Source organism: Cricetulus griseus, chromosome 5 (assembly GCF_003668045.3).
Source record: "Cricetulus griseus strain 17A/GY chromosome 5, alternate assembly CriGri-PICRH-1.0, whole genome shotgun sequence".
NCBI classification, from domain to species: domain Eukaryota; kingdom Metazoa; phylum Chordata; class Mammalia; order Rodentia; family Cricetidae; genus Cricetulus; species Cricetulus griseus.
In genome coordinates, this window is record NC_048598.1 from 182,553,069 (window position 1) to 182,619,902 (window position 66,834).

The window sequence follows — 66,834 nt, forward strand, 5'->3', positions numbered from 1 at the left end:
GCTGGCTGCTGTCCTGGGTAAGATGTGGCCCCAGGACTTCAACCCCTCTCCCGGTTAGCTTTTTTCCATCTGCCTGCTGTCCATTTCTTAGGGAATCCGAGTGTTGGTTTAAAAATCAGCAAGTCCGGCATTGGTGGTGCACGCCTTTAATCCCAGCATTTAGGAGGCAGAGGCAGGCGGATCTCTGTGAGCTTGAGGCCAGCCTGGTCTCCAGAGCGAGTTCCAGGACAGCCAGGTCTGTTACACAGAGAAACCCTGTCTCAGAAAACCAAACCAAACCAAACCAAACCAAGTACCAAAAACCACCCCAGACTCCACCCCCCCTCCCGCAACCAGTAACAACAAAAAATGTTTGCATATTTATTTAGGGGTGTGTGTGTGTGTGTGTGTGTGTGTGTGTGTGTGTGTGTGTGTGTGTCTGTGCCTGTGCCTGTGCCTGTGTCTGTGTCTGTGCGTGCTCGAGCATTCACACATTTGTGGAGATCAGAGGGCAGTATGCCAGACTTGATTTTCTCTTCCTACCATGTGGGTCCCTAGGATCAAACAGATTGTCAGTTTTGGCAGTGAAGTTATTTTACACACTGACTCTTTTTTTTTTTTTAAGTCAGTATAGAAATCCAAAGGGCAGCACAGCCTTTACCAAAGAACTCTGGAGCAACCCTTGGGTCACCCCTGATGGTCCCTTAGATCTTGAGCTCTTCCCAAACCACCTCTGTGTGGGATAGCTAGAGTGAAGCTCACAGCCTTTACGTCAGCTCAGGACTACAGGCGACTGTCCAGTGGCCCCTTCCTCTCCACCCCTCTAGTTTAGTGGGGAGGCAGAACCCTTGGTCCCTAAAACCTGGACCTGTGAAGGCCCTGAGGGCTCCCACACACCTTGGGGCTCTGGAGCACAGCCTGGCAGGGAGTAGAGCAGGAGTCAAGAACACCAGAGGGCAGGGAGGACACGCAAGCCAGTTCTGAGGCCTTTCGCTCTGAGTCCTGCACTCTGACTAAGGCTGAGATTTGCTGCCTTCAGGCCAAGGAGCCTGTCTGTCTACCATCCGACGGCTGGAGTCCTTCCTTCAAGCTGCTCTGCCCTGACCCCAGGCAAGCTGCTGGTTCCCCTCGAGTGTGGCGGTGGAACTTTCCTGGTGGATGAAGACATGGAAAAGGAGAGTTAGATCCGGAGACTCTGAGGCACAGGTGCCAGGGCTGCCAGCCCGGGGCCCCTTAGGTGTGCTCTGCCTGCTGGAGTACTTGTCCCCCTGGCTTTCTGGGGCGTGGATTGATAGTGAATGAGCCGTTGTGTTTTGTGTTCCCATTGTTGGTTCTTCCCTTCCACTGGATGTTTTGGGAGTTTCCAGTTTTCCCTACAAAGAGAATCTTTATGTGCGTGATGACACAGAAGTCCTTTTATTTCTGCTAACATATATTTCCTGTAAGAAAAGCCTCTTCAAGGTGAGTCCAGCTGACCTTTCACCTAGAGGAAGGCCTTCTTGTCTGAGAATCTCCCGTCTTCACTTAGCCCCCTAGAATCCCAGAAGCCCCCACCCGCAGCCCCACTCCTCAGGAAAGGCAGCCTGGCAGACCTCTCAGGCCTTTCTTGGTTATTTTGGGAGCCATAGTAATGGCTTCTGCAGTCAATTTAATTAGCAGCTGAAGTGCCAAGAAATTAGCAAATTCTGAACAGCTATGGATTTTCACGTGACTTGAGTTGTCACAGGGAGACGAAATGTATGCTCTTGAAAATGTTCATGATGGAGCTACTCACCCAGTCAGATGCTTCCACCGAGGTTTAGAATTCAGAATGACATCACTCAGACCGGCTCAGGGAAAAGAAGGCACGTTAATGTCCTGGATTATTTCTCTCCTTCCCCTCTTCTTCTTTGAACAGGGTCTCTCTGTATAGCCCTGGCTGGCCAGGAACTCACTGTGTAGACCAGGCTGGCCTTGAACTCACGGAGATCCACCTGATTCATGCATTATAATTCTTAGGGCCAGACTCTAGAAAATCATTGACTTTTGAAGCAAAAGGAAGCACTCATGGAGCTTGATTTTGCTGAGACGAAAAAGAGAAATTGTGTTTTAGCTACAGCTCAGTAAGGAGTGCTCATAAGTTTATAATTTTTATTCTACAAAGAAGCAAAACACTTTTAAATATTACCATTTTCACACACACACATACACACACACACACACACACACACACACACACACACACACACACACCACTACCTGTGGTGAAAGAGTAAATTGGCATAGACATTTTGGAGCAAAAATTTAAATTGTACATATTCGTTTATTTGTGTGTGTGTGTGTGTGTGGGGTGCCTGTGCTGTGGTGTCCATGTGGAGATGAGATTAAAATCTCCAGGAGTGGGTTCTATCCTTCCACCTTTGTTTCCAGGCATCTATCTCACGTCTTCACACTTGTATGGGGATAGCTTTTACCAGTAAGCCATCTTGCTGGCTAAAGAGTACACTAAAAATAATTTTAAAATTATTTATTTGTGTATTTTATGTACAGGGTGTTGGGCCTGCATATGCCCCTGTAACCCAGAAGAAAACATCAGATCCCATGGTATTACAGCTATAGATGGTCGTGAGCCAACATGTCGTTGCTGGGAATTGAACTCAGAATCTCTGGAAGAGCAGCCAGTGCTCTTAACTGCTGAGTCATCTCTCCAGCCCCTAAAAAAAAAGGCTTTTGAAGGTTTATTTTAGTTGCAACTATGTATGTGTCTGTGCAGGTGCTAGAGGATTGAAGAACACATTGGATCCTCCAGAGCTGTAGTCGTAGCAGTTGGGAGCTGTCTGACATGGGTGCTGGGAACCAAACACGGGTCCTCTGTAAGATCAATACAAGCCCTTCCCCCCACTTTTTTTTTTTTGTTGTTGTTGAATCAGAATCTTATTATGTAATCCAGGTTGGCCTCAAACTCAGAGATGTGCTTGCATCTGCCTCCATAGCACTGGGGTTAAAGGTGTGTGCTGTCATGCCCAACCAGCCTACACTCTTAACAGCTAAGCCCTCTCTCCAACCCCTGAATGAATTTAATTATAAAAATTAGTCCCAAAAATGCCTATGACAATCACCGTTCCATCATAGACACTTGGTTTCCTTACAACTTTGCCAAAACAGAGGCAATTGTGTTTCTTTTTCTTTCTTTCTTTTTTTTTTTCTGAGTTTGCTCACACCCTTTCTTGATCTGTTCCTTTCATTTGTCCCTGCTCCTTCCTCATCCCCAGGCACCTCCTAATCCACTTTCCTAAAAGGTTCTTTATATTTTACAGTGGTGAAACTGTCGTGTATAGGCTCCATCTCTCAGTGCTTAGAGGATATCATTTTTTTACAGCTCCTGAGGCAGAGGTTTAGCCAACAGATCTTATACCTGGAGCCACAAGCTACACCCTTCTAGACTTCATCTGACCCATACTCTAGCAATTATGCAAAATGATCAGTCACGCCTATTGCTGCAGCAAAATTCAGGAAACTCCCAAAGTACCCTCTGTGGGCAGCAGGGGACTAATTAGAATGTACCCAACAGTGGAGGCTTGTGAAGACGAGAAGGATGGTTCTTCTCCCTAGATAGGAACACTGGAAGAACTTCCACCTTAGCCTTCATCTTTCATGGTCCCACAGCCAGCCCAGGTGGAGAAGCTTCCCTGGTTGGCCATCAGTGAAGCTACTGAGCCTTCTCTGCTCTTTTAGTAGAGCGCTCCAATGGTTCCCTTCTTCTGTCTCCAAGGGACTCACCAGTGCCAATACAGTGGCAAGCATGACCTGTCTGTCCTGTGGAGTGCCCAAAGCCTGCCAGTGAAGGCCAGGTTCTTCACAGTGTCTTCTTGGGTCACAGTGATCGTGTATCCCCCCTCATCTGCCAGTAATTCACAGGCTGTGTCCAGGGAGGTCATCTCTTGCCCCGCCCAACAAATAGTGTGATTACACATGGAGAGTTTCTACATGTTTTATACGCATTTAGTACTAGGGGTGTGTGTGTGTGTGTGTGTGTGTGTGTGTGTGTGTGTGTGTGTGCACAGCAGAGTGAATGTAGATTTGCTAAGGGAAAGTGAGAAAAAAGTCTTGGCAGAAGTCTTTCATGGAGGACACACAGTGTTGTACATACACACATGTATGTACGTGACACGCATATGAATCTCTCACTCATCTCCATGTTATAAGAGTGTTCACACAGAAAATCAGAGGGCAAACGAAATCCTCTTTAGAATAAACAATACAGTCTGATAATATCACTAGGTGAGGGAGACTTACTACATTTGAGCCCACAGATGAACACCCGCTGACGTGGTGACGAGTGACTGGAGCTTGGAGGCGTCACGGGGATTTGGGGGACACACAGGACTTTGGCATACATCAAAGGGCAGCGTGGTGTGATTCACAGGAGAGGTGTCTTTCTGCCAACACCACATGCAGGAATTTGATGTCAGTGAAGTACAAGTTGGTGTAGACATCTGACCCAGAATGAGTCCCTTTGCCAAGGGATGGGTGCATTGGACATTGGAGGCCACAGCAGACGGAGCCTTCGTCCACCTGGTGAGATCTAGTCAGCCTTCACCTCTGCTCTTCTACCGAGGTTCTTTCCCAGAAGCCGTGATCACCCTGACAGGTGTTAGTGTTGGTCTTGGCCTTGGCAGTCCCTCCCCTAGCCAGCATCTTCCACGATAACCAGTGTCTTCTGCTTCCAGAACAGGGACTTAGAGGTTACTTTTACTAAAACCGTAGGCTCTTAGTCTTGAGGATGCCAACGGGCATAGTAAAGCTTGGTGTGTGTGCGTTCGTTTTGCATCTGTCTTTTTTGCTGCCTTGAACTGTGGTCTGACTCCTGTTCAGCTAGGCTCTGCCTTATGACTGTGGTCCGACTCCTGTTCAGCTCTGCTTGTCTTTTAATGGGCTCATTTTAAGCTGGCCATGTTTCCCTTCAGGCATGAAGATACAAAGAGAAGAATAACTCAGCTATTTGCAGGACTTGTAGGGATGTCATAACCCACAGATGGTCAGCTGCCAGGTTTTGCAATGCCAGACCTCCATAGTAGGCCTGGAGGTCTCCAGTCACTGCCCGTGCCTGCTAGTGGTAGGAGGCTCCCAGTCTAGTCGCCTCATGATGAACCTGCAGTCAGCCAGCACAGCCCTGGGGAGTGAGTGGCTGGCTAAGATTGAGGTGCCTGTGTGAGTCCGGATGGTCTTGTGCGTGCTTCTGAGCTTTGTGCCCTAGTGTCTCACGTGCCTCTTTTTCAGTCCTGACTCTGACTGGATCATTAGAAATTGATTTCCCCACAACAAAGGATACTGGAGCGAGAAGGGGGGCAGAGTATGTAGCTAAGTGTGGGAACACTCCTTTAGCAGGTGCACGGCTCTGGGCCCCCCCAAGCAGGAGCAGGAATGGGGATGCTAATCATTTCCAGGCAGTAGACTCACCAGCTCCGTCTGCACGAGCTGGGCACCTCAGAGAAGAGGGAACATCAGTGTGATCATGAAGACCCCCCTGCAGCTGCTGTCTTAGGCTAGTCATTTCCTGAAGCAAATTAGCCTTGCCCTTGGCCCTCAGTGTGCAGCTATGGCCTCTAAACTATTAACTGTTTCTCTGTATTTGTTTCAAGGTTCTGTTTGCTTTTACTGGCAGGGGCAACCGTGCACTGTCCCGTGTTACCTCTTGACAATGTGGAACCCCCTGATCTCTGCTTTAGTAAGTTTATTGTTGGTAGCTTAGGTTTCTCTTTTTTTTTCAAAGGTGATAAAAATAATCAGTCTTCATGAGCCATCTGGGGATTAAGCGAAGGTCCTGGCCTTGAGTTGTAAGGTCAATATCCATGTATCTGAAACTATCAGTGATGCAGTGTGCTTTTAGAATGTCAAGACTCTGATACATTGTTTTCCTAAAGTGGCTGAATAAGAAGACAATTTGTGTCAGGCAGTGGGGACACACACCTTTGATCCCAGCACTCCAGAGGCAGAATCAGGGAGGTCTCTGTGAGTTCGAGTTCAGCCTGGTCTATAGAGCGAGTTCCAGGACAGCCAGGGCTACACAGAGAAACCCTGTCTTGAAAAAGACAAACAAACAAACAAACAAATCACAATTTGTTTTTGTTGTTTTGAGACAGAGTTGCCCTTTGTTAGTCTTTTCCAAAATTACTTTTTATTTACTTATTAAATTTATTTTTGTGTGTACGAGTGGTTTTGTTTTTTATTTTTATTTTTTGTTGTTTTTTTTCGAGACAGGGTTTCTCTATTGCTTTGGAGGTTGTTCTGGAATTCACTCTATAGATCAGGCTGGCCTCGAACTCACAGAGATCCTCCTGCCTCTGCCTCCCCAGTGCTAGGATTAAAGGTGTGTGCCACCAATGCCTGGCTATGTACAAGTGTTTGTATATACATCTGTGTACCATGTGTGTGCCTGGTACCCACAGAGTCCAGCAGAGGGGGCTGTGTTCATCGGGCAGTTGTGAGCAGCCTGATGCCGGTGCAGAAAAGCAAACCCTGATCTCCTAGAACAGGAGGGGCCTGTGCTCTTAGCTACTGAGCCACCTCTCCAGCTCCCAGTCAGCTCTTAACTTGTAGAAATCTCCTTGCTTCCCACATGCTATGGTTGCAAGTGTGACCAACCATGCTTGGGACAGGACATTTATTTTAATCTATAATTTTGGTATCAACCCAACATAGCAGTAGGGAGAGCGGCTGACTCAGGAATGTCCAGATGATGGCACTCTGGGGGTGTTACTATGACTGATCACCAGAGTGTCTGGGGAGGTCAAGGCAAGGGACAGTTAGAGAAGAACATCAACTTTATTTTGAGACAATAGCTCGTTGGTCACAGTGATTTGTCACAGACAGTGATTTGTGCTTGCTGCTGTTAGATCATCTTTGGTAACCAGCTCTGACTGCAAGGCAGTGAGCTCAAAGGCCCCTTGCAAGCTTGCGGTTGGGGCTGGCTAGCACTGGAGACCTGTCCTTGTGGAAGGGACCTTAGCTAGGAGATTGTGATTTCAGCAGAGTCTTTTCAGACTTTCTTGGCAGCAGGCATGAAGGTTACATTTGGAGTTATCCTGAAGATCCTCTGTTCACAGCCTCCACTCCACTTTATCAGGGTCTGATATAAGTGTCTCCATTTTTTTGTTTGTTTGTTTGGTTTGGTTTTGGTTTTTGAGACAGGGTTTCTCTGTAGTTTTGGAGCCTGTCCTAGAACTCACTCTGTAGACCATGCTGGCCCCGAACTCACAGAGATCCACCTGCGTCTGCGTCCCGAGTGCTGGGATCAAAGGCGTGTGCTACCACTGCCTGGCAAGTGTGTCCATTTTGATTTAGGCAATTTAAAAATATTTTTCTTTCTAGGCCAGGCACACCTTTAATCCCAGCACTCTAGAGGAAGGGACAGGCAGATCTCCATGAGTTCAAGACCAGCCAGCCTGGTCTACAAGAGCTAGTTCCAGGACAGAGAAACCCTGTCTCAAAAAACCAAAAAAAAAAAAAAAAAAAAAAAAAAAAAAAAAAAACTTTCTAAAAAGCACAATATTTTTAGTATTTTTTTTAGAATTTCACATATACAAAAATGCATTTTTAATATATCCATTCTCTTTCCCCCCGCCCCATCTCTGAATCTACCCCTTTCAGCCTCCTCTTCTTTTGTCTTTTGGTTTGAGTCTAATCTTTAACAGCTGAACCATCTCTCTGGCCCAACCCCTTCTTTTTTTTATTTGAGACAAGGTCTCCCTCTATAACCAAATCTGACCCTGAAGTCCCAACAATCCTCCTGCCTCAGCTTCCTGGAATGATGGGATTACAGATGCGAAAGTTCCTGCCAGCTTCTTTTCCTTCCTTCCTTTCTTTTTGAGACAGTTTCACTGTGTAGCTCTGGCTAGCCCAGAACTCACTATGCTATCAGGCTGGCTTCAGACTCAGCAGCAGCGGTGACCAGCTACCTCTGCCTCCTGACGGATTAAAGTTGTGCCACACCACACTTAGCTGTAGCTCCTGCCACCCACTCTTCCCCTGGTTTTTTATTTGTTTGTTTGTTTGTTTGTTTTTTGAGACAGGGTTTCCCTGTGTAGTCCTAGCTGTCCCAGAACTCACTTTGTAGACTAGGCTGGCCTCAAACTCAGAGGTCTAACTGCCTTACAATAAAACACACATAAAGTTTCCCATTTCCCCCCTTTTTTGGTGTGTTTATTTACTAATTTGTGGTTTGTTTATTTGTGTGTCAGAGTGTTCCCTGTGTGTGTATCTGTGCTCCACGTGCATGCCTGATGCCAGTGGAGGTCAGAAGAAGGCAGATTCCCTGAGATTAGAGTTTCAGATGGTTGTGAGCTGATATATGGGGGCTGGGAACCAAACCGGGATCCTCTGCAAAAGTCGCGCGCGCGCGTGCGTGCGTGCGTGCGTGCGTGCGTGCGTGTGTGTGTGTGTGTGTGTGTGTGTGTGCTCTCAACCCCTGAACTATTTCTCCAGCCTGCCATGTGTACAGTACAGGGGAATTCAGTCCATTCCCAGTGTTTTACAAACCAAAGCCACCTGAACTTTCCATCCTGTGAACCCAGACTCTACATCCATTAAACCTGCTAGCCAGGACTAATCAGTTCCTCACCCATTCAGCTTTTTTCTACTTACGCCTCTAAGAACTTGATCGCATCTGAGCGTTCCGAAAAGACCACAGCCGTTCACCACACTGATGCGGTTTCCTGATTGGATCTGATTAGCCGGAAGTGTTGTTACAGGCTGTTGCCATTTGTGGCTCCATCTTGCTTTACGCCTGTTCCCTTTTCCTTCCCGGGATATGGCTTTGGTCCGCATTCCTGAGTGTCTTACTGTCATGATAAGACTAGCAGGTCACTAGGCAAGCAGCACTTCCGGCCAGTGTCAAAACACCAGACATCCCGGTTCCAACTCCAGGGAAAATCGCCTTCTGCACACAGCCCCAGACAGATCCTCTCAGGTCATTAGTGATTCCTCTCTAAGTCTTGGGAGCAGCAGTGGGTGTGGTGCGTTAGTCTGCCTCCTTCCGGGTCACTGGCCTCCTTAATAAAGCTCATCCTCCCCTGGTTTCTGGAGTATTGGCTTTTTTTTTTTTCGAGACAGGGTTTCTCTGTGTAGCTTTGGAGCCTATCCTGGCACTCGTTCTGGAGACCAGGCTGGCCTCAAACTCCTAGAGATCCTCCTGCCTCTGCCTCCCGAGTGCTGGGATTTAAGGCGTGGGCCACCAACGCCGGGCTGGAGCATTGGCTTTTACAGGTGATGACACTCTTACCAATCAATCAAAAGAAAGCTCTGTGGAGCGCTCATTGGGAAAGGCCTGGGTTTGTAACAGAGCACCATGAAGAGGTGGCTTAAGAGACAAGAGTTTATTGTCTTATAGTTCTGGAGGCTAGATGTTTATGACAAAAGCATGTACACACACACACATACACACATACACACACACACACACACACATACACACATATACACATACAACATATACACACATACACACATACAACAGACATATACACACATACACAGACATACACACACACACACACACACACACACACACACACACACACACCCATGACATGCTGAAGGAGATACATTCCATGCTCCTTGGCTTTGGGTGGGTTACCCGTAATCTCTGAACTTCCTGGGCCTGTGCAGACCTCTCCTCTCCATCTGTTGTCAGCTTCCTGTACTGTTCTATCACATTTCTCCTTTTGCTAAGGACACTGGTCACTGGATGAGGGATCACCCTACTGAGCTCATCCTAGGTGACTACTATGTCCAAATAAGGTCTCATTATGGAGGGCCCAGAGTCAGGACATTCCCTAGATATTCCAGTGTTTCTTCAATGGACCAGAATCTACTTTGCTGTGGTGATTGGGAAGGAGTCTAGGCCTTCGCTCAGTGGCATGGGATGAGTGTCCCAAAATGGTGCCCTGGTTTTGGCAGGATCTAGTACATGGCAAAATGGTGCCCTGGTGGCACTGTTCCCAGAAGGCAGCTAGTCAGACCACATCCATTGTAAGGGCAGCACTGTCTTCCTTGAGCAGACATATGCCGGGAATGGATTGGCCTTCCCTGCCCATGGTGCTTCTGCTGGAACCTGGGTTTGTAAATTCATCAGATAACTCATCCACTGTCGGGGCCCCAAAAAGATCGATTATGATATTTTGGGGTGCAAACCTCAGCTCGATTCCAGGATCCCAAATCTCACATTGTCTTTTTACCACCAGATGGCTTGGCCTCAGTGGAGAATGTCTCCTAGTTTGAGTAACAACATACCTAGGCCCTGGGTGGAGCCACGCACATTCTGAGGGCTTCTGTACACATGCCTAGGGACTGGTGAGAGGCCGAGGAGCATGTGCAGTTTTAGGGGTACCTCTTGGAATAAAGGAAATATATGATATCAGCTTTATATGTGATAATAGATGTCTTTTGCCATCACACCCACTGTTGGGAAGCTATTTAAGAGAATGCTTGAATAAACCGTGGACTCCAGTCTCCAGCATGGACTGAAAGCCCTCCTGAGATGACAAGATATGTGTTTCCTCCTTAATGCTGTTAGGTAATTAGCTTCCCCAGGTCCACACTCTCCCACTCAGGGGTGGACTCAGGGCTGTTCAGATGGTTCCGATTACATCAGTATGGAATAGACGGCCTCTGTAGTGTGGGACTGATACAGGCCAGACCCCGGCAGTCCACTGCCTTGCTATTCCATGGACCTTTTGACTGAGGAATTCACTCCATTGCCAACAAAATGCAGCAGTGGGCTTCAGGCATGCAGTTCACTGGTCCTGATATCTACCCCTCTCCCAGGAATGCATGGTCTTACTGGAAGGTTGATTGACTGAAGATTTGGTCACGGGGCCACTCAGGCAGCACACCCAAGAAGGGTGGGGCTCTACTTTATAGGATTTCATGCATGCTTCGGAGCAGAGATCACTGTGGTTGCATTTCCACAGCTAAAAAATGCAGTAAACCAGAGACTAGGGTGAGGTGGGACCACACCTCTACACCCCGCATCCCCTACCCCCACGCCTACAGACAGGATGTTGACTTCTTGTCCCAGAAGCCTTGAAGGGCTTTGTCTCCACGAGGAGTACACTTCCACTATAGGCACAAGGACAGCCTCATTAAATTGAAGGATGACACCCCACATGGCTGGTGAGGACTCATGATGCCACTGAAACAAGAGTCTAGAATGAGATTGCTCTACTGGTTTGAAACATTTCTGCAAAGTTGCCAAAATCAAGATGGATTTGTTATTGCCCCCAACAAAATTCAAGAGGCGACAAGGAGAAGGTTCTGCATTTGCCTGAGTGAGATCATAAGTCTCACACGAAGACCACCAAATCCCAAGACACGATTTGCACTTCTGCAAGAGCGTCTGCTCAGTGACCTCAGGCTGATGTCACATTCACAGTAATCATTGTGCCAAAGATGATTACTTCAAAACATCTTATTTTGCCTCTTAACACTTCCCTTTGGGGCCAGCAAGATGGCTCAGTGGGAAAAGTTGCTTGCTGAGTTTGATCTCTGGAACCTACATGGCCTGATGTAGAGGAAAACCAGGCATAGTGGCCCATTCTTTTCATCTCAGCACTTGGGAGGCAGAGACAAGTGAATCATGCTGAGAGGGAGGGAGGGAGGGAGAGAGAGAGAGAGAGAGAGAGAGAGAGAGAGAGAGAGAGAGAAGCTTTCTAGACCTCCACACCATGGCATATACACCTCCACACACATACACAGAAATAAAACAGTTTTTTTTAAATACCCCACAAACCTTGGCTCCCCCAAACAATCCCTTTGCCTCAGTCTCCTGAAAATGTCTGTAGTTTACTATGGCTGGTGAAATTGTGGTGCTGTCACTAAGTAAGACTTGATTTGTTTCAATTTTAACTTCTTTGTATCTTACTCCATCAGCCAAGTTTGGGGAGCCAGGCATGAGACATCACTAGGGAACACTGAGGCACCCCTTCCTAATTGGGCTTCATTTGGAAGAAGGATGGGTACAGCTTGTGTAGAGATATCAAGAAAGGTCGTAACTGGGCTGGAAGAGAACTTGCTCAGAATGCAATGCACAAGGCTCCTGAGTTGGTCCCAGCACCACCCAAACTGGGAGTGGTGGCGCACACCTGTGTCCCCGGCACTCAGGAGGTTGACCGGAAGATAGGGAGTTCAAGGTCATCCTGGACTATATAGAGGATCTGAGGCAGCCTGGCCTATAATAAGATACGATAATAAAAAGAATGAAGGGTGCGGAGGGAACCTGCTGCCTCTCAGCTCCACTCCTATCTTCCGTTGCCCTTGTCCCTTGCTCGTTGGTAACATTCAGCAGCAGCAGCAGAGGGCGCCAGAAGGCCAACGGAAGAAGAACGGTCATAACTGAGCTGGAAGATGGCTGGGATGCAGGCTATTCAGGGGCACAGCTCCCCACTGCTCCCCTGGGGGACTCTTTGCAACAAGTTCTTGGGCCCAGATAATGCCCGTGCATGACTCGGGGAGGAACTAGAAGAGTGCAACAGGCTGGAGGAATTTGAAGGATTGACCCCTTCCCTGGGGTTGCAGCTTGGCCTCATGGCTGCTGGACCTGGCCTAGCTCTGCTATTCCTGTTTTTCCCCCCTGGTCTCTCTCTCTCTCTAAAATTTATGTATTTATTTTTGAGACAGTGTCTCATCACATAGTCTTGCTGACCTGGAAATCAAGATATATTCCAGGATGGCCTTGAACTCAAAAGACCTGCCTGTTTCTGACTCTTGAGTGTTGGTACTTAATGTGCATGCCACAGTACCCACATATTTGGGGTTACCTTTATTCTTCAGTAGCCAATATGTTGTTTCTGACCCGGGTCAGAACCTTAGATGTCCCCTGTCAGGTCACTGTTCTGGCACCTCTTGGTTGGCCCTGGATGGCACCAAGACCAGGAAAGCCACAGACATGAGCCACTTGTTAAGGCACATCGAAGTGCCAGAAGAGTAGCTGGAGAGACCCTGGGGACGCACTAGGCCTTCGGGGGGCTTGTCCTCTCCTGGGCTGGGAACAAGGTCTGGCGAAGGGTCTGCTGGACTTCATCAGGACCTTCTTCATGACATTACCAAAGCAGCCATCTTGTCCTTCTCTGGCCACTCTACGTCCAGGGTCCAGTCATCCAAATCGGCTTTTTAGTTCACAAGTCCCTGTATCAAGGCATCTGGGTGATGGTGCACACCTTAAACCCCAGCACTTGGGAGGCAGAGGCAGGTGGATCTCTGTGAGTTTGAGGCCAGACTTATCTACAAAGGGAATTCCAGGACAGCTAGGGCTACACAGAGAAACCCTGTCTCAAAAACCAACCAAACAACCAACCAACCAAACAACCAAACAACAACAAAACATCCCTAAGAGAGAGAGAGAGAGAGAGAGAGAGAGAGAGAGAGAGAGAGAGAGAGAGAGAAAGGGTTTGGAGGAGAATCATGAGTTCCAGGCCAGCCAGGGGAAGTCAATGAGTCTCAGGAACAAAATACTGTTTTAGAAGGGTCTAGAAGTGTAGCTCAGTGGTTAGACGGGTCTGAGAGTGTAGCTCAGTGGTTAGACGGGTCTGAGAGTGTAGCTCAGTGGTAGAGTGCTGTCAGGGCTGAGGCCCTGGGCTCCATCCCAGCACTTCAGAAAAGGAAGTGTGGCTTCCTTCACGGAGCCGTTCTGAGGCTCGGAACACAGTCCTACAGAGTCACAGGGTTGTTGATGGCAGCTATGATCCCTATCGCTCGGAGCTTTGGGGAACTCGGCATGGAAAGACATCTTGTTCATGAAAGGAATGCACACAGCTGTAATCAAGATGGATTGTGGAGACCCAGCAGGAGGGATGGGCACAGAGCACGCCAGCGCCTCTCCGAAAGAAACAGACTATTTCTCCAACTCCTGCATATGGGCTTGATCATGTGGCCCTGGAACTTCACCAAACGTGACTCAAGCAGGAACTAGAAGAGTGAAATAGGCTTGTCCTTTCTTGCCATGGATGAAACGGCCCTGCCATCACGTGTGCAGTCCACGCCAGCTTCCCCGGGATGAGATGTCTCATCAGCTCCAGGGCCCTCTGGGGCACCTCGCTACAAGAGGCTATGGGGCCGGCCCCTAGGTGCCTGTAATCCCACACATTTCTCCACCCCATAGAGGGGTGTCCTTCTAGCATGGGCCTTGGCTGCCAACGTCTCTGCCTCCTGATACTCGACTCTACAATAGCAACTGCTGTCCTCACCGGAGTGTGACCCTGCTCACTCAGTTCTTTACACAGGTTTAAAGTCTGCACCCCTCCCAAGCTCAGAGTCAGGGAACTGGGACCCCAGAGTCATCAGTCTCAGGAAAACCTCCAGAGTAGAGCAAGGCTAGTCCTGCCGATAAACTGAGAACTATCCCCTTGCCTCAGTTCAGGGAAGGCCTTGCTGAGGTCAGCGCACCCACTCTGTGCTTTTGCTCTGAACTCATGCTGCTGTCACCTGCTCCCCTCTCTCCGGCCTCACCCTGGATTCTCCAAGGACAGCAGCTGCTGCCCCCATCAGCAAGTAGTTCCTTGACTTCTCTGCTCCCCGTGATGTCAGCCACACTCTCTGGGTGACACCCCAGCCCTTTCCTGATCTGCACTGTAGCAGCTCACCAGGGTCCCCTCTGTGACACAGGAGTCCTGCCCCTGCCCTTACTTTCTCCTATAACTCCCCCACCGCTGGGAGTCCATCCTTCAACACATCACTGTGTCAGAGTTCCTTGCCCTTTGTGCATGCCCCATTCTCCCTGCCTGCTGAGATCCCATGGTTCCTCTGTGAGAGCATCTACCCAGCCAGCCCCTCGTGCCTCAGCTGTGCTCACTCTCTGTTAGGAACCCAACACCATCACTCCTGATCTGCACTTGAGCACTGAACCTGGCTGGAGTGGTCTGCCTGCTCCAACCAGATGCCGACGGTGGCTGGGCCATCCTACACCAGAAAAGCCATAGCTCCTTCCGACTCCCCAGGCTCCGGCACCACCTACTTCCAGTTCCTCACCTGAGTGGGTGTGTGAATTATAAAATGCTAATACCTACACATGTCAATCCCAAAATCACTCCAGATAGACTCATAAGCAAATTCGAGTGTACAATCATCTTCCAGCTGCATTTACGTGAAGGCAGAATATGGCACTGTGCTTTCCTGGAACATTATACGATCTGACTTTTCTAGTCAGCACAGAGGGACCATCCTCCCTTTCTTCACTCCCACACAGGCCTCCATTGTTGGGTGAGCTGAGGTTATTCCCAGCTGCCCACTGATGGGCACTTTGGGAGTTTCCAGTATTTGGCTGCGACAATGGAAGTTACTGACCCGATGTCCCTGTCACCTTGTGTAATTGCTGGACTTCAGATGAGGTAGAAAGGGCATAGCTGGCTCCCAGGTGTGAGGTCTGTCTGCTAGTCTCACACCCCGCCTCCACAGGCCTGTGCGAAGATAACCTCAGAACTGGTGCCCGACAACCTTACCCAGGGAGCTGTCATTACTCGAATCTTGGCAATGAGGCACAATCCCCTTCTGGAGACTTCTCAAACGGAGTTTGGCTCAGTTCCTCCCCGAGCCCCCCAGGCTCCCCAACCCTGAAAGGCCTTCCTCACTTCTGGAAGCCAAGCCTCAGACCACAGCTGATGAATTGCTTTTTGCACAGAGCTCACCCACCTCTGTCACAGAGCCCTCCCTGCCCTTCCTCTCTCCCCTGGGGAGCTCAGTACTCCTTAGGAATTCTCCTGGGTTTCCTCTGTCTTCCATTTTCAAGGGAGCAGCCTGAGGTGGCCCTCCAGGTCCTAAATCACTAAATCCTCTCTTCAAAAGTCTCTAACACCTTGCTTTACAGCTGGAACGAACTTGACCCTTGTCTGTGTGTCTCACCCTTGCTTTCCAGCCTTCCTGACAGACTTCCTCCCCTGCTTTGCTTTCACTCAAAGTCCACCACCTTTTCCCTACAGCCCGACTCTTCCCAGCTCCCATATCCCTGCTTTTGTCCAAATGGCACTCAGTCCAGGTCTGTGCTTAGGGGCTCCTCTGGTCTGGGATCTCAGCCAACAGTCTTCTCTTTCAGCCAGTCCCCCACGAAGCCGCAGCTAGAGCCACCTCCAGTGGCCCCTGCTGCATTTAGCTCTCAACTGTTTTTTTTTTTTTAACTCGGTGTTTGTGTGGACTGCTGAAAACAGTGGGTATCAAGGAAATGAGCCCTTCACTGTGGACCCTGATGGAGGAACAACTCTGCTTCCAATGGCAGAGATGGGATCAGGCAGTAACCTCGCCCCTGCGTCAGAGTTCTGGAGCCTGCTGGCCTGCTGCTAAACAGAGCCTCTACCCCAAGGCCTGGTGACTCACTTCCCCTCTCTGGGGGCAAATCTTGCTTATTTTAGGATTTTCCTGGAGAAATGACTGATGTAGACCTCAAGTGGCAGCTAGGTTGGTAGGTGATGAGGCGGGCCTTACCCTTACCAAGAGCTAGGAACCTCTGGGGTCACCCAGGCACTGTCATTCTTCACTTGGCTCCTTGGCACATTGGGGCTCAGTGTACTCTGTGTGCTCCTTTGGCCCAGTTTAGGGATATCCTCTCATGCTAGCAGGGAGGTCCCAGGTAAGAACCCCAATTCCCTGGGCTCTGTGAAGGAGACTCAAACCAACACAAATCTGCAGCCAGAGGCTGGCACTGAGAGGTCCTGCCCCAGATGTCCTTTGGGTCTCCTGCCAGCCTGTCTTCCCACTTTGTTTGTGGTGGGATTCATCCCATCCTCATGCCATGAAATTCTCCAGCAGCACCACACACACTCACTCTCTCTCTCTCTCTCTCTCTCTCTCTCTCTCTCTCTCTCACACACACACACACACACACACACACACACACACACACGCATGCACACACACACACACACACACATACACACACACACACAAGTCCCTTTATGGGAGGCGGTCATCAACTCCTCACCACCCCCTAGAATCTTTCTTGAACTTTGTGGAGTGGGGTTGTCATTCCCCTTTTCCCCTAGACACTCAGCTCTGCCCAAATACCAGGTCAGAAGTGAGGTGCAGAGGAGGCGGCCATTATGCCCTTCTGGCTGTGTATAAACCAGGAGCGTCTTGTTCACTTGAGTCCATCATGGAGTTAACATGACCGGAGCCCACACCTCACCTTTCCACCAGCCTTCATACCCCCATCCTCAGGATTACCAGTTACCAACTTAAAGGCAAAGACACAGGGAGGGATGAAGGATTGGGCCTAGGTTCATGAAAGGGCACAGCATTTGATAGGTTGGATCACAGAGCTGGGCAGCCAGGACTGTGACTCTGAACCAGAACAGAGAAGAGAGAATTTGCAGACAACAGGAGGTTGAAGAAGCCCCTAGAGCTATCCCAGGCCCTCCCCTAGCTTTGCACTTCTCCAAATAAACCACTCCACAGCCACTTTTGAAATCAGTTTTATATCAAGCTTTATAAAAAAACAACCCACAACCACCCTAAATTCCGTCCTGAGTACATGCACACAAAATCAACACTATAAAAATAATATCAACAATATGAATGTCATCAAACAAGCTAACATCTACAAAAATATGAAGGCCTTTGTGCATTGCTCACAGTGGCCAGTTCCTGGCCAGTTTTGTAAGGCAAGTACCTGGGAAAGGGGACAAATCTGGAGGAAGGGCTTCAAATCCCAGCCTTGAACCATGAGGAGTAGTCAAGGCTGGGTCAGTGCTGAGAAGGGCTTTCATGGCTGGAGAGGAGTAGCAGGTGCTTCATGTTTTCCAGGTGTGGGACCCATTGGTCCCCAGAGACAACAACTACTGGGTGATATGGCAAACAGGAATTAAATTTGCAGCTGGAATCAAGGCTGCTAATAAGTCTCCAGGCAGATTCAGTGCAATCACTGGGGTTCTAAACCACAGAGGGATTGATAAAGCAGTATATGTGAAGGACACAGTGGCGTGAAGGACATGGTAGCTTTCCCTGGCTCTGAAGGCACAAGGGTCTCAGACAAGAGATGTGGGTAGCCTCTAACAACTGGGAAAGTCCAGGAAATGACTCCTCCCAGGGTCTCCAAAAGCAGTGGGGCCTGACCACACTTAGATTCCAACTGTGAGGAAAGTTCGAGGTGTGGAGACGTGGTACAGACCAACAGGAAGCTAATCAGGCACTTGCTGGACTCCTGTGTTCCCACCCAGACTTCGGAGGGCCAGCCTAGAGGTGCTTGCTCCTGCCTGGGGGGAAGTACAACCTAAGAGAACCCATGAGGTCCCGGGCTCTGCCAAGACCCTCTGGGTCACCCCCCCCAAACATATACACGCACAGGGGCAGCCATAGGGTGTGAAGAAGCAGGTCCTCCTGGCTTAGTGGTACCAGGAGCTACTTGCAGGGCCAGGGCCTGCTCTGGAAGTGGTTCTGATGCTAGATCTGCCACGGTGTTTCACAAGCCTCCTTCCGGGCCCCAGATCAGAGGTTAGCTTTTCCTTCTTCCTTTGTTTTCAGCTGTATGCAATGGCAGCCCATGAAGGAGCAGGATGAGGCTTCATCACTGGTCCTAGGGAGGGGGCTACTCAGAGCCACCTGACCAGGGGGGGGGGTGGCATTAGAAGACAGACTAATGTAGGAAGGCAGAGGGCACTCTGCCCAAGAAGAACCATCCTTTACGAGAAATTTCTTGTGTGCTCACAGGTCAATTCCCCACGGTGGGTTCCGGGCCCCACTGGACAGTGGTCTGTCCACTCCAACAGCAGCAGCAGAATGTGGGGGCCTGGTGATGATGGGTCACGGTGGTGTTGCCCCAACTAGGGGCAACATTGAGCATCCCCAACTAGGGAGGTGTCTGATGCTGGCTGCATGCTCATCAGCACATCAGACATTTGGAAAAGCTAACCAACTTTTATAAGTGCAAACAGCGGCCTGGAAGGCTCCTGCAGCCCTGTGTTGATGTCCAGTATATTCCGGATACTCCTAACCTCGCTGCTTGGGAGATTTCCCTTGATGGCCAGGATGGCGTTCAGGTGGCCTTTGCTGGCAAGAGAGAAGAATATCCTGTCAGTCCCACTGCTCACAGCTCTTGCTGGCTTCTCTGACTGCAGGCCCTGCCACAAAACCTGCAGCCAGCTGCTGTGCCCAGTAGGTAGCCTTGCCCTCCTTGTCTCCTCCCCTCTCCAGCCTGTCAGGCCTCCATACTGGCTGTTCCCCCAGAACATCTCCCCTTACACCGTTGCCATGGCTGACTCCTAAAGTTTCAGCTAAATGTCACTTCTCTAGATGGCTTTGCCATCTCTGGACGGCATCCCCTGTAACTCCAGATGACTGAACTCTACAACTTGGAATTTTCTCTTTCTGCCTGATCACCTCTCATCATGGGTAGCCCTCACCCAGGCTGTAAGGTGCGGGAAGGATGGAGGGGTAACTGTCAGGTATGGAAAGGTGGGGGATGGGTGGAGGTGGATACATGGGTAAACAGAAGGATGGACGATAACTGGAAGGACGGGCAGACGGATCAGTCTAGTGGTGAGCATAAGGACAGACGGAGAGTGGGCCGGTAGACAAGTGGATGGGGCTTGTGTGCAGAGAGGTCAATCTATGTAGATAGATGATTGGAGAGGTGGAGGGCTCAGCTGCAGACCAGACTAGGCTAAGTTACGTCAACCCCAGTCACATCCAGGACACAGCCTGGGAAGGAACACCTTCCATGGTTCACCAAGTCCTCAGACAGGTCCTTAACAGGAACAGGAGGGTACAAGGTCACCCAGGTCACTCCCAGACTGAGGGTCAGACATTATGAACCCACCTTGGTGGAGTCTTAGCTGTTGAGTGGGTCTTGAGGGGACTCCTGTCACTGCTCAGAGTACAGTGGGACCTGGCAGGGACAAACCCACTACTCCGTTCCCGAGGGCCTCTAGTGCTCACCTGAAGTCAGGGTACAAGGTGGCATATGTGGCCACCTCAATCTTAATGGCACTGGAATCTTGTAGACGAATGATCTCAGCGAGCTTAGGAAGGGCCTGGTGCAGCCAGGTTGCAGGGGATCCCTGGAAGCAGAGAGATGGTTGGTGGATGATAGATCTATACATAATACATACATACATACATACATACATACATACGGACATACATACATATATCCCTTTCCCCCGGGGGTACTGAGAGAGCAGTAGCTAGATGGCCAGGCTTGGAGAGGCTGTGGGCTGGCTGTTCAGGACTCTCGGGGTGGGGGTGGGGTGGGGGTGGGGTGAGGGAGTGCTCACATTCTGAGTGCAGAAATGTTGAATGACATCAGCATTGGTCAGGATGTGCCGCGCCAGCTGCTGCTGCTGCTCCTCGGTCTTGAGGACCAGGCGCCGTTTGCTGAGTCGGATGATGTACTCTTTTACCAGGTGCAGGTGCACGGCCTCCATGAGCTCCTGGGCGGGCAGAAGCCAAGGCACATGAGGGGGCGCACCCCACCCCCGTCCCCAAAGGGGGCTCATCCCCACTCCCACCCCCGAATTAAAGCTTCCAAGGCAAAACTCCAGGAATACATAGAGGCAAAAGTGTGAGCACAGGTGTCCGAATTTCCCTTGTGCATGTGTAAACACGTGTGGGTTTGGGGTATAAACACTGCTAGTTAGCGTGGGTGTTCAGACTTTGCCAACCCCCCTGCCCAGGTCCACTCCTGAGCTTTCTCACCTCCCGGAAACAGTCCTTCAGTTCTGAAAACTCAGGCAGGCTGACGTCCACAGTACTGATGATTTCCTCCAGGGTCTCCACCGGCGTTGCCCAGCGGGTCTGTGTGAACTTCTTGAACAGTGGCTGGGGCAGGCGAGAGGCAGGATGTCTGGTCATGTCCAGAAAGGAAGGGCAGCCAGGCACAGACACCCTCACATAGACACTCATGACCGCAGGGCCCCAAGGGCTTTTCAGGACCTGGCTAACTTTGAGGTTCCTGCTCTCAGATCAGAAGCAGAGGTAGTCTGTGTGTACCTTTCTTCCAAGGTCATGCAGCTGTGGCTCAGGAGAGCCAGGACAGCCTGTGTGCAGCCCCGAGGTCTTTTCCACTGCCTCTCTCTTAAATAAATAAATTCCTGCATAAACAAGGCCTTGTGCTTGGCTGAGCTGAGCCCTTTGCCAGGTCACTCAGGGTCACCCCATGGGCTTCCCATATATCCTGGCTGCCCTTTGGACCTCCAGTGCTGACACTGATCCTGGAACCTCTGCCCTGCTTTCTAAGGGGCACCCACCCAGGAGATGGAATCCAGCTAGCAAAGGTCCTGAGCCCTAGGAGATGGGAGCCAGGAATGGCAGGGGGCGGGGAGTGGAGGATGAACACTTCTCCAGATGCTCCCGGCTCTGTGACCCCTCCAGGCCAAGGCAAAGCCAGAACGTGGGGTGTGTCAGCTGGGGAGCACTTCAGGGACCCACCACTTGGACATCCCCAGCCATGCTGCACCTCCCTCCTGTGCCTCCCACAGGCCTGAGGCTGGGGCTTCTACTACCCCTCCCCCTGTTTCCCTCCTGTGCCGGGCTTCAGGATGCGCCCCAGAATGGGCCTCCAGATACCTTCAGTTCTGCGAACAGGCCCTGCAGCAAGGCGTCAAAGCCATGAGCCCTAAGATCTTTCAAGGGATCCAACAGGTGCCTCAGGGACTCCTGAGGTATCTGCCACTTCTGCTCCATGGATGTCCTGGAGAGTGAACGGAAGGAGGCCATGACAGCCTGCCCAGCCTCCAACACTACAGTGGTCCTTGGCCTAGTCTTCCTCAATTAGGTCCTTGCTCTAGGACACGAAGCAGTTCTCTACTGCTTGGGCATCCAGCCCAAGCTTCCCATGTAAGCCCCATGCCCCGGGCACATCCTTCCTGCCTTTTGCAAGTCTCTTGCTCTCCACCCTTAGTTCGTCTTCTGCTTCTCAATTTTCTGATAAAGCTAAAGCAATAAATATATCAATTGCATCCTGCTGACTACTTCAGCACCCACCCCTTAGCTGTGGCTGCTCCAGGCTCTGTCATTTCCTCACAGCCTTGTGACCCGTAATTCCCCTTCTGTGCCCCACCTGCCGTCTGCCCCCTTTCCATCAGGCGGGCGGGCGGCTCTGCCCAGAGCTCTCACCCGAAGGACAGGCAGTTGTTGATGTTGGCCATGATGTTGGCCCTGTAATTTCTCAGCAGTTTGCTTTTCTCTAGAAATTCATCAAAGGTGCGCTGGTAGCTGACAAAACCAGAGGGGAACGGACCTTCAGCACCAGTTCAAACACTGGGACAATAGAAGCCGCTCCCCCTCAGTCTTTGGGTTGCCGATCTCCCCAAGATCCAGGGAGGGGCCATGAGCTCCTAAACATCATATTACAAGCTGCAAAAATGAGGCAGTGCCCCATTTGGGCTCCAGAGAAAGTGCTGCCTGACTCCGGGTTCCTGTTCTTTTCCTAGCCCCTCCTCTATAGCTGGTAGGCCAAAGTGTGTTAATAGTGGGCTGATGGTGTTCTCAGAAGTGGGAGGAAGCCAAGTTAATTCTGAGGATGTCAGGGGAAGGGGAAGCAGGGCCTCCATTCCTCACGGGTGTCTTCTTTTAAGCTACAAACTTCTATGCTAGGGAGCTTTGCTGATGATGGCGTCAGGAGGCACCAACTCCCTGAGGAAGTTACCCCACCCGGGGCTCTTGGTGCTCTGGATTGGGACAGGGGCAAAGGACCCTGCGCTGTAGTTGACAAGGGCAGGACAGGACGACTTAGCTTGGAATACACCCCGCCCCCCCCCCGCGCGGTCCCCTCCCACCAACCCTAAGCGCAAGGAGAAGCCACAGCTCTCAGAGGTGCTGGGGCCCCTGTGTGCTGTGGACACGCCTACCTCCTCAGTAGTGCAGCCAGCTCCATCAATAGCAGCTGCTTTATCTGTACCCCCACTTCAGAAGTGAGGTTCTCAGCCTTGCCCTGGCCTTGTGAGAGGATCTGCAGGATAAACATAGCAGGTGGCCCTCAGAACCGGGGCGGGGCCAGAGCATGGGAGGGAGGTGCATGCTGGGATATGGGCTCCATCAGAGGTGATCTGTGGCTGTCTCTGTTCACCATGGGCCTAGGGTGGCAGTTAGTGGTACCTGGATGATGTCAATTGCCAGTTCGCTGTGGTAGTGGCCATCCAGGCTCTGGGGAGCCACATCCTGGGCCCAGCGTTGAGACTCCAGCTCTAAGGCTCGGGTCATCAGCAACTTCACATTGGTCTAGGGGGAAAGACACCGGTCACAGTAGCACTAAACCTGTCACCAAAAGTGTCTGTCGTATCCTGCATCCAGCCGGGGGCCTTCCCTTGCACTAGCCCTGTCAGGCCCCACCCCCAGCGTTTGCACTCACCACCTCATTGGACAGGAACACAGCCTCCAGCAACCTGGTCTGTTTAGGGGGCAGGAGGCTCCCAAGCTTGATACCCTCTAGCTCCTTTGCCAATTTGGGGCTGTTCAGAATCTCACTGTGGGCAGAGAGACACTGGCATGAGGGAATGATAGCAGCGCCCCAGCCCTGTAGGCAACCAACTCAGCAGCCGCAGACAGTGTTGTGGTTTCTGTCGGCTCCCTGGCTCCCCCATTCCCCGTGCCCCCCTTTCCCCACGTCCACATTCAACTCAGTTCTAGCTGGAGTCATCCTGCCTCTTCTTACTCTCCCCACCCACTCCTCCTACTCTAAACCAGATCCCCAGACCTCGTGGCCTGGAGGCTGCCCACACCCCCACCAGCCAGCATCCTCTCTTGCCCAGCCCCCTGAGGGATCTTCCTTTCCTTTGCTTCTGCGCTGACCACCAACAGTGCCTTCGCCCCCAGAGCCAGCTTTCTGCTTGTCTACTGGGCTTCCCCTTTTGCACAGATACAACACAGCTTCTGGCCCCACTGGCCCTACGAGTCAGCCCCACCACTCCCACCAAATCAGCCTTGTGGCTGAACAGGAAAGGCTGCCCTAGAACAGCTCTATAGAATTCTCTCGGTGCCTCAAGTGGCCTCAGAGTTTCCAGGGGACCTGCCCGGCCCTGGAAGTGCCCAAGGCCCTTTGTTTGCCTGAAACATCAAGACTCGCCCTCTCTCTGCCTTTCACCCAGTTTGGATGAATGCGAGTCACAATTGGGTCCTCACAGGCCTGGACAAGCCTCCCTTGAACTCCACATTCAGGCCAGCCTTAGCTTCCTGCTTTGCAGCTGCGCCCCAAGTCAGGAGACCCCAAAGTATCACAGGGGCAGGAAGGTGACCAGGAAGGGGGTTTGAGTGCTTGGCATTTCCTGGTGAGTCAGGTCAAACCAACAGGAACTATATCAGGGCCCAGCCATCTCTGGAAGTCCCTGCCTGTCTTCCCTGTGTGATGCTGGCTCTTCACCCACCACCTGCTGTGGCCCTTCTCTGGCCCTCCCTCCCATGGGAGGCTGGCTCAGCACCTAACAAGCTGCTCACACACTGCTCACACTGTCAGTACCGGCAGCCTCCCTCTTGTAGACTTTACACTCAGGTCGGCGGAATCAGTAAGAATGCCTGGTTCTAGTGCTGCGGACATTTCCACCCTGTAATAAAAGTCACTCTCGCCCAGCTGGTGTGGATGGCAGGAACATTCTGGGATCCATGGATTCTGGGCCAATCAAACGATGCCTGAGGCTGGGCCCAACTGAGTACCAATTAGGCAATTGGCACAGCCAGCCTTTCACCTGAGGTGAGCCAGATCCCAGTGGGCTCCCAGGGCAACACTGTCTGAGAGAGATTCCCCAAGAGGAACACCTAGTGCCATTCCACGGCTGCTGGCTCTCTTGCTTGGGGTTAAGCTCAGCTCCTAGGATGTCACTCCCCTTGCCTGGAATGCCGTCCTCCCTGTCACTTCCTCCTTGTTTGTTCTGTCCCCTCCCTGCCTGATTGTACATCCATTACAGTGAGAACTGACTCAATAGATAAGACTCCCTGACTCCCCCAGATCTGGTCTGCTCGCAAGCCCCGTGCTCTGGGGCTCCCAAATGTCTAGCTGCATCTGTCACAGCACCTCCTATGCTGTTTTCTCGATGTTCAGATAGGGGACCTCCTTGAGAATGAATGACGCAGTTCCGCTTTCTGTGCCTCCCTTTCCCCAACTGCAGAATGGCAAAAGTCCAGGAAATTGAAGTGCAAAGCCAACCCGTTCCCAACTCTCTTCACCTCAACCCTGGCTTTCAGCTCGGCAATGTCTGCCTCTGATGCCCCAGCACCCTTCACCCGCAGAGGAGACCCATCCCATCCCCTGGCAAAGCTCACTTGGGGTAGAAGTTATGCACCCAGAGCAGCAACAAGTAGGTGTCCCTCTCACACAGCTCGAACTGCGCCAAGGTGCACAGGTGGGTTGCGAAGTGATGGTGGTAGCTCTCGGCATAGGTGTGCACAACGTTGAACTCGGCGGGAAACAGCGGTTTCAGCCTCTCCACTACTGCCTCCAGGTCCTCCTTCATGGTGCAGCCCATGTGCACGAACCTGTTCTCGACCTCTGAGCGGCCCTCGGGCACCGCGCCTGGCTGCGCTTCCAGACGCTCAGCGGCCACCTCGGCCACGCCACCCCTCCACAGTTGCAGCCAGCGCCGAGGGCGCGTGGCCGCCAGCACCGCTGCCACGGGTCCCCCGGCCGCCCGACGGTCCTCGAGCTCCTGCTGCGACACCACGGCCAGCGCCTGGCTCACCCTCTCGGGCGCCGCCTCCAGCGGCCGCCGCAGCACCCCCAGCACCTGGTCGCGCAGCAGCAAGTACAGCGCCTCCACCTTGCTCTGCTGGCGAACCAGCTCCTCGACGCTCGCGCCACCCGCCGCTGCCGCAGCCTCCAGCTCCCGCTCCAACGCCAGCACCGGCCACGCGGCCTCCAGCCGCCCATTCTCCAGGGCCTCCTTGAGCTCCTCCACTGCAGCGCAGAAACCAGGCGTTTAGGCCAACAAACTCACCAGGGACAAGAGGAGGCTGGGATCCCAGGGAGGAGGCCAATGTCCCAGACAAGAGCCAGGCAGAGAACCCCGGTCTCCTAGATTGGTGACTCGCCTAGCCATCTCACCTGCCCTCTGTCCTGGCCGAGTGGTTTACGAAGAGCCCCTGCCCTGCCCAAACCTGCACCACTTCCTTCCTGCTACTCCAGCCCCAACTACCACCACAGCCTACCTGTGGGCGGTGGACCATCTAACTCGGGCCTGGGCTTGGGCTGGACCTCAGGATCTGAGGATCTGGGCTGATTCTTTTTCTTCTTCTTCTTCCCTTTGGTGAAGACACTGAACATGTTGGCCAGTCCTTTGTACTTCTTCTTCTCCTTCTTCGTGGACTCCTCCTCCTCCTCATCCGGAGCCATCCCAGTTTCTTGGGATGGCATCATGTCCTCGGAGGAAGCCTCTGACATGGAGGCCTCTGATTCCACCTCAGATGCAGACTGTGACTTTTGGGGGCTTCCAGGAAAGTCCAAGGTCCCCAGCACAGACTGTTGTTGGCCAGGAAGCCCTTGGAAGAAAGTCACCATCTTCAGCATCACCCTGGTTCAGGCCTGCAGGTTGGAAACAAAGCCTTGAGAGATCACCATGAATGGTCCCCAGGCCTGAGTGCTACCAGCTTGCAGTCTATTTCACCTGTACGGCCACCAGAAATCCCATCTCCTGGCCCTCAGCCCTGCTTCCTCCTTGGCCATGGGTGCCCACAAACTTGTCTCCCCAGATAAGGAAAAGGCTGGAGGCCCCAGACCTTCCAGACTGAGGTGCAGTCTCTGCAGTAGGGTAAATCCTCCCTTGACAGGGCAGCTTCTTGGAGGGGACATGGGAAGTGAGAACCTCTCTGATTCTACCAGTCTCTGGCGAGGAGACAGGACCCAGGTTGCTCTTCCTTAGGACAGCAACAACAGCTCTGAAAATTTCACAGCCATGCGGTGGTCACAGGACCCTAGCACCCTACCTTCTGAGATCAGTCTCTGCCTCCTACCTCCTTCTCCTTGCACAGTTCTTATCTAGCTTCGGGAGTCACAGAAATATATCACAAGCAAAAATAAAATAAAATAAAACAAACAAAATCCCGCCACCACCACCACCAACAACAAAAAACTCAGCTGTTGTACTAGAACCACAAAAAGAACAAAGCCTGTCCCCTCTGCTGTCTAAGGATTGGGGACTTCAGACCCTAAAGCAAAGGACCCCGGAAAGCCTTTTACATGTTAGCAAGGCACGGGGATACAGAGGTGACATGTGGGACCTACACTGCCTGGTTTCCACCTTACCCTGCTTGCTCCCAAGTGGGGTGCCCCACAAAAGCTTCAGTTTCTATGCCCTTCCTGGGTGCCCATCCCATCTCTTCTCTACCAGCAAGGGTGTTATTTAGCTTAAAATAACCTTGTGGTCAATAGCATGAGGTCAGAAGCCACAGCATCTGGTTCAAATGACTGCCTGGCTTTTCTTGTCCTCCACATACCCTACTGTATCTGGATTGTCAGAGTGAGGAGGACCACCAGAGGAAGCATGGCTAGCCCAGAAGGAGGTGCAGACAGGAATAGGGCCTCTGTGGTAATGGTATGACCCATTACCAGGAGGTGACCTGCCTGCCCTGTCTCCAAGAATACACACCCCAAGCTGTAGCTTCAACTCACCAAAATGACCTGGAGGCACCTTGCAACAGCCCTAGCAGGCGTAAGACCCACCACCACAGAGGAGAAACTGACTCTGCCTGCTGATGGGAGGTGCTTGCCCCAAGCACAGCAGACTCTACAGCCTCAGATAAGGCCTCTTTCCCATACCTCTCTGCCTCCACCAGCGTGGCTGTCCGGCCCACTTCCTGAGGGGCTTGTCCCATAACTAGGGCATGGGTAGAGCACCCTGATTAGACAGGAAGCCTGGGCTCCTCCACCCCAGCTCTTGTCATCTTTACCAGGTGCCCTGAACAGACAGACCTCTCTCTCTAACCTCATGAGGCCTGAGACTTCCACTGAAGACCATGCAGTGTTTAAGGCCTGGGCCAGCCTATCCAATGTGCGTGACAAACACCCATAAAGGCAGGTCTGGCTGATGGAGCTTCTCAGCCCTAACCTGAATATCTGGCCCCACCTGCCCTCAGTGTCACAGTCTGTTTGTACAGAGGGAGGACCAGCTACACTTCTCCCCCATGGTGGAGCTAAACAGCCCCCTTCCTCAGTAGGCCTCAGTTTTGCCGTTTGAGAATTGAGGATGAACCCTGCTATGCACAATGCTTCCCGGGGACATGGCAAAATCACAAGCCTGGAACTTGTCACCCGATGGGCCACATAGAGTGAGTCCCCTGTGTCCCTGTGACTGTGGCTTCCCCAGGGAGCAGGAGGGGTGATGAGGTGGTGTTAAAACACCCGTCCCAGCTGGCCCGCTGAGGCAGGAAGGGGCCGCTCAGAGGCTTGCGGAATGGCTGCAGCTGGTGTCACCTACCTTAATTCTAGATGCCCCGTCCACAGAGAATGTCACCGGTCTTGCCACCAACTGTCTCTTCCACCGGGTGACAAGAGAGTGCGCCCACGCCCCACTAGAGAATACCCAGGGAATCCCGAGTGTGCTGGAACCTTCCTACTGTAAACCCCAGACTCCCTAGCTGTTGTCCTGGTCCCTGAGCCCGGTGCTGCGCGCCAGGAACCCGGTCCCCCTGGCTCCAGGGATTCGGAGGCGCACGCTGGAGGTCAAGGGACCTCGGAATGTCGCGCCTGCCTCTTCTTGGCCACTCAGGGCCATTCCCTCGGGGAGTCCTGGGGGCGACCTGGGTCAGCACTGGAGGGGAAGCTAGCTAGCTAGCTCCGAGGAGCGGTAGGGACAGGGCACGCCGGTGGAGGTCACTTACTGTGTCCGGGACAGGACGCCTTAGCCCTGGCCCTGGCGGGGCACAGCCTCAAATAGTCGCAGGCTCCACCCGGGTTCCGCCTACCCCACTAGCCGCAACCGTGGAAAATCCGCGGGAGGGCGGAGCTCAAGGACGAGCGGATTCCAGCACTGGGGGCGGGGCCGGGCCCTTAGAAAGAGGGGCGGGGTCGCTTCGTTGTTCCCAACAGCCTGGAGCAAGCTGGCCCAGCGTGGCCGGGGTATGTGTGCGCAGGGAAGGGTCTCAGGGGGGCCACCGGTTCCGCCAGGAGCTGGACCATTGTCCCACGACGGTCTCTGATTGGCTGCCAAGCAGGGGCGCACGCCCAGAGCCGCTGTCCCGCGTCACACAGTCAGCACCTACTTAGGTCTGGGGTGTGCCCTCTGCCACCTCAACGCCTCGGCCACGGGCTGTTTGTTACCCTCTGAGCAGCACTGGGTCCGTGCAAGCCTGGAAGGCAAGCTTCCTGGAGGAGGCGTCCTAAGGTAGCTGGGCACACGGCCGGTACTGGGACCTCTCAAGACCTGTCATTACCAAGCCTTGGGTGCAAGCAGCGCCTTGCCTAGGGGTCACGCAGGCAGAGATGACAGACACCCCCCACTGAGCCTCCTCGGGACCCCTACTAACAAGCTTTCTCAGGCAGGATTCCCTTCTGCAGGCTTTTTTTTTTTTTTTTTTCAGGGTCTGCCTTGGAGAGGGTGGGGTTGCAGGCCAGTGTAGGAAGAGGGATACTTCACTCCCTAGGAATTTCTGCCCCCTGAAGATGGGATCACTTAGGAATTTCCCCCGCTAAACGCCAGCTTCTTTTTTTTTTTTTTTTTTTTTTTGCCTCAACTCGGAGTTCAGCTCCTCCCCATATTTTGTTTTGGGCTCTCTCTCCGTCCCCGCCAGCCTGAAGGGAGAAGAAAGGGCCTGAGTGGGGGGTTATGCTTAGGGGTTGTCCCTGGAAAGTCAGAACTTCCTCTTCCTCCTTGGGAGCAGTGGCCAAGTGCCAGGTTTAAGAGAGTGGGGTTGTAGAAGGCAAGCACAGAAGGTTGCCGGGCATGGTGGCTCACACCTTTAATCCCAGCACTAGGGCAGCAGAGCAGATAGATCTCTCTGAGTTCAAGGCCAGCCTTGTCTACATAGCAAGTTCCAGGACAGCCAAGTCTACACAGTTCTCACCGTGTTTGAGAGCCAGATGCCACCTCTTCTCCTGAGGTCCTAATGGGTGACATTTTCAGATGAGCCCACAGAGCTCAGGCTGGAGGTTATTGCCTCTGCTTCACAGGGCACCCAAGGGAGATCAAGAGCTTAGGGTCCTGCCCACACTTGCATCCAAAGACAAAAGGGGACAGAAACCCAGGGGTCCCAGCCTACCAGTCCTGACACACTGTGTAATGTGTAACCTCACCAGAGTAACTCAGTCTCTGCTTCATCTATCGAGTTCCTAATTTCAAACAGGTTAGGGAATGACTAGGAAACTCCACCGGTAGGGTTGAGAGAGGGGAGTCAGGCCTTCACAACCCCACATCTGCTCAGAGCCCCTGGGCTTTGGGGGACACATGTTGGACTGTCAATATTGTCCCAAGATTCCCACAGTATCTTCCTCAGAGCAGGGTGAGGTACCATGCGTCTTGTAAGGTCACACCAGGCACTTCAGATAGTCCACCAGAGGCCAGCTGACAGATGGATCCCACAGCAGAGAAGCAGTTGGAACAGCTTGTCTAGAAAGCTGCTGCCCCAAACCCAACCCCTGGTAACCTGAGAGTCAGGGCAGCAAAGGCTGGTGGCCAGCACCTGTCCAAGAGCCAGCAACACAGGGTTACCTTCTCTCTCCAAGTAGCAACTGCTGATTCTTTATCTCCTGGGTGTTGTTTTTTATTTGTTTGTTTGAGACAAGGTCTTTATAGCGCAGGCTGGCCAGGAACTCAGAATCCCTCTATTCTGTATCCTGAGTGCTGAGATAACAGGCTCTCCCTTTTATGTGTTTAATTATAATAATACATAACACAAAACGTACCATTCTGGCTGTCAGCATTAGTGTACAGTGTGTGTGTGCGCGTGCGTGCGTGCGTGCGTGCGTGCGTGCGTGCGTGTGTGTGTGTGTGTGTGTGTGTGTGTGTGTGTGTATGTGAGTATGTACACGTGTGAGCGCAGGTGCTCGGTGGTACAGAAGAGGGCATTGGATCCCCTGGCCCTGGAGTGACAGACAGTTGTGAGGCTGCTCAGTATTGGTGCTGGGAACTGAGCTTGGGTGCTCTGTGAGAGCCTCTGTGAGAGCCTCTGTGAGAGCCGCAGGTGGTCTTAACAACTGAACCATCTCTCCAGCTGCACAGAATTCTTTTTGCCCTGCAAACCTGAACCATGGTCCCCATTACACAACTGCTATTCCCTTCTATCCCTTAGCCCCTGGTAACCCCATTCTGTGGCTGTGTCTACGGCATGGATCTCATGAGTGGGTATATATGGCCATTGTCCTTTCGTGATTGTGTGGTGATATCACATAAAGAGGAAAAGACTACCTTTTGGTTCTTTGCCCAAGAGTGGATCTGATTTATCTAAGCGTCTGGGTCTCGCCTATTCTAATAGTGCAATCTAGAATAGGTCTAGTCTAAAAATAATTCTAGTTGAAGAGTCCTAATCTAAAAAGGGAGTCCTGAATCGAGACTGTTCTCTCTCCATACTGAACAACACAGGAGATGTAACAAACAGAAATAAGCAACTTTGGTCTTAATCTTTTATAGGAGTCTCAGAAAGGAGAAAAAAAAAATTTCCCTCAGCTCTACCTGCTCAGAAGAGCACACTGCTTCCAGCACATGGTCTTAGATCTGGTCCCCACAACTGGTGCACACATGGCATTTTGAGTCAAGAACATGAATGAGTTTGTTGTATGGCAGTCTCCTTGGTATTCAAAGTTTCCATTTTGGAGGGAAACCCTAAAGTCACAGGACCTTTCCAGGGAGGTGAAGCACAGGATGGTCTAAGAGGAGGGAAAGCACTAACAGTGAAGCTGCTTGAGACAGGAAGCCAATGACTCAGAATAGCTTCAGGAAGTCCCTGAAACTGACCAGACTCACTGGGCTTCTCCTTCGTCAAACATGCATATACGCTGTAAGAACTGCTAAATATTCTCAGATAAGCCGAGCGGCCTAGAAGACCCTTACAGTTAGCCTCTGAGGACATCAGAGCAGCCAAATGGCCCGGAAGAAACAAGCCAGCCAGACCTGCCTCAGAGAGTCTCTGACCACCTGAGCTACCTGCAAATGACACTCTCCAGCCTACAGTGACCTGCCTGTAGGTTGTTCAGTTAGAGCTCCAGGTCTTCAGGTCCCACTGTTATGAACCATCAACCATTCTGGTGACAGCTTCCGGTGATGCAGCTGCCTTGAGTCATTTGTGCGCCTGTAAGTGACCCCTCACCCACACAGCTGCGTGGAACACCAATACAACTCATTGGTTCACCAAATTGGACTTAGTCTGTACTTTGGTCTCTTCACTATTAGGGTGAGTGGACATTTGTCCCCAGCAATAGTGTCCTGCAGCAGTTACAAAGGAGAAATAGATAGTATAATCAAAGTGGAACATTCAGCTGAGCTTGCAAGGCTTAATTATGTTGTCAGTCTAAAGTATAGTTAGATTGACTGTGATATTTTTCTTAGAGGCCAGTTAATCCTGAACAGGTTGAATGTGCAGTGTGTAAGCAGAAAGAATACATCATAGAAAACAATCTATCTCAAAGCGCAGCACTAACTTGGTCACAGGTTGGGTGAGAAACTGATGTGTAAAGGCAAACTTAAAACTGCATTTCTCCTAGAAACCACTCTCACACGTTTGATTGCTTTACTTAGTATGATGTTCTAGAAGCCTAGTGATGCCATTGATCGGGCTGGGATTTTCTGCCTGTTAAGGTCCAAATTGCATTCTGTCCTATGGATGGATCATATTTTGTTGTCCTCGATGGGTACACTGGCCACTGTATATAGGAATTCAGGGGACACTGAACTCAAAAGCTCCATTCATGTCCCAGATGTGGGTGGACAGTTGACTTTCTCTGACCTCTAAAGTTGCCAGGCTTTTTGTGTTCATCCATAGATGTCACCATGACCATTGGCTAGCCATCCCTTTCCACAGATGAAGAAACTGAGGCACAAATGGGCCCCGCCATCTGTCAGTCAGTACTGAGCCACCCTCTGCCACCCTGCTCCTCCAGGGTTACTCCATGTTTAAAATAAAGCTTGATATATTTAAGTTAATCAAGAGTTTCCATGGTGGAATGGGAGGCACTGTCCTTCATTCTGTCACTCACGTGGTAGGGGCGACACCACTCAGTTCCTTAACTTTATTCAGTCAACTGGTTAAACTATCAAGGGCAACACAAAGCACCAACCCAGCTCTGGCCAGAGAATAATACAAAGTGGTTTATCATCGACTTTCTCTGTTTATTCCCTGGCTGGCTGAGAAAGTAGCTGGAGGAAGCTCTCAGAAGGAGAAGCAGAAAGCAGAAGGACTAGCTGTGTGGTCCAGAGTTCAGCAGGTACAAGGGTCCTGTAGGTGTGGGAAACCTGGCCAAGGGGAGGGGCTGCACCAGCCGGCATGGCTGGCCACCTTGGTCACAAGGGCCATGCTGGTTGTGGAGTGGCCTCTCTGGGAGGGAAGACTAAGGCATTCCAGGGTGTCTCCCCACCCTCCCCTGCCACTGGGACCTACTTCCCCCTCTGTGATGACTTGCATTTCCCATTGGCCTGACCTTGGCCAGCAGGAAAACAGTTTCTTCCTTTTACTTCTCAGGTCATCATCCAACCCAAGACCTTGGCCAGACTCTGTCTCCTCGGGATGCCCTATGCATTCCTGACACTGAGCAGAGCCACTGTATGTCTTGTGGACAGTTGAGGAAACTTAAGTCTCAGAGAAGTGGGCACCAAGGTGGAGGTCACTGTTGTTACCTCTCTTCTCCCAGCCTTCCCAGGAGAGGAAGTGACTTGCTCAGGACATCAGCTGCAAGGAACTGGAGTCTGCTGACATCCTCGGGATCATAGGGTGACCAGGACTGGTCACCTAAGGAGCCACCTTAGTGACATGCCCAATTAATTACCCAAGGCCACTCACCAGCCAGCAGTGCCCCACCCCAATTCTGTTAGAAGCTGCTCACAGTTGCAGTGTCCCTGTCCCCTTCCCAGGATGAAGTGGGGGTGGGGGTGGTCTCGAGAGAAAGCAGGGCTCTTCGGTAGCAGATCTCCAGAGGAGTGTATTACAGGACTGCAGAGCAGCCTCCTGGAAGCACAGGCCCTGCCTACAGGCTAGGGTGCTTCCCCGGCCCCAAGCCCAGCTGTTTCGTTGAAGACTGGCCAGCCTTTCTCAACATTTCAGGGCAGTGATGCAAGCAAAGTTTCCATCCTTTCAAGCCATCCCTGCCATGGGCCCTTCCCTGAAATGGGATGACTTACAGAAAACCAAAAGCAAACTAGGTATGATAAATATTTTGAGTGGTGAGTTGACAGTGGGTTTATCTGCAGGAGGGCAAAAGGACCTTTGCAATCACTGATCCAGGCACCACAGGCCTAGGGATAAGCAGACTGGGATAGGAGTGGTGGTCACGTTTCAGTTCCCTTCATGAGCTGGGACACAGAAGGCTGGGCTGAGCCTCTGGCCATTCTTCCACAGGGGTCCTTGCTTCCCACTTGGACACTTTAGCTGCTACAAATCAGGGCTGCCCCTGGAGCACTGTGGAGTCAGCTATCAGCACCCGAAGTCCCTTTGCTTTATCTCAGTGGCCAGCCTCCCCTCAGATTAACTTGTCACAAGGCAGACCAGTCTTGCCCCTCCCCATGACTGATGATGGATGGTGGAAGACTCTGGTGGCCTGCTGTAGTTCCCAAGGGGTTTTTGTTTTTGTGGTTTTTCTTTTCTGTGTGTGTGTGTGTGTGTGTGTGTGTGTTAGCAAAGGAAGGAAGTGAGAATGTGAATAGAGGGTAGTGCTGCCTCCCCCCCCCCCATGCAGCCTGGTTAGTGAAGAGAAGCTCTGCAGGAAACACCTCAAAGTCACTGAGGGTGGTCCCCCCCCCCATGAGTGTGGCTTGCTGAGGTCTGGGGCCAGGAAGGAAGGAGCCAGGACCAGCAGGCAAGGAAGGAAGAGGGAGCGGCAGGGAAGGCACGAAGGTGACAGGCCTGTACCTACAGTACCCTCAAACCAGGATCTCTGCAGACAGCCTGCCTGTCCCTAGCTCCCTCCCTACCAGCTACTCCATTCCATGGGACTAAACCTCAGAAAGGAAAGGGACACAGGGCTGAGACAACTGGCCCATATCCCAAGTCTTGTGGCTGTTTCAGCATGGTACACTGAGCCCAGCGGACGAGGAGAGATCGTCACAGAGGGCCTTGTGCAAATCAGGTGAGTTCTGAGGAGAAAAGAGTGGTGGGGAAGAGAAAGCCAGGCAGAGGCTGGGGACCGAGGGACAGCTAGCAGGAGCTAGGCTTGGAGATCGAGAGGCAAAGAAGTTGGTTCCAGGCTCTCCTGCGTGGGAGAAGAGTGAGGAGGCTGGGCACAGGCTCCCTCCTGCAGGACAGGTTCACAGTGCTGGCTGCGTGCGCGTGCGCATGCACGCGCGCACACCCACACCCACACCCACACCCACACCCACACAAACACACACACACACACACACACACACACACACACACACACACACACACACACACACATACACACACACAAACACACACACAGACACACACACCAGACAATCGGTCAGTGAATCCTAAGATAGCTTTGAGAGACAGTCCATGTCCCCCTCAAGCTTGGCCTGGACGGACAGCAGGATAGTTAAGAAGATGCCCTAAGGAGTCTCTCTAGGTAGTGGGGGTAGGAGGTTCCCAAACACAACGCACCCAGGGCAGAAGAGCCACCAGCCAGAAGCAGCAGTCTCTCATTGTCCCACTTGTCCTCAGTCTCCCTGACTGTACCCTGGCTACCTGGCTACCTGTGACTGAGCCTTCAGAGGGTGGCCCCAGGCCCTAGTCATCACTAGGCTCATAGGAACACATGCCAATGCTCCTTGCACAAGGTACACTTCCAGCCAAGAAACCCAGATTTCCTGTTTCCAGGTCTAGGCACCCTCAGGAAGGCAGCCTGGAGAATCTAAGGAGCGCTAGGACCAAGTCTTTCCTCATGCCCCGCTTGATGCTGCTCAGCCTTGGGCGCACCCTCCAAATCACTCTCTCCTAACCAGACATGCCCACCTACCTCATGCTCTGCTGAACACTCACGGTCCAGTTCCACCTCCACCTGGCCCCCGACCCCGCTGCTGCACCCGGTTCATACTTCAACATTGTCTGCAGATTATGGTCTGGCTGGGTCCTGTGCTCATACGGAGGTCAGGAGCCTGGCTTTATGGCTAGCTCCTGTTCCACTCTCCTCAGCCAGCTCTACGCTAGCTCTTCTGGCTGGAAGGCACTGATGGCATGCCCATTTCACAGCTGGAAATACTGAGGCAAGACAGGTATAGAGACTTGCCTACAGACTCATCTAAGACACTCAGCCTTGAGGCTCCAGTCAGGCAGGACAGCTAGGATGGGGCCCTGCTGGACCTGGTGAGCGGCCTGGGACGTACAAGTATTGTGGGGGAAGGTTGAGGGCTCTCTGGGGAGAACTTGTCTAGGATCAGGTCTTCTGTTACCTCTCAGAACCCTCTCTGCACTGCCAGCAGGACTCTGACGACCACTGAGGGGTACATGTGGGACCAAGCAGAGACTTTTGGCCAGTGAATCATTCCTTTATGCTAGAGGTGCTGCTCACACTCTGAACTCTATAGGTTATGAGGTTTCAAGGCCACTTGCCTTCTACAGGCCTCAGTTTCCCTACTGGCAGGAAGGACTGCTTATCAAGTGTCAACAGTTCCCAGGTTTCACCTCTGACTTTGGAGCCTGGGAACCTCAACAGCTTCACTTCCTCATTCCTGCCCTGCCTACCCTTCCCCACAGAGGTCTGGATCTCCCCTGCTGGGCTGACCTGCCCCTGGCATCCAGCCCTGATACACACTGTGGTGGTGGTGGTGGGGGGTGTCACACTGCCCCTGACACCTGCTCCTAGGAGGAAGTAAGAATTCTGGACACCCACCCCAGGGTTCCCAGAAGACTCAGATGGCTCTGTGCTCCAGGCCCAGCACCGGGAGAGGGGGCGGATTGGCCTGGACATTAATTACTCTCTGGCTGTTTACAGTACAGGGAGAGGGGTCTGGGAGAGCAGGGAGAGACGAGCTGCCCACTCACCTCCTACTGCAGTGTTTTAGAACCCTGGTCTTACACTTGAGGATGGAAGCTTCACTGGGACCCCAGGCCACCTGCAGGGTACCTGACCCCACACAAGCTTGTGTCCCAGTCAGGCCCAGAGCTACAGGGGAGCCTGCTGGGGAACAGTAGGCTAAGAAAACCATCAGAGCTTATGCCATCAATTCCCTGCCAATCCCCTCTGGGCTCTCAGTCTCCCTGGAAATTGGAGCCATCAATGCAAATAGGTCCTCAACCTTGTCCCTCAGGCTCAGAGCAGGTGCAATGTCTCCTGTTTCCAAGGCTAAACCTTACCCCCCCCCCCATACACACAGGGTAACCAGACTACTTCCATTGCTGGAAAGTCCCTCCTATATGAAACCAGACTACCTCAAGCTGTACAGCCAGTGTCCTCAAGGGCTCAGGCTGCCTAGAACAGGGCAGAGGGCTACCCACCTCCTTCTGGGCAAGACCAGCTTGGTGTTTAAGGTTAGCGGACCCAGAGTTCTGGTGAAGGGCTGGCTTTATTTGTTGCTTTTTTACTTGATATACAGGTGTTTTGCCCACATGTCTGTCTGTGCATCACACAGAGGCCAGAAGAATGCATTGGATCCTCTGGAACTAGAGTCACAAATGATTGCTTTTTGTCATGTAGGTGGTGCTGGGAACCCAACCTGGGCCCCCGGGGAGAGGGAACAAGTGCTCCTCAGCTTTGAGCCATCTCTCCACCCCTTGAAGGCCTGGATCTGCAGCTACAGGCAGGGGCTTTTCCAGCTCAGAACTTGAATCAGTCATCCAGTTCATCCAGTAGTCACCACCTTCCAGCATCACCCCTTCCAACCAGCTTAGTTTGCCCAACCGTAGGCACTATTTTAATTCACATTTATTTTTAGAATATTTATCTCCTCGCTGTAGTGGGGTTATGCTGGGCAGTTAGAAAGGGAAGTCCTCTCTCGCCCGCCCGCAGACCTGCAAGGAGCCTCAGCGGTCCCAACAGACTCCCCCACAAATGCCTGGAATGCCTCCACTCTTGGCTCCCCCTGGCTGAGCAGTTAAGCAACTGAGACCAAAAATTCCATGGCTCCTGGCTTCAAAGCTGGGGGTTGGGCCAGAATGACTCACTGGGCTCCCGACCTGGGGTCAGTCACCGGGGAGGGTGACAGACCCTCCGCCTACCAGGCTCCTGCTTGCTATTCAGTCCTAGATGCAGGTGATGAGCACATCCACGGAGGTGGGCACTACGATCTCTTCAAAGAGCACACGGTGTGGGGAGCACCTGACCTCGGGCGCTGCTCTCAGCAAGTCTTGGGTGTGGTGCAGCAGATTCTGGTTCCTACGGCGGCCGAGTCTACGCAGTGCCAGAATGGCCAATATATGGTCACGCCTGTAGAGATTGGGGTCCTTACCGCACAGCGGTGCCCCTGACACCCTCCAGCCCTCACTCCGCCCCCAGGGAGGACAGGAACCCAGGCTTGGGAGGAAGTATGATTCAGCCAGCATTCCTGGAGCTGGGTCAGAGAGGCTGAAAGGCTGGGATCTTCCCAGGCCAGGAGGAGATGAGGGCTCGAAAAGGAGGAGGGGTTGTGGTCCTGGGGGTGCACAGCAACTGAACCTAGAAGCACACAGGCATGAGACGGGAGGGAGCATGCGCACAGTAGAAAGAAGCCTTGCGGCAAAGCAAGGAATCTGACCTAGGGAAGGTTCCAGAAACTGGCAGACCGCTAAGGAGGTGAAGATCAGGCTTCAGGCTGGGGGATGGGGAGGTTGGAGGGAGGCGGTGAGTGGAGAAGAGCAGGTACAGAGGGGTCTGCTGAGTCACTGTCTCTCCACTGGCTCCCCACAGCCATCCAGGGTCGCCCTTGGAGCCAGGAAGAGAGGGCCAAACCCGGGCTGGGGAACCCCCAAGTAGCAGTAGGGAAACTACAAACTTAGAAATGGGCTAGCGGGATCGTCCCCCAGATCCAAAATCTGGCAGAGCAAACTGGCTGCTGGCAGCCGGGAGCCAGGGAAGGGGCTGGACCAGGGGTTTTCAGAGGCCTTTCCATCTCCGAATGTCTGAGCGCGCATTGGAGTGTCGAACCGGGATTTCCACTGGCTCCGATGACTCAGTGTCCCGCACAACCCGGGTTCCGAGCCTCAGAGGGATTCCAGAGAGGGTTTGCTCCCGGGAGGTGGGGGTCGCGTTGTCCGCGGGTTATGAAGAACACGAGGAAGAGCTGGCCGTGCCCCTCCCTCGTGCACATGCGCACGCGCCGTCGAGGTTCTTTCAACCCGGACAAGCTCGCTCCTCCCTCTGCACATCGCCCAGCGCTCAGAGCCAGCAGGACTGTGCTGAAGGCGCGAGTGCCAGGTGCCAGTGACCCCTGACTCTCGGTCAGACACTAGTGGGGGAGGAGGGTCTGCAAACCTGATGTCTGGGTAGCTCCGTATGAGAGTCTCCAGGTGCCGCCGGATGTCGTCTTTGTAGGTCTCGCCCAGGATCTCAGCCACGCACAGGATGGCTTGGTCCAGCCACGTGGCTTCAGAGCCCTGGGGAGACAGGGAGATGTATGCTATGGTCCATTTTCTCATGGAGTTCCTTGCGTACAACGCCCCCCCCCATCCCGTTAAGTGTCCTGCTGCACCCTTCCCAGGTATGTGCCGCGGGTGGCTTGCCCATAATAAGACGCCACGGGGGGCAGGGAATAGAGCCGGGCGTCTGCAGTGATTGTCTAGAGATGTCTTCCTGCCTCTGCAGATGAGAACCTAGCCCTTGATCAGGGAAGTGCTGCGTGGAACCTGTCACCAGTAGGAGAACAGCAGCCCAGTTATAAGGGCTTTGGGCATGGCTCTAAGGGTTCCGCGTGTCCGAGTGGGGGAAGACCTCCACAGATCTTGCCCATCATAACCCTCATCCCGTGCTCACCTTCATCCACAACTGTATGCAAATAGAACGTAAAGTGACCCCCGACCCGGGCCTGCCCCACTTGAGTCCAGCCCCCTGCCGTCAAATATAATGTAAAGTGACACCCCCCACCCGGGCCTGCCCCACTTGAGTCCAGCCCTCTGGCGTCTTCTCCACTACCCACCCTCTCCTGCACCTGCTGTGGGGGCTCTATGCAGGAGGAGAAGAAATGAGAATAACAGCTGCCTGACTGGCCAGAGACTGAGCCCTGCTTGACATTGAGATGCTGTTCCTACCAAGCCCTGGAAGGTGCTGCTAATGGCCTGGGCATCCAGGCTCATCTTATGGGAGCCGTTCACACGATCCAGGCCACTGAACCTCTCGTGGGGCCTTAGCACCTGCCCCAGGTACTCTCGGACCACAAATCGGTGCACCTCCTGCAGAGTCTCCTGGGAGAGTGAAGTGAGGCTAGGGTCAGGATCAAAGGCATACTGGCCCTGCACACCCATGGCAGCCACCCCGCTTCCTGGTACCTGAGCCAGTGGTGGGGTCACATGTTCAAGGTGATGCGCAAAGTCCACCACCTTGTCCATGAGAGGATGGAGTGTGTCCTGTGTGAGCCAGCTCTTGGTATATAACACCTTGAATAGTGGCTGGAACAGAAGGACACGGGAGTAAGCCCTGTTCTCCATCCCTAACCCCTTCGCCCTTGGGTCCCCTTGTGCCATCCTATTTCCTAGGCACAAATGTTATCCCTGAGCCTTTCCCACAAAGACTCCTCCAATGTGCCTGGTTTGAGTTTACGGATTTGGCAGGCCCTGCTTAGGGTGTGTGCCGGACATAGTGCAAGTGGCTGGTCAAGGGGCTCTAGGCCTTGTTTCTTGGCCCACCATCCCAGTTCTTGGGTGTTGGTTTCTGGGGAATTACAGTGAGATGGCAGGTGTTTCCCGACTGCCCTTCCTCTGCTGGGAACTTGTTTAGGACAAATGGATGAAAACTGGGAACTGGGCCTGGAACGTCAGGGAATGGATGGGCACCGCCGGGCATGGAGAGTGTCCAGTCACCTGCATGTCTTGCTGTACAATCTGTAGCAAGTGCTTCTGGAAGCTGTTGGTGGCAGCCACCAGGGGTTTCTCCAGTTCCTTTATGGTTCCTGGGAACCTGGCCAGAAGGCTGGTTCTGGGGAGGGGCCAAAACAAGTAATGAGCTGGACTAGGGGAAGCAGGCTGGGGAATAAGACCAGCCTGGGACAACCCTGCGGACTGGGCACTGCACTGACTCACTCACCAGTGGTCCTCACCCTTCCTAACTCTGCAACCCCTTAATACGGTTCCTCGTGTTGTGGTGACCCCCCACTATAAAATTATTTTCATTGCTGCTTCATAACTGTAATCTTGCTACTGTTATGAATTGTAATGCAAATATCTGATATACAAGACATCTGACACGAGACTTGGATCGTCCCCAAATGGGTCTCCACCCACAGGCTGAGAACCACTGGTTTAGACTGAGCTGTGAAGTGCAGTCCCCTCCCCGGAGGGGTGCAAAAGAACTGGGGAGCAGAACTGAATGAGAGGACATTAAATCCTCGGGAGCCAATCATAAACCCTGGCAGCTCAGCTCCGAGACACAGGTCCCATCTGGCAGCTTTGGGACAGCCAGCCATGACTGGGACATTGTGACATAGCCATGCCTGGCTAAGCTCTCCAGTGAGCTTCATCACTGCCTCTGAGGATGACAATGTCCCATTTCACTGTTGAGAAAACTGAGGACCAGCCTATCAAGAGGTGGAGACTGCTTCCCAAGGCTGAGTGGGTCCCTTCTCCCTCCTGCCCACCCCACCATTGCTGAAGATAGGCCCGGCACAGGTAAGCAAGAGAGTGCTGGGAAGCCGAGCATCAGTTGGCCACCCTGTGGACACAAGCAGGCCTGGTTTAAGCCCTAGCTGCAATGGCTTACTGGCTGCACCAGCATCTGCTTGTCTGTTTGTACCTGGGTATCCTGGCCTCCGGGAGTCACCTGAGGTGGATGAAGCAGGCACATGGTACCTGGTGCTATCACAAGTGCTCATAAAGAGCTCGTATGCATTGAGTTCCCAGGGCCTGAGGAAGCAGGCTCTGGCTTTGTTAAAGAGGCAGAAATGGTGTCCCAGGGAGCACAGCCAACAATGGGCAACGCTGGAATCCCAACCCACAAGGTAGCCCAGATCGCATGCCTTCTGCTGAGGGCTGCATTCCCCAGACTAGCATATCTATGGGGAAGAGGGTGTTTGGAGCGCAGAGGCGCCCGGGATTGTCCAAGATGGGATTCTGGGAGGGAGCTTCTCCAAGGAGGAGGTAAAACACAGAAAAAAGAACGGACGGAATGGGATGGAGCTCTGGGACCAGGAGAGGCCCGGATCTCCTCAGCCTCTGGTCAGCCTTGAAGCCCCACATTCGTTCCATGGCCCTAGCTCTGCTGAACACATTAGAGCTAGGAAGGCCTTGGGGGAACCGACAAGAAGGCATCAAGCTCGCCCGCTCCCGCCGCCGCTGCTGCTTCGGATCTCTTTTCCTGAGCTCGCGCGCCCCCTGCTGTCAGTGCTCGGCGACGCCCCGGAGCTGGGGCGACTTACCTCATCTCCACGCAGGCGTTAAGGTAGGCACCCAGGTAGCACTCGCTCACCGCCTTTGACGCCAGAAAAGCCTTTTCAAACCTGGGGACCGGAAAGGGTCATGTCTCTGACCTCGGGTCTCCGCCCTCTTAGGTCCTCACCGGTGATGCGGGTCTCACACTCAGACTCCCCGGTGGACCCCACCCACTCCTGGCTGGGTCATCTCCCACCCTTCCGGGGCTGAGGATGCCACCCGCACCTGGGCACAAAGAGGCAGAGCGCGCGCGTGCAGATCTGCAGGGTGGTGGCCTCCAGCTCCGAGGAGATAGCGCCGGCCGCCTTCACGTGCTCAGCCACGAGCTGTCAGGGACACGGTTGAGTCCTAAACCAGCCCCCTGCAGTTTTCAGTTGCCCCAGTGTGAGGGTCACCACCCCCACTCCCAGAGTCCACTGGCAGAGCTGAGAGCTGTAACCTAGACTGGCCATGGGCTCCAGGGGCCTAGATCACCCCACAGGTTCCCTTCTGAGGTCAGAACACCAGCCCCTCCTCAGTCCCCTCCCGTGCGCACCATGTGCACGTCTATGGACAGGGGCGTGTGGTAGAGGCCTTGCAGCACTTCCAGGTCCTCGCCGGCTTCCCAACGCCTCTGCTCCAGCTGCAAGATGCTGTCAAAACAGCTTGTGATCTTTGTCTGTGGGGTTAGGAGAGGGCTGAGGTGAGCTTTCCGGGAGGAAGCTAAGGGCGCCCCCTGATTTCCAAGTCCCATTTTGCGCCTTCAGGGACTAGTATCCCTGGACCACAGTCCATGCCTACAGATACACACCCAATCCTCAAGCCTCCTGCAGGACCCAGCCTCTGGATCCCGGAGCCGGCAGCCTCACCTCTAGGAAGCTAGTGTAGTCACTTTCCAGTCGTGCCCACAGAGCAGGCTCTAGGAGCGGGGGCAGCGGTTCGGTGGGCAGTGCCAAGTCTGGAGCTCCCAGGAAGTCAGGACTGAAAAGCAAGGGGGAGGGTATTGAGGAGCTGGGTGGACTCTGATGCCCACCAGCTGCCTCCCGTCCCTAACCAGGTTCAAAGTCTAAAGCCATCATTAGGGCCCTGGACTCGGTTTCTGTTGACACATTCCATTGCTCTACCCTCTAGAGGTCTGTGCCATCGCTTTCCTTCCCGGAAACCTCTGATGGCTGGGTTGGACTTCTTGGCATTCCAGCATCCAGCTGGACCTGCTCAGAGTGGTTAAGAAGCTGTTCCGATGGACCTCTGCCAGACTGCCTCAATGTGACCTCTACCCTCATGGTTAGCCTGGATGGACCTCTGCCAGACTGCCTCAACGTGACCTCTGTCCTCATGGTTTTCCCCTTCATTCAAGACTGAGCTCTAGACACCCCACCCACATACATACCACCCATCCAACCCAAGTCAGGGTGCCCAAGAATAATGGTCTGACCACAGCAATTTGAAGAAGCCAGGATTTTGGCAGCCTTCTCCCTCGTGTATTCGTCTCCCTTAGGCCTGTGGCAAAGCTGGGACCTAAAGCACCCTTGTTACACAGCACGTTTCAGCGATGGAAGCCCTATCAGACTGCAGGCTGCGCTGGAATGATCATCTACATGAAAAGCAGGCTGAACCCACACCCTGAGGGGCACCCTGCCTGGAAAGCCGCTTTTGTCCAGAGTATTTGCAGCCACCTCAATGGCTGGCATTGCCCTCTGGGGCTCCTGGCTCTGGTGGGAAGCGCACGTGAGAGACTAGCTTTGGGAACCTCTATGATCCTTTAGGAAAACCTGGGATGGGAGCACACAGCCTAGCACAAAAGAATGACAAAATTCCCAGTCTTCCTGGCCAGCAAAGGAATGGGGCAGAAAGGGACCCTGTGTTCTTGAAGCTGTTTCTAAGGTCTCCTGGTGGGTAGTGGTTCCTGCGCCTGCCTTAAGCGCTGTATCTCAGGCCTCACCTGCCATACACATTGGCGGCCCAGTCTAACAGCACATAGAGCTGCTCACAGCCCCTGGCGTCTCGCGCCAGCTCCTGCAGACGCTGGGCCACCGCGCTGTGGAAGGCACGCAAGTAGGTCTCCCACACTGGAAAGTCGGTGGCTTCGTAAGCGGGTTGCATCTCTAATCGCACCTTCTGCAGGTCGTGGCGGACCACACCACCAAGTTCAGCCAGAAGCTGGGCTAGGTCGGACGCACCCTCCGCAGCAGCCCCGGGGGTCACTTTGTCTCCTGCCTGCTGCACGCGCTCCTGAGCGCTGCGCTGCACGGCGTCCTCCCAGTGCTGACGCCAGTGGCGGGGCGTACTCAAGAAGTCACCCTCAGCTTGGGGGGCCTGATGGGCCTCCTCTTCCAAGTGCACCACTTGGGCCAGTTCGGCTAGAGCGTCTCGATCCACGCCTTCAGAACCCAGCGCCTCGCGCACAATGGCTCCGATCTCCGCGGCCATTCCATCGTAATGTAGGCAAAGGTCCATAGCGCGCCGCGCATAGTCGGTGGGGTCCTGCGCAAAGGTGCGTGAGGTTCTGTCTGCCACCAGCTGCGTCTCCAGGTACCGCAACTGTTCGAAGGCCTTCACTAGTTGCCGCTCAGTGATGAGGTCTGTCACGGATTTGCTTTCTGCAAGCGCGGGTGAGAAAGGGGTCAATGAGAGGGACCAACCTAGGGGTACTGGGTACCAACTTAGACAACTAGGTTGCGCTCAGGGACTTGGGCTGGGCTGCCTGGCCACTGCCCAGATGTTCTGCGCGCCATTGAACTGCTCCAGCTGCCAGAAATCTTTGCTTAGAATCACATTTGAAAGAACAGTATCAAGGCCCCAAATCTGACTGAAAATAACTTGGGTCAGCTCCTGGCTGCATGCACACACCGGCTATACAGACCAGCCCCAGCGCCTTCTATCTTGCACCCCCCCACACCCCATCCGCACTCCCATCTCTGCTGAGCTGGTCCTGGTGACCTCGTGTGGGCTGTAATCGCAGGTCTAATAGGTTCAGAGCTCAGCTGGGTGTGTCCTGTCCTAACGTACAGAGTCAGCCTTTCTGTCGTGCTCTCTGCCCTCCCTGTGTTGAGCTCTCTACTCTGCAGGATCCCTTCTTGACAGTCCAAGTCCAACGTTTGCTCCCTGAGCTGTCCTCCTAGCTGCCCCTCCAGGTAATAGTGGCCCAGATGAACCTCTGTGACCCTGTGGTCTGAAAGGATCAGCGCCTAATACTTAGGTTTCAAATCCCACTTGTCTTCTGGTTAGCCATGAGATACCACGCAAGTCACTTAGCTGAGCCTGGTTTTTCTTTTGGCCCAGTGGGTGCATTGGGCTTCCCTTGCTAGATACTGGAAGAATCTGTGCAGAAGGCAGGGTCTGGGTGAATTAGGCCTCAAGGGAAGTGTGTCGGGATACCTAGGCTCAGCCCCTGTGTGGTCTCAGTTTCCTCTCACACTGTTGTATGAGACCCTACCTGTCTGGGGTTCCAGGTCCTCAGGCCCCATCCCCGTCGATGCCTGCCGACTGACACTGTCTGGGACCCTGGAAGGCTTCTCTGGCACAGCAGTGACTTGAGGGTGCCCAGCAGCTAGGCCTTCATCCAGGGCCCGTCTCAGGGACCGTAACAGGAAGCGGGAACTCCTCCTGATTAGGCCTGGGTCCTCCTTGGGTTTGAGGGTGAGAGGTGGCAGGCTGGTCCGGAAGAAGGTCCGCTTCAGGGTGCTCAGGCCGGGTTTCAGGGTGTCCCCATGGTGTGCCCTTGGCTCTTTCATACTGTTGGACTTCCGGGTGGCCTGAGGTAGGGTCTGTGACTTCCCAAGCTCCTTGGGGCTTTGGCGCTCTGGCCCAGGAGTCACTGTCCGTGACAATGGCATCTTGGAAGCAGAAAAGCTGGCGGTTAGACAGCAGCCCGAGAGGCCTGGAGGATTCCAGCCCAGGAAGCAGACACAGAACCCGGGGAAGCTCCCTGGGGCTCACCCAGCCCTGCAGGAAGGCTGGTCTCTTCTATGGAAAAGGAAAATGTCTGCCAGCCACTGGACTGGCCAGAGCCTTCTACATTCTGGAGGGTAGCTGGTTCTAAGATGCAAACAGCTGCTGCCAACAGAGTGCCTCCCTGGTGCCATCCCCAGAAGGCTTTCTCCAAGGGTCCACCTTTCATTAAGCCTGAGTAATTTCCACCAATTAGAAGGACTGCATATTCTGGGAACCAGCCCAACCCACAACCCACAAGAGCAGGGTCCAGTACCCATATCCCAAACTTCTAGGATTTTAGATTCTAAAGCCAAACCCTCTCCCCACGCCTTCCTCCCACAGCCCCCCTTTAGCTCCTCCAGAGAGCTGGGCTCACCTCTTTCAGCACAAAAGACAGGATCGCTTCTGCTCAAACAGGAACCTCCTGAAGCATTCCCTTCCTCACTCTGTGGAGCTGGAGAGGGTATGATGATGCCCTAGGGCACTAGTCTCCCAGCACCCAGCTACTTATCTTCACCACACAGCCTGAAGGGAAGGTGGTGGGAGGGGCTTCGGGTCTATATTTAACCCGGAGCCGAGGAATCCCAATGTATTTCCTACCTGCTGCTCTCCCCCTCTTGCCAATCCCCCAGTTTCCACCACACAGAGTGTGGTAGTGGTCTCAAGAGCGTGGGAGACACAGCTCAAGCCCCTGGCAGGCGCCAGACACCACCATATTCTCTTCCAGTAGCAAAGCCTGACTGTTTGCTTTTCTGACTGTATGTTTAGCTGGGGGTGGGAGAGAAGAGACAGCCTTCCAGGCCGCTGGAACCTCCTGCCCACCACATTGTGCAAGCCAGACAGGGGTGGGGGATGGTATTAAGCCAGCAAGCTCCTCCTCTGCCTTTGAGGAAACTGAACCAAAAGAAGGGCTGGACTGGGCTGAAAAGACGGCCCCTAGTTGCTCTTACAGAGGACACAGGTTCAATTCCCAGCACCCACACAGTGGCTCACAACCATCTGTAACTCCAGTTCCAGGGCAACCAATATGCTTTCTGACCTCTGAGGGCACCAGGAATGCACATGGTACACAGACATACAGGCAAGCAAAACATACATACATAACATAAAGCAAATACATCTTTAAAGAAAGGAAGGAAGGAAGGGAAAGAAAGAGAGCAAAGAAGAAAGGCTAGATGGAGCAGAAGCATAGCTCCCAGCCCTCTGCAGAGCTCCCACCATACCAGGACAAATCCAAGTAGGAGCTTGGGCCAGACCCCTGGGTGAGTCAGGAAGGAACTGCCCTTCCCTGGGACTTTAGGCATGCTGGACAGGGGCCAGCCCCTGGGCTCTAGCCCTCCAGCAAGGTATCTGTCAGAGTCAGCTGAGGCCTAAATTTCTGGAGCTCCAGAGGCCACCAGCAGCTTCAAGGAAGCCCAGAGGAAGGAGGGAGGTGCAAGCAATTGGTTGGGGCCTTATCAGCTCCACCCTGGCCACAGGTCATTATCCTGCCCTGACACCCAGTTCAGAGACCCTGCTCCACACAGACCTGACCCATACATGGCAATCTCTGGCCTCCTTCCTCTATGGAGCCCTTCAGTGCCCAGCGTGGGAGATGGCACCTGCCCTTGTGTTCTCCAAGCTCCCTGATACAGAGGGGGAGGACAAGGTGAGTCCTGCCTTGGCTGGGGAGAGCTCACCTTTGTTTACTAAGCACCTACTGTGTGTTCAGCCTAGTGTTAACACAGATCTCATCCCCAGGACAAAAAAGTTGGGGAGTTTTATCTGCGCCATTGGGAAACCTGAGGCTCACAGAGGAGCAGGGTCTAGCCTCAAGCCACTCAGTCAGTCTCTGCAGAAGCTAGGGACAAAGGGTGACTGGTGTGCTCACTAGAGGGTCAGGTGATACCCCAAAAAGCTCTTCTCCCTGTGAGGGTCCCAAGATAGGAGTTGGATTTGGCAGTCCTTGCAGGGGAATCTGGGGACAGATTCTAGATAAGGAGGGACAGCTGGACACGTGAATTTCATGGCAGGTTACAAGGAATCTTTGGGCTCACTCAGGCTGCTCAGCCACCCTCATGTCAAACCAGGCCTGCACTACAGGGCCATCAAGGCCACCAAGCAGCCTCCCAGTAGCCGTCATGCCACTTTTGGCCTCGGCAGCTCTCAGCGTCTATCCAAACCACTCTTGACCTCCCCCATCCAAATGGGTCACTCCCCTATTTTAAAATCTTCTAGACTCCTCAGTACCCTCAAGCCATCCCAAGCCCCATACCGAACATTCAAATTCCCCGCTTCTGGATTGATCTTTCTTTGCCTCACTCCTGGGCCGCAAGTTACTCACGTTAGCGCATGGGACCCCCTCCGTCCTGCCGAGTGTGCAGTTTTTGGTCCCTTCTCAAGCTGTATCCCCTCCTGATTCCTGATCTCTTTGGTCTCCAAATTGGACCTGGCTTTCAGGACCCAGGGAGTCCCCTACCACCAAGGACTTCTCAACTTGAGTCATCTGCTCAGTGGCCCTTCAGGACTGTCCCTACTGTGATGTGGCTTCTTCCCTGCTAGAAAGTCTGTCTGTTCCCCTTCTCTTTCACCCCAGAGCACAGTTCACAAGCATGGACTATCCAGTGTGAGTGGGTGCCCCATATGAGGTTGGCCTGGCAAGGTGTCATCCTGGTGCCTGCTGGGCTGCTGGGCTGTGGACTCCATCCCCATACCTTTCCCTCTGTTGGCCACAAGGCCCATCCCTGGCTCTCTATCTCCTGTTCACATTGCTGTCATTCCCTGAACTGAAGCTTGGTACTAAGCCCCAAGATCCCTCAGATCCAGGACAGCCCGGGCCCTTAGCTCACCTCTTTGCAAGTCAAGCTACAGTCCCAACTGCATGGCCAGTGGCAGGGGCAGGGAAAGTCACCATGGGCCACTCCAGCTGTGACCATTAGGTTACGTCTAGACTGTAATTTCCTAGACTTGCTTCTACCCATTGCTAGATCTTCCCTCTTGAATCAACCGTCACTTTCTCTGTTTTTCTCCAGGACAAACCACATCCTTCCTCCCCACCTGCTAGGACTGGGCCTTCCCCTATCCTTCAAAGCCCCAGGAATAACCACTGCAGGGAGGCTGTGGCACTCTTGCCTTGAAACGTCCTACAAGCTGGGGCCCTTTCCTGAAAATATGGAACAGGACAAGAATGTCCTCAGTGTTTTCCTGCAAGATCTAGTTAAGCCAACCAGACAAGGAAAATCAGTAATAGCTGCAATTGTTCAGATTGCTGTTTAAATGTTTATATCTGTCTGCCTAAAAATCCCAAGGTTGGTTATTATGGGCTAGCAAAAGAGTTTGGGAAATTTCATATGTTGATTTTGTAAAGACAACCAGTAGCTGTTTTTGTTTGTTTGTTTGTTTGTTTTTTTGAGACAGGGTTTCTCTATGGCTTTGGAGGCTGTCCTGGAACTCGCTCTTGTAGACCAGGCTGGTCTCAAACTCACAGAGATCCACCTGCCTCTGCCTCCCGAGTGCTGGGATTAAAGGCGTGTGCCACCACCGCCTGGCCAGTAGCTGTCTTATATGCCAACCAAACCCATTTTAAAAAAGACACAGGCTCCCTTCACAGTTGCCAAAATATAAACACCCCTGGGTTACTATCACCCATGGAAGTGCAGACTTCTTAACTTGGCATGCACAGCCCTCGGTTACCCGTCACTCGCCACTGTCTTGCCCCTCTGTCCCCTAGAACCCATTCCTCTGCCATGCTCTTGTGAGATTGCCTCTAGCAGTGACCTGAGCTCTTTCAACTGCCAACTCCTCAGGGCTCTTCCTCTGAGTGCCTTCCCAGCACACACCACATTCTTTCCTGGGTCTAGCTCTGGTCCTAGATAGTTATGTGGACTAAGATGTCTCTGCCAGTTGACCAAGAGCCCTGTGGAACATGGAGTGAGCCTGGCTCAGATCCATGAAGGGCCGGTAAATGTCAGATGCTCAAGTGGCTGACATGGCTGTGATCCTGGAGTACATCTACACTTAGGTGAGCGTCAGCTTTGCACATATTCATGCTGGCTCTAGTGCCTCCCCGTGTGTGTGTGTGTGTGTGTGTGTGTGTGTGTGTGTGTGTGTGTGTGTGTGTGTGTGTGTATCTTCTGTGACTGAGCTGGCTGGCACTGTAGCTCAGCTGGCCAGGCCCTTGACCAGAAAGGCCACTAACAGAGCCAGAGTAGTCTCCACCCACTGCCCCAAACACCCTCTACCCTCTGCCCCACCTGACTGGGTCATACCTGGTATGTGAGCAGACAGCTGTGCCCAGGCAGAAGAGGTCCTAGGGAAGCCAGCTACGAAGGATCCTGAGACCAGGTCCAGGCGGGAGGCCTCCAGAACAGCCCAATTGATTACCCACAGCTGGGACTTCCCAGCCACAGGACCGCCCACGCCCACTCTACTACGCAGACCCCCTGCTTTCGGTTTCAGGAAAGTGCCGCCCCTTTCATTCCAGTGGCAACCACTCCAACCTTTGATCCGTCACAGCCCAGAGTTAGCCCGAGTTTGACGTGGAGAGACTGGAGAGGGGAGGTTAGGGAGGGCCTTAAGGGAAGCTAAGGAGATGGAGATTAGTAGAGGAGAGGTCACGTAGGTGGAGTCTAGGGAGGGTGGCCCTCTGTAACAGCAGCGGGGCAGGAGCTGTTGGGGACCGCTGAGGACTGTCAGACCCTCCCACTCCTTTGATGGGGGGCTGGGGAGCACTCAGCCCCCTAGTGCCCAAGTCCAGAAACACTCCTCTCTCCAGGAAGGGTTCCAGTTCCAGGCCAGTCCCACCTATGCCTCCCAGAGCTGAGAGGCGAGGGCCGATGGGAAGGCTTGTTGGGGAAGTTTCTGGTCATGCCTGGAGGAACAGGTATGAGCCATTTACTGTCCCAGAAAACTTGGAGTGCTGTAAGGAGAGGGCCCAAGGAACCCGGGAGGTCCCACTCAGGAGTGAGAAGCAGCCTTCTAGGCAGAGGCAGTGGTCCAGTCACAGCGTCTGGGAGTGGCTGCTTTGATGGCTTTGAACGCAGGGGAAATCCAAGGACACATTCAGGCATGTCCATCCTGCGCTGCCCCGGACTATGGGGTCCCGAGGACACAGCAGTACACAGGTCATACACACCTTCCCTGTTCTGGGCCTGAGAGCTGAAGTCTTGGTTCTTCTGAGGCTTTCGTCCTGGTCTACAGGTTACTTTTTTCTTTTTTTAAACCTGGAGACCGGGTCTCACTAAACATCCAGACCAGGTCTCACTAAACATCCTTACGATGGCCTGTAGCTCACACAAAGGTTGGCTTTGAATTCACAGAAATTGGATTAAAGGCATGAACATCACAACTGGCCCTTCCTGGCTCTGTGTGGTCTTTCTTTGGTATGTGTCTGCCCAATTTTCTCTTTATGTCATCTGTGACTTCATTCTCTGCTTTTCTCTATCTTTAAATGTTCTCTTTCTTTCTTTTCTTTCTTTTTCTTTCTTTCTTTCTTTCTTTCTTTTTTTTGTGAGACAGGGTTTCTTTGTACAGCCCTGGCTGCTGTCCTGGCACTTGCTCTGTAGACTGGGCTGGCCTCAAACTCAGAGATCCTCCTGTCTCTGCCTCCTGAGTGCTGGGATCAAAGGCCTGGCTTCTTTCCTTTTTTTTTTTTTTTTTTTCAGGATCTTGTGTAGCCCAGACTTTGTAGCTTTACGATGCCCTTCAGTTTTTTTGTCCCCTCACCTCCACCTCCCTGTGCTGAGATTACCTGGGGATTCAGTCCAGGGCAGTATGAAAGCTGTCGAGGTAAGCTCTTTCTTTACCTGACCCAAGAATCTGGTTGAAGGTCTCCCCAACACAATCAACTCCTGCCAAAGGCCTTTCTCCCCTTCCAGCTATAAACCTTCAATTCCCAAGGAATTTCACCAAAAACCTCACTTCTAGAGAAAGGACACATGCTAAACTCCTTGAGAAACCTCCCCAAATTATAGCTCCATATTAAACATCTCCATCCCCGCTCATTTATCAGGAAAGAGAGAAAAGGGGGAGGAGGAGACACATTCTTAGTAACCTCCGAGATGTAACCTGAGAGTCACCAGAATGGTATATTTGGCTAATAGCTAAGGCAGCTCATTGCTGACTCCCTGGAGGAGGCCATACCCTTACTCGGGTGTGTCTTACCTTCTGCTACTCTCCCGACACGTCCTCACGTAAGTAAGTCTTACTGTCTCCTGATCCTAACGTGTAGTCCTATATTAAAGTACCTGTAATAAAAATCCCCAACTGCCTAGTCTTGAAATTCTTTTCCTCTTAAAGCCACAAGTCTTGGTTTGGCATAGTTGAGGTTGGCAAAAGATGAGCAGGCTGACGGAGGTGACAGCTTAGAGCTACATCTGTCTTTTTCTGAGCTGACATAACAACCTAGCCAGCCTCCTAACTGACCTGATTTTAACTGGTTATCTTTCTTTTTCTTTTTCTTTTTCTTTTTCTTTTTCTGGGACAGGGTTTCTCTGTGTAGCTTTGGAGTCTGTCCTGGAGCTAGCTCTTGTAGACCAGGCTGGTCTTGAATTCACAGAGATCCACCTGCCTCTGTGTCCCGAGTGCTGGGATTAAAGGCATGTGCCACTACCACCCAGCCTGGCTATCTTTTCAAAGACCCTGTCTCCAATAAGGTCACATTCTCAGGTCCTGGCCTAAGAGTTCAACATATGAATAGCAGATCTGAAGATACCAAGCATGCTACAGCACCCATACTATTTGGAGACAGGCCAAGTCGGACAGAAGCCATTGGCACCTCCTCCAGGACGCCCTCTGGTTAATCACTTCTTCAGTAATGGTCAGCCCTAGGCTCCCTAGATGGCATGATGTTGTAGAATATTAGTTTAAGACAATGCTGGGCGTTGGTGGCACATGCCTTTAATCCTAGCACTTGGGAGGCAGAGACAGGAGGATCTCTGTGAGTTCGAGACCAGCCTGGTCTCCAGAGCGAGTGCCAGGATAAGGTTCCAAAGCCACAGAGAAACTCTGTCTTGAAAAACCAAACCAACCAACCAAACAAAAAGATGTGTTACATTTGTTTGTACTGTGAAACATAGGAGAATTTTTCTGTCCCTCCTGTCATCTCCCAAATAACCACACCTCCTGGGCATCTCCCAAAGTTTCACCGAGCCCCACACTTCCCATGCCCATGTTTAGCATGAGGCATGATTTTTTTCTTTGTTTTTGTTGTTGTTTCATTGGGATTTTTGTTTGTTTTTTGAACATTCTTTTCAGTAAATTAGAATTTTAAATTTGTTTTTATGATTCTTTTGTTTTGGTTTGGTTTTTCAAAACAGGGTTTCTCTGTGTTTCTTTGGAGCCTGTCTTGAAACTCACTCTGTAGACCAGGCTGGCCTCGAACTCACAGAGATCCACCTGCGTCTGCTCCAGAGTGCTGGGATTAAAGGCGTGCGCCACCAATGCCTGGCTTGTTTATATGCTTTTAAAAATGTATTAGTTGTATTTACTTTACTTTATGCGGTTTTTGACTGCAAGCATGTATGTGTGCCCTGTGTGTGCATGGTGCCTGCAGAGGTCAGGAGGGGAACAGAGCCTCTGGAACCAGAGTTAAGGGCAGTTTGTGAACCACCATGTGGGAGCTGGGAATGGAACCCAGGGCCTCTGCAAGGGCAGCAGGTGCTCTTAGTGGCTGAGCTATCTATCTTCCCAGCCCCCATTTGCTCACTTTATAGGTATACGAGTGTTCTGCCTGCATTTGTGTTTGCGAATTCCTGGTGCCATATTCTCTGGAAGAGGTGGTACAGTTGATCATGAGCCACCACGTGGGTGCTGGGAACCAGGCTGAGTCCTCTGGAAAAGCAGATCATGCCCTTAACTGCTGAGCCATCTCTTCAGTAACAGGTGGTTGGTTTTTCTGAAGAAAGGTCCCAGATAACCCAGCTTGCTATGTTCTTGAGGATGACCTGAATTCCTGCTCCTGTTTTCACATCTCAAGTGCTGGGATTACAGGATGTGCCATCACACCAAGTAACGGGTGATGTTTCTTTCACTTTTCCACGCTGCTTTCCCCTGGAAAAGTCAGTAAAATCCCAGTGGAAAAGTCCCAACCTAGTCTCAGAGAAGCCGGGGGCACGAAGGCAGTGAAACCGAGGTCAGAAGAAGGCCACGTAGCGGCTAGTTGAAGGGAGAGACCCAGCTAGGACACTAACCGAAGCTGCGGCCTTGGGAGAAGCATCTCTGTCTTAGTTGACTCTTCGGTGAAATGGGGTTATTGCTGGGATGAAGCGAGTTCTAGATAAGTAAGAGCAGGAAGGCCCCTCCACCAGATGTTTGCCTGTCTCGGGGTCAATGTGGCTCAGAATGCTAAGGGGCCCAGACTGGAGTCCAGGCTAAGACTAGGGCTGTGGAGTTCACACTCTGCCCCTGGTGGCTGCGGTGTCTGGGGGGGGGGCAGGGGGACTGCGCCCCACTCTCTCTCTGAGGCCAATTTGCAGGGCTCTGGCCGACCTAAATGCACCAGACCTTAGCGTTTGCTGTTTCCGTAGTGACCCCGGCGGGCGCTAGGGGGAGCTGCACGGCGATTTCATGCTTCCAGCGAGCAGAGGGGCTGGGCTGGGCTTCTGAGTGGGTGTGGCGTCCGCTCTGGCCCCACCCAAGCTCTTTCCCACAGTTTGGAGAGGGGTGGGCGGAGGTCCGACCCTCCACGCTCCCTCTAGCTCTCGGACCTCCAGAATGGGTCATCGTTACTCAGGCGCTACCCTGGTAGATCAAGGAGACGGCCTGGGTCCCGGGAGACCCCCTCTCAGGGCTCTGGACTGTCGCTGTGGGACCCGGTTTAACTGGGCATAACCCTGCCCGGGAGAGAGGTGGCGGCATCCCATTGCTCCGCTGTGTTGTGCTTCCCGAAGTGGGCAGCACTTCCTCCCAAAGGTCAGCCCCTGACTATCCCACTCCCTCCCTATTTCCTATCACACTGCCCTTGCTCTGGGACCCACAGGAAGGGCTGGGGACAGAAAGGCTCTAGAGGAACAGCAACACTTCTAAACTGTGAGCTGGGTAGGGCCCAAGGAGACAGACACCTTGGGCGCTGGACCCAGAGCGCCCACGGTTTTAAATTTAAAGCAGACTCCCAGGCAAACGTCCGCACCTCCCCTCCCACCCCTGGCGTTTGGGGGCCAGGCTATATTTAGAAGGAAGGCGGGCTGGAGAAATTGCTTTATTCGTGCTGGAGGTTAGCAAAGAGGCCAGGCGAGAACAGAAGGCCTGTGTCTCCCACAGCCCTTCCAGCTCACCCGGGGTGGGGCCTGGGCCTGGGGGCTTTGTCGAGCTAACATTTATGGAACTTCCTAATGGCTGGGCCCTGAACTTCCTCAGGCCTGGCTCAGGCTTGGCTAAGGGCAGGCAGCACACCTAAAGAGGGGGCCCTAGGCATGGTCAGCTTTCTGCTCCCCAAGCCAGCCATGACTAGGTGCCACAGCTCCCCTCCTACAGTGAGACAGCCAAGCAGTTTGTCCATATATGGCTGTGGAGATCATTGTTCAAGAGAGGACAAGGTACTTGCCCACCAAAGGTACCACATGGCTATTATGGCCAGCTTGGTGGATCACCAGCCTGAGGGTCCCTACGTAGCCCTCAGCAAAACTAGTCCAGGGCACCTGATTTTGCACCTAAATTTCCTCATCTAAGAAACAGGACTTTTGCTGGAATTCATAAGGTCCAGGCTGGAAGGGCCCTCACCCTAGAGACCATCCTTGTGCCCCAATGTACCAGGATGAAGGGCACAAGAGGGTGTCTAGCCCCCAGGGGATCTCCAGTAGGGATGGGAGGCCAAGGATGGTCTAGCTGAGGAAGAGGAGAGAGAGGGTCCCTAGGCAGAGGAAGTAGAAGGGCCAGCTCTGCAGCTCTGAACAGACCCACCCTGGAGTCTGGCTGTGCTCAGCCTGCCACACCCCCTCCCTGTCCAAGTGCCAAGCACCCCCAGGGCTTACCCCATCCAACCCTCTCACTTGCTCAGCCTAGGTTCTTAGGAGAGGTTAGAATGTCACGAGTCAGACCAAAATTGTCCTCAGCACCTCAAGTCCCCACCAGGGGTGCCCATGGCCACCAGGAAGGGTACCTTTATTTCTGCTTCAAACCACTGAACAAAGAGGGGTACACTCCAGATCTGGACCATGGAGCACAAAGGCAGGGCTTGAAGTCCTGGTCACACTGAGCCAGACAGGAAGCTTGGTAAGCTGGGTGTCCTGGTGGACGCAGACTTTTCTGTGAATCAGCCAGTCCTCCTGGGATCAAGGCCGTCTCAGTGGTCAGAGAGCAGAGCCTGCCATACCCTTATCTGTTACTGGACCGGGGAATGCCTGGTGCCCAGAGCTGACCCCTCCATGCCATCGTGATCCGATGCCTTCCCTAGCGTTCCTGGTGGACTGGAGGAAGTAACTGCAAAATAAAAACAAAACAAAACAAAACAAAACAAAAATACACAAAGGCCTCTATGTTGGTGATGAGCTGTAGCTTGATTGGTCCTAGGAGCATAAGGTAAGTCTTAGGCAGACATCTGGGTAGGACAGCCCTTTCTTCCCAGGGGCTGATAGAAGGAAGGGGGGCTGATACACTTGTAGGGAAACAGGAGGATGAAGCCCAGCTCTGGGAGCAGAAGCAGCCCTTCCTGCCCTGCCCTACACTTCAGGGAAGGGTATGGCAGAGAGAGGGTGGTAGATCCAGGGCCTCTCCAGAGTCCAAGACTCAGTGGCCACCTAAGGGCCAGTCCCTGCTGACAGTAGCCCTGATGCTGGCCTGGCAGAAGGAGAAGGAGTTTTGAGTAGAAATGGGGGCTGTGGGCACAGACCCTTCCAGGGCCCAAGCTATATAAGGGCTACTATAAAGGCTACTCCCAGGGAGTGCGGACTGGAGAGAGGAGGAGGGTTTGTGGGGTTCTGAGCATCCTTCATGGGAGCTGAGCTCACTTCCTCACAGCTCAGGAGATTCTCCAGCAGCTTCCAGATGGAAGGATTCCCAGGGTACAGCTCAGCCCACATGCCCATAGCTTTCAGTGGCCAGAGAACTAGAGGGCTCTCTAGTTCAGTGGGAAGCCTCCACTGCCAGCTTGCTACCCTGAGGACTGACCACCTCCTGCCCCACCCTCCTCTAGAAGCTCCAATCTTTCACCAAGGCCCCTGCTGCCAAGACATGAGGCACCCATGTTCCCAAATGTGCCCCTTTACCCTGGCCCCTCCAGGTCCTTGTGGGCAATGTGTACTATTCCAAAGGTCTTGAATCAAGAGGGAAGGAGAACAGAAGGCCGGCTGGATGTCGGGAGAGGGTGCATTTCTCAGATGATGGAGCCTCAGGCATGTATAAGGGGACAGGTACGGACAGACAGGACGAAGCATGGGTTCAGGAGGAGCAGGTGAAGGCAAGGCAGTGCTGGTGCTGGGTGGGGGCTGGGGTTCCCACACCAATCGCAAACACAGACAGGAAGTGGGTGTGGCTTCTGAGACAAGTGAAATGTCTTCTGAGAACTCACCAGCAGCAGCCTGGATCTGAGGGGTTCCCCTCTGGGTGCCCTCGGGTGGCCAACGCAGCTCCCCACTTTCCACAGTACCCACGTCAGTGGGTTCCACCACAATAGAGGGCAGTCTCTGGCAGAGCCGAGGGCCCTTCTCCCGGACTCCTACTGCAGCCTAAAGGGAGAGTGGGGAAGGCTCTGGGCAATACTGAGCCATGGGCTCCTGGCCCCCTGCCTCTTCTGCCCTCCACCCTGTTCTACTAGGAAGTTCAAGAACAGGCAGGGTGAACAGCCCCTACCTTTTCCCACCACTGGGGATTATACACCCAAGGAACACCATAACACTCACCTGGGCTCAGACCCAGAGAAGCCCATTTCACAGACAGACCCTAAGACCATAGAGACCAAGTCACTCAGGAGGGAGCCCAGGATTGAGCACCCCAGCTACTTCCTGTACCTGGAACCCAGCATTCTTCCTTTCTGGGCGCTTCCCTGCTGGGTCCTTGGCCTCCTCCCTCCACATGGCAAGCTGAGGAGCGAGGAAGACGTTGCCATGGCAATCAGAGCTGGCTCTCACTCATTGTTCAGTGCCCACAAGCCCTCTGGATGCCCTCAGCATCTCCACCTCCCATTCAAGGCTTTTCAAGGCCGAGGCTGTCTCACACAGCTCCATCCCTTGGTGCCCCAAGGTCCTGACTTGCCCGCACTACCCCACCTCTGTGTCCTCCTGGAGTTCTGGCAAAGACAGCCACCTAGTGTCTGTGCACCTTCCCACAGTGGCACACAGGCCTCCAGGAAGGCAGGCCCAGAGCAGGCAGGCTGTTACACTGCCCCTGGTTGGCCACTTAGAGCCACTGGACACTGGTCTCCCATACATGCTTCCATGCTCCACCCAGGACCTTTTTAGCTAAGTGCTGCAGGTGACCCTGAGGCCTGAGAGCAGGTGTCACCAGGCTGAGTCATCTGTGTAAGGAAAGAAGGAAGGGCCTTGGATGATAGCAGAGCAAGGATCCTTTCCTGCCCCCACAGCTGGACCCCCGTGGGGCTGACCCTATGCTGGCATTGCCAAGCCACACCTCCGTCCCCTCCGTCCCCTCCGTCCCCTCTGTCCTCTCGAGCCTCTTTGCTTCCTGCCCCTCAGTCAGAGGCTCTGCCTGGAGGGTACCCACTATGGGAAGGTGGCCAGGCCAGTAGGACCTTCAGGAGAGCTGTGCCCATGAGCTCAGAGTCTAGGCTGCTCCTCCTTCACCGGCTCCACTGACCTAACCCAGTTCTGGAACTGAGAATCCAGGCTGCTGCTTTGGGCAGGGTCTAGGCTCTCGTCTGATCTTACTTCTGAAACGGGTCTCATACCCCAGACTGGCCTGAAGCCCTCTATGTAGCCAAGGCCGGTGTGGATCCTTCTGACTCACTTTCTAGAATACTGGGATCACAGGGGTGCATCAGTGTACCCTAGAACAGACTAAAACATTTTGCTGTATCAACATCCATGACAAAAACTAGATCTGAGGGCACCCTGAAATTGTATCTTCCCTGACGAGTGGTGCTGACACACGCCTTTAATCCCAGCACTAGGTGGATCTGTGGTGTCAAGGTCACTCTGATCTAAGTTCTAGGACAGCCAGGCAGTTACATAGAGAAACCCTGTTTCGAAACAAACAAACAAAAATTTGTATCACCCTGCAGAGAACAAAGTGTGGTCATGTGCTTGGGGAATAAGCCTTAATAGCCCCGGGTCCTGAAGGGGTGCTAAGAAAGCAAGGGTAGCTTGTTTTCAATCGTGTTACCCACCAAATTTCTATAAAAGTAACAGTGGCCTCCCCACATGGAAGGGCAGACTGAGGGTAGCGGAGAAGGGAGGTATATCTGAAGTCACAGGCTGGAGCTCAAGGCTGGCTCCCTCTAATCTGCCCCTCCAACCACTTACCTTCCCTTCCGGGCCTCCGGTGCCTTCCACAGGACTCTCTGACTGCAGGGTGCTCATGCTGCTGCCGATGCTGGGCTATACAAAGACAAAGGTAGAAATGAGGTGTCCGCTGCAGCTGGAGTAAGCGGTCCTCCTCCTATACTCCAGGAACACCCCCCCACACACACCTCAGCCTCCCCTGGCACCTGACGCCTGGCTCAGTGCTCACAGCTCAGGCCTGTTCTTTGTTAAGATGGCTCCAGCTGCTCCCTGATAGGGAGAGCACAGCTGGCACACAGTGAGTGCCCAGGGCTGAGGAGAAATGTGGCAAGAGGCACAGAGATGGACCCTGTCTTGAGAGCCAGGAAGGCTTCCTGGAGGACGGTCAGCTGGCCTAAGGGATGAACAGCGGGGTAGGCAGTGCAGCAGAAGGCAAGGGACCACAGAGAACACAGCAGACCTGAGGACCCAAACATGTTTCAGAGCTGGGAGGCTGGGAGCATCTGGAACCAGCCAGAAGCCAAGGTGCCTAGTTCCTCCCTAAAAACACCCCTCCACCCACAGACCCCTGGACCCTGCCCTGAGGGCCTACCGCCAGAGGGAAGCTGACAGCTTGCCTAAACATGGTCATGCTACCTAGGCCAGCACAGGTCGGGAGGCTGGGTCAGCGCCTCCACAGTGAGGACCCTGGAAGGAGAGTCCCTGCTAGAAATCACAGGCTCACCCTCAGACTTTCCCCAGCACTGCAGCCAGTAGGTTCTTGGGGCCCAGCTTAGGCCAGAGGGTGGGGTTTAACAGCCAGTGGCCAGATATCAGACGGGCAGCATGGGGCCACAGGCTAGAAGGCTGGGAGCTGGGAGGAGACTGGGCCCAGGCAAAATAGTGACCAGAAGGATGGGAAGCCTGAGACACCCTGCCAGGAGGGAGGCAGATACTTGGGGGGCCAAGGCAAAATTGTGACCAGCGGAATGGAATGTTTGAGACACCCTGCCGGGAGGCAGGTACTCAGGGAGGGGTGCAGCAAGGTCAGCTGCCAATCCCGGAAAATGAGGTTCCTTCTACGAAATGTCCACCTCGGTCACCCAGGTTCCATGGAATCCCAGAGAAGTCTGGAAGAGGTACGCGCGCCTTTGATGGACATCATCGGGACAGTAAGCAAGCAGCCTTATCCCAGCCTTTAGTGCCTCTGTCCCAGAGCCCATGGGGTGGGTGCCCTGTGGCCTGCTGCCGCCAGCTCTCAGACCCTCCTAGGAACCTCAGCTAAGCCCAGAACAGAGACCCAAAGATGTCCCAGAGGCATTCGAAAAAGAGGGAGGGAGAGTGACCACAGGGGCCATGCAAGTGGAGCTGAAGAGAGGCAGAACGGAGGTAGATAGTTCCACGGGAAAATCTGGGGAGCCAAGATAGCAGCAAGAATGGAGCTACAAAGGGACTGCGAGCTGAGGGCAAGTGCCCACGGGCTGCCTTGCTCTTGCCCAGCGCCTGGCGTCCAAAGCTACCGCTGTGAGCGCCGCCCACACCCCTATCCGCTCTGGGGTGCGGAAGGGGCCAGGTGTGGTGGGCGGCAGGCAGCAGAGCAGACCCCGCATTAGGTTGCCAAGGAGGACCGTGGGACCCATTCCCGTCCCTTCCCGGGGCGCTCCCACTAACTCCTCACTGCGCTCGCCCTCCTCCCCATGCACCCACCCCTGGCTGCCACGGTGCACCTCGGATGGAACCGAGGGTGAGGGCGGGGAGGGGGCGTTGTGCCCTCCCGCACACTCACCGACACTCACCGCTGGCGCTTGCAGGGCCTCCACGCTGGCTCGGGAGCTCGCCTCCCTCGATCCTCCTCCGAGCTCTCCGCCCACACACGCGCTCGCAGCCGGCCCTTCATTCACACTCCCGCCCTCTGCTCTGCAGGGCCGCCGGAAGGACCTGGCCTCCACCTCCCTAGACACCACCCTATTGCCAGAACCTGGTCCTGGCTACTTCAGATCCCTCCCCCACTCTCAAGAGTAGAGTGTGAGGTGTAGCGTCTTGTGGAGCCAGATAGGTAAGGAGAGGATTTCCTGCAAGCGGGCACCTGAAGGGGAAATGAAAAGGGTGGGAAATGGGGCCGGGTGGGATTGTTCGTCCGCAGTCCCATTCCCCAGAGGGTCTAAACAGAGGGGACAGTTGGTCTGATGAGGCAAATCTGACACCCAAGGCCACAGCGCATCATTCCCACACACGTGATCTACACAACTGGCCTTCTAGGAGTGGACTAGAACCTAACGTGGACTCACTAACTTCCCAGTTCTCTCAGAGACCTGCAACCAACATCCAATCATCTGATTATCCAAATCACGTCGCACCCAACCATTCAACAGCAGCCATCGTCTGCCATCAACAGCCTGGCATTCATTCCATGGTCGATCCATTACCTTCCAACTACCGTCCACCCATTTCCTTCCATCACCCAGTCACCATCCAGCAGCCAACACCCACTGACTGCTGCCTGTCACCCAGTGATTGAGCCACATCCCCACATACTCATCCCGTCGTTGCACCCAGCATCCAGCCCTCACTGTACGCCGAGCCACTAGTAATTCATCCACCCACCTTCCTTCCACGAAGTTATTCATCTACTACCCTGATTATCCATCGGCCAATACCTACCGAGAACACCCCGTCATGACCACACCCATCCAACTACAGTGTACCCTCATGTTGACCATCCACAAGCAGAGTACTAAACGTGGACACACTATGTCTGCAACACCCATCCAACAGACACTCACCACCCACTCCACTCATCGTCTCTCCAGAATTAGCCAGTGCTACAGCTTTCCATCAAATAACAACGTCATGCATCCATGCGCCACTTACCCAACTTAAATCATCAGTCTGTTTACTGTTCATGTATCCCGAACTTTCTGCTAGCCTCCATCCAATCACCTTTAACCAGTCATCAGTTATCTGACCCGCACTCCACCTCCACCCATCCACCCCGACCTTATCCTCGTCTGTCACAGTCTACCTGTTCAATATCCATCTCACAGTACCCACCCATCCATCATCTGCCGTAATTCACTACTAACCTGCACCATTGACCATCTATCCACTTTTCCATTGTAGAAAAATCCGTTGAGCTCCACTTCTGAATCATTCATCTGCCATTGCTCCTCCCAGCTAACCGAGTCAGCACCCATCAGCTCCCACCTACTACTATCATTTGATATTTACACTCAGCGATCTCTCATTTTCCACTTGCCATTGGCCCATCTGCACATTAAATTATCCACTTATTATACAACACTTACTGCCTTCTGCTCAGCCACCATCTCCTCGTTATCTACCTATCTCCAGTCAACTTGCGTGAATCCCTTTTCCAAGTGTAGTCATCAACTATTAAACCTTCCTCCATTCACCACATGGCCATCTGCCTGTCCCGAGTCCACCCAGTCAATATTCGCTTTCCATCACCCATCTACACCCACCCTGTTATCCTTCCAGTCACCAACCATTTATTGGACATTTATGATGACTGCTCTTGGTTGTAAACTTAACAGGATCTGGAATCCACTGAGAGGTGAGTTTCTGGGTACAACTATGACGGGTTTTCTTGATTAGGTTGAAAGATCCACCCTAAGCATAGACAGTAGTTTGTGATGGTGACCCAAATATAAGGAAGTTTTAGGGGGAAGCTTTTTCCTGTTCACCTTCACCTCCCGCTGGTGAACTTGTTCACTTTGTTGCTGCTACTGGCATGGTTGCTGCCATTTTCACCGGCATCAGAACCCAGCTTCTTCAGCCTCCCTAGGTGAGCTGAAGACCAGTGGCTCCCCAGGAATTCTCCAGGTCTTTGGAACCAGATTAGGATTGCTGGAGTCTCCAACCTGGGGGAGTGAACAGCCACTTTCCAGTCTCCCTTGTGTGAAGATGACCACTGTTGGACTTCTCAGACTGTATCAGGTAAGCCAATCAGATAAATCCCCCTTAATAGATATTCATTCGCTTGTTCTGCTCTTCGAGAGGACTCTAGTCCACCTTTGTTTCCCACCCGTGCTCCATCCGTCTCCCACCTGACATGCTCTGTCCATCGCTCACGAGCCGCCCATCACTCCTCTACCATCAGCATTTCCACTTAACGTATTTGAATCTACAACTTCCCTATTCGTCACCACCCAGCCGCCTACCTTATATAGATACTTCTGTCCGCCGTGGCAGCACAACCACCTTCCTTGTTTCCAGTGCCTGCCTGACCACTATGCATGCATCCGCTTACATCATTCTACCATTGTAGCCAACCTTCATCCCTCCCCTAGTCACCCAGGCACACAGGAATTGACCCTGACCACCGCCCTTCCATGTAGCCACGCGTGACCCTCTTCCATGGAGTCCCGCGTGACCCTCTTCCATGTGGTCACGCGCGTGACCCTCTTCCATGTAGTCGCGCGTGACCCTCTTCCATGCAGTCGCGCGTGACCCTCTTCCATGTAGTCGCGCGTGACCCTCTTCCATGGAGTCGCGCGTGACCCTCTCCCATGTAGTCGCGCGTGACCCTCTTCCATGGAGTCGCGCGTGACCCTCTCCCATGTAGTCGCGCGTGACCCTCTTCCATGGAGTCCCGCGTGACCCTCTTCCATGTGGTCACGCGCGTGACCCTCTTCCATGGAGTCCCGCGTGACCCTCTCCCATGTAGTCGCGCGTGACCCTCGCGCGTGACCCTCTCCCATGTAGTCGCCCGTGACCCTCTCCCATGCAGTCGCGCGTGACCCTCTCCCATGTAGTCACGCGTGACCCTCTCCCATGGAGTCGCGCGTGACCCTCTCCCATGGAGTCGCGCGTGACCCTCTCCCATGTAGTCGCGCGTGACCCTCTCCCATGTAGTCGCGCGTGACCCTCTCCCATGTAGTCGCGCGTGACCCTCTCCCATGTAGTCGCGCGTGACCCTCTCCCATGTAGTCGCGCGTGACCCTCTCCCATGTAGTCGCGCGTGACCCTCTTCCATGTAGTCGCGCGTGACCCTCTCCCATGTAGTCACGCGCGTGACCCTCTCCCATGTAGTCGCGCGTGACCCTCTTCCATGTAGTCGCGCGTGTCCCATGTACGCGCGTGACCCTCTCCCATGTAGTCGCGCGTGACCCTCTTCCATGTAGTCACGCGCGTGACCCTCTCCCATGTAGTCGCGCGTGACCCTCTCCCATGTAGTCGCGCGTGACCCTCTCCCATGTAGTCGCGCGTGTGAGTCCGCTCTTCCATGTAGTCACGCGCGTGACCCTCTCCCATGTAGTCGCGCGTGACCCTCTCCCATGTAGTCGCGCGTGACCCTCTCCCATGTAGTCGCGCGTGACCCTCTCCCATGTAGTCGCGCGTGACCCTCTTCCATGTAGTCACGCGCGTGACCCTCTCCCATGCAGTCGCGCGTGACCCTCTTCCATGTAGTCACGCGCGTGACCCTCTCCCATGCAGTCGCGCGTGACCCTCTTCCATGTAGTCCCAGTCGCGCGTGACCCTCTCCCATGCAGTCGCGCGTGACCCTCTTCCATGTAGTCACGCGCGTGACCCTCTCCCATGCAGTCGCGCGTGACCCTCTTCCATGTAGTCACGCGCGTGACCCTCTCCCATGCAGTCGCGCGTGACCCTCTTCCATGTAGTCACGCGCGTGACCCTCTCCCATGCAGTCGCGCGTGACCCTCTTCCATGTAGTCACGCGCGTGACCCTCTCCCATGCAGTCGCGCGTGACCCTCTTCCATGTAGTCACGCGCGTGACCCTCTCCCATGCAGTCGCGCGTGACCCTCTTCCATGTAGTCACGCGTGACCCTCTTCCATGTAGTCACGCGCGTGACCCTCTTCCATGTAGTCACGCGCGTGACCCTCTCCCATGTAGTCGCGCGTGACCCTCTTCCATGTAGTCGCGCGTGACCCTCTTCCATGTAGTCGCGCGTGACCCTCTTCCATGTAGTCACGCGCGTGACCCTCTCCCATGTAGTCGCGCGCGTGACCCTCTTCCATGTAGTCGCGCGTGACCCTCTCCCATGTAGTCGCGCGTGACCCTCTTCCATGTAGTCGCGCGTGACCCTCTCCCATGTAGTCGCGCGTGACCCTCTCCCATGTAGTCGCGCGTGACCCTCTTCCATGTAGTCGCGCGTGACCCTCTCCATGTAGTCGCGCGTGACCCTCTCCCATGTAGTCACGCGTGACCCTCTCCCGTCACGCGTGTGTAGTCGCGCGTCTCCCATGTAGTCGCGCGTGACCCTCTCCCATGTAGCAGTCGCGCGTGATCTTCCATGCAGTCGCGCTGTGCATGTAGTCGCGCGCGCGTGCATGTAGTCGCGCGTGTGCCATGCCAGCATGCATGCAGTCGCGCGTGACCCTCCCATGTAGTCCGGTGCCTGACCCTCTGTGTCATCGCGCGTGCCCATGTAGTCGCGCGTGACCCTCTCCCAGTCACGCGCGTGACCCTCTCCCATGTAGTCACGCGCGTGACCCTCTCCCATGTAGTCACTCGCGTGACCCTCTCCCATGTAGTCACGCGCGTGACCCTCTCCCATGCAGTCACGCGTGACCCTCTCCCATGTAGTCACGCGCGTGACCCTCTCCCATGTAGTCGCGCGCGTGACCCTCTCCCATGTAGTCGCGCGCGTGACCCTCTCCCATGTAGTCGCGCGTGACCCTCTTCCATGTAGTCGCGCGTGACCCTTAGATTATTGACAGTGTACATCAGTCTACTATTTTCACCTCTCTCTTACACCTATTTCCATAATTCATCCTTTTTCTTCTTACACTCTTCACCTCACTCATTCATAAACCAAAAGTTCACTTACTGATAATTATTAAAATTATTATGGAGAGATGACTGGAGAGATGGCTCAACAGTTATTCTTAACTGTTGTTGTTCTTGCGGGGGACCCAGGTTCAAATTCCCAGCACCTAAGCATGCCAGGCATACACATGGTACACAGAAATGCATTCAAACAAAACACTCATACACATAAAATAAAACAAATGAATCTCTAAGAAAAAAATTCAGTATAAATAATAAACATTCATTTTTCAGTGCTGGAGTCTGAAAT

At 53.4% G+C, this 66,834-nt stretch overlaps 3 protein-coding genes and 1 long non-coding RNA gene across 6 annotated transcripts; 1 reads left to right on the forward strand and 3 right to left on the reverse strand.

Moving 5' to 3' along the window:
- Positions 1–17,395: 17,395 nt before the first annotated feature.
- Tnfaip2 (TNF alpha induced protein 2) lies at positions 17,396–28,876 on the reverse strand. 3 transcript variants are annotated; one of them, XM_027416640.2, is made up of 12 exons: positions 28,738–28,876; positions 26,071–26,443; positions 25,189–25,819; positions 23,285–23,399; positions 23,032–23,154; positions 22,785–22,885; positions 22,051–22,149; positions 21,502–21,625; positions 20,632–20,754; positions 20,211–20,366; positions 19,873–19,994; positions 17,396–18,984 (listed from the first exon to the last, which is right to left on the reverse strand). In XM_027416640.2, exons 2-12 carry the CDS (start codon positions 26,426–26,428, stop codon positions 18,843–18,845), a joined length of 2,094 nt encoding a protein of 697 aa, XP_027272441.1. In that variant the 5' UTR covers positions 26,429–26,443; positions 28,738–28,876; the 3' UTR covers positions 17,396–18,842. The 3 variants fall into 3 exon arrangements, with proteins under 3 accessions (XP_027272441.1, XP_027272442.1, XP_027272443.1); XM_027416641.2 differs by lacking the exon at positions 28,738–28,876 and adding an exon at positions 28,335–28,682; XM_027416642.2 differs by lacking the exon at positions 28,738–28,876 and adding an exon at positions 27,530–27,997.
- Positions 28,877–38,175: 9,299 nt separating this feature from the next.
- On the reverse strand, positions 38,176–47,428 carry Exoc3l4 (exocyst complex component 3 like 4). The gene is made up of 12 exons (XM_035445351.1): positions 46,799–47,428; positions 45,926–46,325; positions 44,432–45,089; positions 43,359–43,470; positions 43,046–43,168; positions 42,736–42,836; positions 42,498–42,578; positions 40,948–41,062; positions 40,417–40,536; positions 40,180–40,332; positions 39,407–39,528; positions 38,176–38,383 (listed from the first exon to the last, which is right to left on the reverse strand). Exons 2-12 carry the CDS (start codon positions 46,323–46,325, stop codon positions 38,200–38,202), a joined length of 2,169 nt encoding a protein of 722 aa, XP_035301242.1. The 5' UTR covers positions 46,799–47,428; the 3' UTR covers positions 38,176–38,199.
- LOC113835826 lies at positions 39,489–45,701 on the forward strand. Its single transcript, XR_003485551.2, has 3 exons — positions 39,489–39,632; positions 39,737–42,520; positions 42,630–45,701. It is a non-coding gene; the product is annotated as an uncharacterized LOC113835826 (long non-coding RNA).
- A 9,172-nt stretch (positions 47,429–56,600) lies between the features above and the next one.
- On the reverse strand, positions 56,601–60,423 carry Lbhd2 (LBH domain containing 2). The gene is given in 6 exon segments (XM_035445912.1): positions 56,601–56,755; positions 56,758–56,817; positions 57,905–58,061; positions 58,344–58,415; positions 59,814–59,888; positions 60,385–60,423. Coding segments are annotated over 6 exon segments (471 nt in total). The 3' UTR covers positions 56,601–56,687.
- Between the last annotated feature and the right edge of the window lie 6,411 nt (positions 60,424–66,834).

Bases quoted from the DNA above. Each gene is read 5' to 3' on its own strand.
- Tnfaip2 (XM_027416640.2), bottom strand. From the start codon at position 26,428: ATGCTGAAGATGGTGACTTTCTTCCAAGGGCTTCCTGGCCAACAACAG. The intron at 23,155-23,284 runs GTGAGTGCAAAC...CTTTCCCCCTAG, and splicing joins TGTTCCTGTCCAATGAGGTG to ACCAATGTGAAGTTGCTGAT. The intron at 22,886-23,031 runs GTACCACTAACT...TTTATCCTGCAG, and splicing joins TGGCAATTGACATCATCCAG to ATCCTCTCACAAGGCCAGGG.
- Exoc3l4 (XM_035445351.1), bottom strand. From the start codon at position 46,325: ATGCCATTGTCACGGACAGTGACTCCTGGGCCAGAGCGCCAAAGCCCC. The intron at 42,579-42,735 runs GTGCGGGTGGCA...TCCGGTCCCCAG, and splicing joins CTCTGCCTCTTTGTGCCCAG to GTTTGAAAAGGCTTTTCTGG. The intron at 39,529-40,179 runs GTAGGAACAGCA...CTGTCTCCCCAG, and splicing joins GCAGCACCTTCCAGGGCTTG to GGCTCTGAAGCCACGTGGCT.